At 37.3% G+C, this 71,802-nt stretch overlaps 4 protein-coding genes across 8 annotated transcripts in view; 1 reads left to right on the top strand and 3 right to left on the bottom strand.

Moving 5' to 3' along the window:
- Positions 1 to 7,429, bottom strand: part of nvl (nuclear VCP like) — a 13,238-nt gene extending 5,809 nt beyond the window's left edge. For 2 of the 3 annotated variants that reach the window (XM_083532824.1, XM_083532825.1), the window contains exons 1-11: positions 7,215 to 7,429; positions 5,807 to 5,877; positions 5,653 to 5,705; positions 4,620 to 4,707; positions 4,325 to 4,385; positions 3,679 to 3,945; positions 2,758 to 2,917; positions 2,587 to 2,663; positions 2,217 to 2,351; positions 1,400 to 1,501; positions 230 to 347 (exon numbers count right to left, since the gene is read on the bottom strand). In XM_083532824.1, coding sequence (XP_083388950.1) covers positions 230 to 347; positions 1,400 to 1,501; positions 2,217 to 2,351; positions 2,587 to 2,663; positions 2,758 to 2,917; positions 3,679 to 3,945; positions 4,325 to 4,385; positions 4,620 to 4,707; positions 5,653 to 5,705; positions 5,807 to 5,877; positions 7,215 to 7,271 — 1,189 coding nt within the window. In that variant the 5' untranslated portion in view covers positions 7,272 to 7,429. The remainder of the gene's footprint in view (positions 1 to 229; positions 348 to 1,399; positions 1,502 to 2,216; positions 2,352 to 2,586; positions 2,664 to 2,757; positions 2,918 to 3,678; positions 3,946 to 4,324; positions 4,386 to 4,619; positions 4,708 to 5,652; positions 5,706 to 5,806; positions 5,878 to 7,214) is intronic. The other variant, XM_083532826.1, reaches the window with a different exon arrangement.
- A 10,231-nt stretch (positions 7,430 to 17,660) lies between these two features.
- LOC310721239 (uncharacterized protein) lies at positions 17,661 to 33,640 on the top strand. 2 transcript variants are annotated; one of them, XM_083532656.1, is made up of 7 exons: positions 17,661 to 17,792; positions 23,157 to 23,219; positions 24,702 to 24,781; positions 25,041 to 25,173; positions 26,141 to 26,443; positions 26,750 to 26,846; positions 27,389 to 33,640. In XM_083532656.1, exons 1-7 carry the CDS (start codon positions 17,687 to 17,689, stop codon positions 31,752 to 31,754), a joined length of 5,148 nt encoding a protein of 1,715 aa, XP_083388782.1. In that variant the 5' UTR covers positions 17,661 to 17,686; the 3' UTR covers positions 31,755 to 33,640. The 2 variants fall into 2 exon arrangements, with proteins under 2 accessions (XP_083388782.1, XP_083388783.1); XM_083532657.1 differs by lacking the exon at positions 24,702 to 24,781 and having other exon boundaries at positions 17,662 to 17,792.
- A 4,063-nt stretch (positions 33,641 to 37,703) lies between these two features.
- On the bottom strand, positions 37,704 to 47,475 carry slc12a10.1 (solute carrier family 12 member 10, tandem duplicate 1; the record flags this gene model as incomplete). The annotated part of the gene is made up of 26 exons (XM_083533346.1): positions 37,704 to 37,976; positions 38,917 to 38,984; positions 40,285 to 40,420; positions 40,559 to 40,645; positions 40,728 to 40,839; positions 40,981 to 41,085; positions 41,187 to 41,255; positions 41,343 to 41,419; positions 41,531 to 41,637; positions 41,829 to 41,963; positions 42,287 to 42,398; positions 42,513 to 42,612; positions 42,717 to 42,872; positions 43,973 to 44,074; positions 44,417 to 44,540; positions 44,617 to 44,724; positions 45,069 to 45,226; positions 45,333 to 45,417; positions 45,512 to 45,642; positions 45,762 to 45,873; positions 45,971 to 46,081; positions 46,198 to 46,337; positions 46,417 to 46,512; positions 46,591 to 46,666; positions 46,746 to 46,886; positions 47,299 to 47,475. The coding sequence occupies 26 exons, from the start codon at positions 47,473 to 47,475 to the stop codon at positions 37,838 to 37,840; spliced, it is 2,964 nt and encodes a 987-aa protein (XP_083389472.1). The 3' UTR covers positions 37,704 to 37,837.
- Positions 47,476 to 50,469: 2,994 nt separating this feature from the next.
- The window catches only part of LOC310721232 (spectrin beta chain, non-erythrocytic 1-like), a 74,128-nt gene continuing 52,795 nt past the window's right edge, over positions 50,470 to 71,802 (bottom strand). For both annotated transcript variants that reach the window (XM_083532639.1, XM_083532638.1), the window contains 23 exons: positions 71,366 to 71,802; positions 70,884 to 71,021; positions 68,920 to 69,676; positions 68,350 to 68,552; positions 68,184 to 68,274; positions 67,937 to 68,083; positions 66,612 to 66,875; positions 65,424 to 65,648; positions 64,173 to 64,262; positions 63,742 to 64,020; positions 62,493 to 62,623; positions 62,077 to 62,281; positions 61,271 to 61,645; positions 60,901 to 61,145; positions 60,115 to 60,253; positions 59,391 to 59,475; positions 59,113 to 59,309; positions 58,913 to 59,013; positions 58,479 to 58,533; positions 54,435 to 54,634; positions 53,143 to 53,316; positions 53,017 to 53,059; positions 50,470 to 51,880 (listed from right to left, as the gene is read on the bottom strand). The exon at positions 71,366 to 71,802 is cut by the window's right edge and continues 434 nt beyond it. In XM_083532639.1, the coding sequence (XP_083388765.1) occupies positions 51,695 to 51,880; positions 53,017 to 53,059; positions 53,143 to 53,316; positions 54,435 to 54,634; positions 58,479 to 58,533; positions 58,913 to 59,013; positions 59,113 to 59,309; positions 59,391 to 59,475; positions 60,115 to 60,253; positions 60,901 to 61,145; positions 61,271 to 61,645; positions 62,077 to 62,281; positions 62,493 to 62,623; positions 63,742 to 64,020; positions 64,173 to 64,262; positions 65,424 to 65,648; positions 66,612 to 66,875; positions 67,937 to 68,083; positions 68,184 to 68,274; positions 68,350 to 68,552; positions 68,920 to 69,676; positions 70,884 to 71,021; positions 71,366 to 71,802 (4,767 nt within the window). In that variant the 3' untranslated portion in view covers positions 50,470 to 51,694. The remainder of the gene's footprint in view (positions 51,881 to 53,016; positions 53,060 to 53,142; positions 53,317 to 54,434; positions 54,635 to 58,478; positions 58,534 to 58,912; positions 59,014 to 59,112; positions 59,310 to 59,390; positions 59,476 to 60,114; positions 60,254 to 60,900; positions 61,146 to 61,270; positions 61,646 to 62,076; positions 62,282 to 62,492; positions 62,624 to 63,741; positions 64,021 to 64,172; positions 64,263 to 65,423; positions 65,649 to 66,611; positions 66,876 to 67,936; positions 68,084 to 68,183; positions 68,275 to 68,349; positions 68,553 to 68,919; positions 69,677 to 70,883; positions 71,022 to 71,365) is intronic.

The following is a 71,802-nucleotide window of genomic DNA, read 5'->3' as shown; positions in this document are numbered from 1 at the left end:
CTGCAATAATGCAGTATCAGCAGAAAATGCGTCTTCTGAAGAGTCAGATTTGAGAATTTCACAGCTACATAAACGGAAACGAAAACAAGGGTAAAGTAAAGAAAAGTAAAGAGAGTAAGATTAAAGTATTAAAGTTTAAGTTCAAATTGGAGTTAAAGACTTATTTTACTTCTTATCATTTGATCTAAGTATTTACTTTAATCATTAGTTGATCCTCGAAAACACTCACCATCCATACAGGTGAGTAGCTGAGCAACAATCCGTCTCTCCATGTCTTTAGAGGCCACCTCTCTCTTTGGTGCGATGGCATCAATTTCATCAATAAAAAGAATGCAAGGAGCGCTGCTCTGTAGCAGAGGGAAATAAATATTATACAACCCCAAATCCCAAAAAGTTGGGACACTTTAAAAATATTAAATGTTAATAAAAACAAAATGCAATGATTTGCAAATCTCAAACACATTTTTTTTCCACTATAGAACATTGAATACATATAAAATGGTTTAATTGAGGAAATTTACTATTTTAAGGAAAAAATAAGGTCATTTTAAATTTGTTGGCTGCAACACATCTAAATTCATATTGCAATATATCGTATATTCAACTGTTCTATAGATTTTGCATACATTGAAGGACAGAGACTCTAATTGTGGAACAATTTCAGAATGATCACAGATGAGTGAACACTTATGAAAATTTTTTTTTTTTTTCTTTTCCCTGAAACTTGTACATTTCCTCGACGTTTGATGTTTTCTATGCGCTATGATTTGCAAATCAATGCATTCTGTTTTATTTATTTGAATTTGTTCCCCAAAATGATTACTGTTTCACATTTTATCAAACTATTAATATGTAAATGCATATACAATCTATTTCCTAAGTCTGAATGTTCATCTGTATAGTATAGCACCTCATCAGGTGAGTACAGCTTCCAATAAACCCCATGTTTCTGAAATAGGCAACTTGAGCAGGACAAACTGGTTGTTTGAAGATAAACGAATAAATGCAAATTGGAATAAAACACTACAATCTGAAGGCAGCATGTTTTAGATAGCAGTCATGTTGCCTCCTGAGGCGAAGTTACAAATTCATGCTCATCTTTGTAAAGCCGCTTTGCGACAATGTTCATTATTAAAAGCCCTATAAAAATCTAACTAAATAAAATTCAAGCATAACATGAAATGGTGATTATTATTAAACCTCAATTTATTCTCATATACCCACATTTTACACACACACACACACACACACACACACACACACACACACACACACACACACACACACACACACACACACACACACACACACACATATAATTATTATTATTTTTTTTCTTCTTAATGTTGGGTCATGGCCGAAGTGTTTTTCTTTTAATTGAGTTTAACAGTTCACTTACCACAACTTGTTCAAAAAGCTCACGTAGCTTCTGCTCAGATTCTCCTGAAATTCCAGACACCAGCTCTGGAGCAGAGGCCTTCAAAATGGGCAAATCCATTTCCTACAATTACACAGAAAGCTCTATGATCACCAGGCACCACTGCCAAACCTCTCCAACAGGATCCCTTATATAACCATGTATTAGATATAAAATGCACATATTCCACCATTCACCCACAATCAACATGTACAAGAGAAATAAGATTCATTCAGTATCTCCTTTATAAATATATTCAAATGATTTACATATTTACAAAGTTTCAGCAATGCTGAACTTCATAGTCACACCCATAAATTCTGGAAAATGCAAAGCTGAAGAGATTTAAAACTACATAACTGATAGCTAAGCTCTGAATTAATGTCTTCTAACTACAGGATGCGAAATCTTGTAATGCAGTTTATGGCAGTCACATTCACACTTCCTCCTTTTATATGGCAACATTTTTTTCATTGTAAGTGAAAAGCTGATCGTATTCATCCCGATCTTTCCCGCTAACTAACATGAAGCAATACGGACATTCAGAAAATCCTCAGAAAATCATGCATTTTCTGATTTTTTTTTCCATAATACATTTCTGTGTTAATGCTCGTGCAAATAATTCATGAATAAACAATCAGTGAACTTTAATAATCTTCAAATACTGTGTTCCAAATATATATTTTGTGAACCAGCAGTTTGTGATTATAACAAACATTAGCAACATTTAAACCCTCAGCAATATCACCCTTCCTCTTCTGGGTCATACGTCTGGTTAAAACACCTAAAGGACACTTACCCCAGCAACCGCCTGGGCGAGGAGAGTTTTTCCACAGCCGGGTGGCCCATGCAGAAGAAAACCTCGTGGAGGTACCACTCCCAGCTGCTGGTACATTTCAGGGTGACGCACGTGGATTAGTAATTTACATAACTCCTAAAGACAAGCAAGAACAGATATGGCTTTTAATGCTTGATATCAGCCGGTGTGTGTGTGTGTGTGTGTGTGTGTGTGTGTGTGTGTGTGTGTGTGTGTGTGTGTGTGTGTCTTCCAACAGTAATTGGCAGATGGTCATTTCCATTAATCTTACATTATTGAAAGAACATTTATCTTCTAAAACTTTAATATCCTAAAACTAAATGATCACACAGAAATACTGCTTAAATCATACCCGCAGGGTTTCTTCGTTACCGCCAACATCTTCAAACTTTACTGGGGATTGTTGCAGTTCAGGAAGTTTGGTCCGGGCTTAAACAAACAATGACATCATTTTATTCATTGTTTTGTTAGACTAACAAAAACGTACAAACATATTCTATTATTTAAGGAGAAAAATGGAAACCTTTTTTCCCCATGATGCTTTGCTCAATTTCAGCGTCTACGCCTTTCATTTCTTTTTCTCTCCGGACTTTTCTTTTTTCATTTTTCTTCCTCTTTGGTGGCTTCTTTTCAGACTCCAGCGGATTCTTCTCATGCTCCAGCACGGACAAATCCCCCTCTTTCTGCCATTTCATACACATATACAAAGCACATGAATAAGCCGTGTAGAAATAATAAAATCAAATTTCTTCAAATACAAATTAAACATTCTTTGACACGTCCCTGTATGACCGGGTCCCTCTTTAAGGGCTGCATTTCTTTTGTTAGACATTAATTCAGAACATTTTTGTTCTGTTTATTTCCTTATAAACTATAACCATAGTCACAATTACACACAGACTGATAACTTATTGAGCTAATGGATATTTTCGTTCTACAATTTATTCAGTATCACACTATGGGAGAGGCTCAGGTGTGAGTTTTGGAGATAATTACGAGTGGCAGAGGCAAAACTCCTTGATATCTGCAGTGATTGGTTTTGCCACACGGTCAGACACGGTGTAATTGGTGCTTTCGAAATTGGTCATGACTTCTCAAATTGAGATATGAAACAAATGAGAAAGAACCATGGTTATGATAAGAAATGAAAAATTTGGTTTAACTTACACAGTGAATGTGGAATATAATGAATAAATATATATATATATATATACGCACACACACACACAGATATATACACACATACTGTATATATATCCATATGTAAAATAAGGAACCTAAATTTAAATTTCAATTCTGGCAACTTACAATGTTATAAGCAGAATAACACACAGCAAAGTGTGTACTACATGAATTAATACACTCTGCTTCAGGCCATGCACACCTACTGCTCTAACAAACAAACCCACACACAATATATATATAAAATAACATTCAAACACACATTGGCTGCAGGACTGGCAGGCTCCTCACACAGATCAATTAAGATGTTTTCCTGATCTTTTCTTCCCGTCTTATCAATAAACCAGCCGCCTGCAGACACAGCGGTGGTGGACTGATGAGGGGTACTTTTACTGCTGCCCTCGGCTGATGAACCCTTCTGAGAGGCTGGATTTGGGCTGCTGGTGCTCTGCTCCATCGAAGCTGCTCCATTCTCTGGGTTCCCCTTGCAGTACAGGGACATCAGTGAGTTGTTCATGTGATTAGTGGTCTATTAATAGGGAAATAAATATTTGTGCGATTATTTAAACTATAATAATGAGCAATTCTTATGTAAATAGCAACTTAAAAAAAAAAGGACTTTTTTGAATTTACAAACAGCATCTAAACAAAATCAGGGAAAAAGACAAGTAAGAAAGAAAAAGACAACTTGACTTAACTCTAACAATCCTGATTGCTTTTTTCAGGCGTAAACCGTATCACAAAACCTTGCATTATTCATCCAATGGATTTATCCTTATATGTAAGTGTAAACATCATTATATCATGTAAAAATGCATTGGAAATAAAATGCATTGTGATATATATACACTGGACATTACCATATCAAATTTATCGTTCAAGATTAATTATAGTTCAAGACCACACACCTCATTTTCAGAGATTTCTTCTTCGCTGTCTGTGCTGTCACTCAGCACACTGCTGTCCTCACTAAAAAAATTAATAAAAAAGATGAGAGAGAGAGAAAGTCAACATCAAAAAGTAACATTAGTTTCCTGTAAAGGCATTACCAGGGCTTTAATTAAAATCATGTATATTTCACTCAATGCGAAATATAGTGGCGCACCACATGATCTTAGCACAGCGTTTCACCACCAATTAGATATACAGCCAGTAATGTTTACAAAATTGGTTTTAAGACCATTTATAGAGAACACGTCTTACCCATCATCCTCTTTAATTCTTGCTCTTTTAGCCAAGTGTTTGTCTTCCATAGGGGACAGTCCAGACTCGTTACATATCACTGTGTGCACTATACAAAAAAATAATAATAATAAATAAATAAATAAATAAATAAATAAATAAATAAAATATATAATAAAAATAATAATAAATATATATATATATATATATATATATATATATATATATATATATATATATATATATATATATATATATACATATATATATATATATATATATACATATATATATATATATATATATACATATATATATATATATATATATACATATATATATATATATATATATATATATATATATATGTATAAACCCGAACATATTATAAAGATGTTATAAAAGACAAATAATGCAAAATACTCCATGTATATATAAACATAGCTTCACAAACATATGCTTTACAGGGAATAAAGATCTTCTGCTATAGAGCTCTGACCTCAACCCTGCACCCCAGGCCTCCTCACCTCACCCACATCAGAAGCGGGCTTTACTTACACACTTGTGGCTGAATGAGCACAAATCTCCACAAACACACTAGAAAATCTTTCCAGAAGAGTGAAGGTTAAAATTAAATGTGAAATAAAATTGAAAAAAAAAAGCACGGTGGTCAGGTGTCCACAAACTTCTGTGTATATGATTGTATAATATTTGTAATGAATATAATGAATGGAATTTCTGAGCCACCCAGATGTGGATTTTAAATTTGATTCCTCTCAAGGTTTCTTCCTCATGCCCCCTTGAGGATTTTTTTTTTCTTGCCACAGTTAAAACTGGCTCACTCATGAGGGATAAACTTATAAGGGATAAAGTTATAGGTAGTGCATTCGTATTTTATAACCTCTTTTTCTTTGTATTATGTCCAGGTGTTAAAAACCCTACAGAAAGAAAACTGAATTTAAGTGACTTATTGTGGTGAAATGTTGGCTGTATCTTAAGTCATGGTAAAAACAGAGCCCAAATGAATCCACGTGAAAGGCTGGATTGAATTCACCTTTTTCCACTTGTATCCTAAACGCTGTTTTGTTCCTTCTGCCATAATCTAATCTGTTAAATCAAAAAAACAAAAAACAAAAAACAATAAAACATGGCAGTTTTTCTCATAAATCTGTTAGTATGTAAGAACAGAACGGTTAATCGTTTCTCACCGATACTGTCGCTGAAGGTCTGCGGCCATTTCAGCAACATCAACGTACTGCCTATTGCTGGATTTCAGATACTGTACAAATTTAAATACAGAATGATACAATTTCCGTTCATCGGTTCTATAAAACTCAGACCAGAATGTAATACTTTCATTACAGACGTTCTGCATCTCGCACACATCTAAACGTGCACGTACAGAATGGGTGCTAGGAGCGGTCAAGAATGCTTTTGAATCATGTCCCTTATTCAAACACTCGTTAAACAAGTAAAGGCATAATCAATCCAAAGAAAAAGTGTACAGTAAAATGACTTGAGAATGAATAAATATAATTAATATTCTCACTGCAACTGCACCTCAGCAAAGAGGTGGAGAAGGTGGAGGAGTTCAGGTACCTGGGGTTTAACAGTGCAAAGTAATGGAGAGTGTGTTAGAGAAGTGAAGAAAAGAGTGCAGGCAGGGTGGAGTGGGTGGAGAAGAGTGATAGCAGGAGTGATTTGTGATAGAAGAGTATCTGTGAGAGTGAAAGGGAAAGTTTATAGGACTGTGGTGAGACCTGAGATGTTGTATGGATTAGAGACAGTGGCATTGAGTAAAAGACAGAAGATGGAGCTGGAGGTAGCAGAGCTGAAGATGTTAAGGTTTTTGTTGAGAGTGACAAAGATGGACAAGATTAGAAATGAGTTTATTAGAGGGACAGTGCATGTAGGACGTTTTGGAGACAAGGTGAGGGATGCGAGATTGAGATGGTTTGGACATGTACAGAGGAGGGACATGGTGTACATGGGAAGAAGGATAAAGGATGGAGCCACCAGAAAGGAGGAGGTTTATGGATGTGGTGAAGGAAGACATGCAGGGAGTTTGTTTAAAAGAGGCAGATGTAGATGTATGGAGACGGATGATGCGCTTTAGCGCCCCCTAAAGGTGGCAGCCGAAGGAAGAATAAGGAGAATATAATAATAATGTAGTAATAATAGGAGTAATATATTTTGGAGCACCGTGGACATTAATCCACATCAACAAACATATAAAGAAAACGCCGTAATGACGCGTTTACATTATTTTTAATCGCTCACATCACCAATACCGTAAGTGCACGATTAGACGCTCATAACAAAAACTAAAAAAAAGTGCGACTGACTTGACCACAGTGTTTATTATCCATGATGCTGCTTTTAGAAAATGCTCTTGTGAATACACAAAACAATTAAACACCGATCGCGAGAAAACAATGTTTGTTATGAAATTAAGAAAGTAAGAAATATTATTAAAAAAAAAACATGAAAATACATGTCAGATCATGTAACAGTCCAAATATCTAAAATCTACACATACTGTATGAACCATTTCAGTATCTCGCTTGGTGTAATTATTAAATAAAATAGATATTATATAAATATTTCCTAGCTCACCTGCTCAACTCTCTGTTTGAGTCGCTGGTCCATGTAGCCACCACTTCTGCTCTTCATAGTGTTCTTCTATTAAACCTTTACAAAGATCTAAATTAGTTTGATGTGATTCAACACGTCAAACGTGGACGATTTTAATTCTTCAATATTGTACACTGTGCGCTTGAGAGCTGCCATGTGCAAACCTTCTTCACTTGTATTTAAAAAAACATGTAGACTAATATATAAATGTCCACACTGCCCCCTGCTGGACTGGAGTCATTAAGGACTTTGCTGCAATGAAGTCGAGGCGTGTTCAGTTCTGAGATTTGAGTTCTGTGCATTCGGAAAATGTATCAAGTTTATTGCAAATTTTTATTGATTTGCACTTTGTGAAATTGTTTTCTGTTTCTTCTAGTGACTGTTAATCAAATGTGTTTGTTATTTGTTATCACAATTTATTTACTACTTATTTATGTTGTTATATTATAGTAAAGTTCTGCATTTTCTGAATTTTTTAGTTGTGGGTGAGTGGGTGGGGGTGAAAATCTCAAATCTTGCTTAGGACAGCAACAGAGCCAGGGCCCGTAGTGATGTACACTTTCTAAAACATTCAGCTGGATAAACCCTTTGCAGTATTCTGTAAGACAAATTATATACTTTTGTAATTTGTGCAAAATGTATTTGGTATTTTTCAAATGCTTTGTCCCAATAAATATGAACAAATAATGTGAAAAAAACGTAAGGATTTTTAGGTTATGATGACTTTCTATAGGCATTCTATTTGACTCTGTCCTTTTCAACCAAAGTGATCACTATAGAAAACTGCAAGAAACTTGTTTTAGATCACGCATGGAGTCATAATGGGTTCATCAAGAAAAGGCCACTTCTACCTGAAAGGCTACAATAAATTTATAATGCCTCAGAGAGACAACATCTATGATGAAATTTTGCAATGGCTGCCCCATACAGATACAGATCAACACAGATGAGGACCTTTTGCATATGTAAGAAGGCTATTATGCCAGGAACCAGGCATTGAGTCCAGATAATAGCATGCACCCCATTCACATTAGAGACCACTGAAATTATTCCTTGCCTTTAGGAATTGTCCAGGAACCACTGTCTGTCTTTTGAAAGGTTTTCAGATGAAAAGTAACCAATTCAAATCAAACCAAGCAGCAGTTCGTCATTTCTAGGTTCCAAAGCACTAAAGATGGTTGAGGGTAGAAGATTGATCACAAAACCTGGAATAAATGGTGGAAATTTGGCCACTGGATATTCAACTGAGACGCTTCACTTTAGCCTTGCACAACACAGATAGAAAATCTGGCACATGGTTTGACCATCATTTTGGAACAGGCCACATGACCCATGAAACAAAGGGTAGGTTTTGTGTGGTTGATTTACACATCTCCAGCAGTGTGGATTGTGCGATCCATAATTGGCACTTAGCATAGGTGTTGCCTGCTTCCTTGTCTAATATCTTGGACAGAGTATATCTGAATGTAATCTGATGAAGCCGAAACCCTGATGCAGCCTAGATTTCGAAACAAATTTGGTGTAATGTCCATCAACAACTATTCAAATCTGTCTCCTCATCTGTGCATCTCGGTTTACTATCATGAGGACTTTTTCTGACACTTACAAGTCACACTGCACGTGACTTTTGTTCCAGGACATAAGAGGCCAGATAAAAAGACCAGGCAGATTTCTTAGCTTCTCCATGGTTTTACAGATAGCTGTGTACAGTCGATAACAGCTCAGGGACAAACCCACGATATAGTAGGAAAAAAACATTCGAAAATGTCAACAGAATGAATTTAAAGGGGACGTGGAAGCTGAGGAATCACTGCTGCAGGTAGGAAAATAGGTCAGTGAAAAAACCCCAGAGCTAATCTGTGAGTTAGTTATGAGGAAATTGTTCTACATTATGTCAAATGTGTGTGTGTAATGTGAGAAGATATAAAATGTAAAGATGGCTATATAATAATTATAAGCACTTAGTTACTAATGGAAGAGGTAGGTTTTTTTTAAATATCATTTGAAAACTGGTAGAGATTCCGCTGCTCACACAACAAGTGAAGTTCATTCCCACACCTAGGTGCCAGACCAGAAGCATGTCTTCTTTGTACCCTGAAAGATGGAGAGACCATTGGTTGAGGATCTGCAGGGCGGTGGAGAGAATCAATTGAGTGTCATCTGCATAGCAATGGAATGAATGTGATCTCACCATGGAACTGAGCCTTGTAAGAAACCAGTGGAAAGTCTGGGTGGAACAGACAGAGGTGGCAAAAGTACACACATCCTTTACTCAAGTAGAAGTACAGATACTCATGTTTCAAAATACTCGGGTAAAAGTTGAAGTACTGATTAAAATTGTTTACTTAAGTGAAAGTAAAGAAGTCTTGGCTCAGACATGTACTTAAGTAAAAAGTAGTTATTACTGCTACCTGTTTTAGCTGTTAACTGGACCTCACATTATATATATAGAGAGAGAGTGAGAGAGTGAGAGAGTGAGTGAGTGTGTGTGTGTGTGTGTGTGTGTGTGTGTGTGTGTGTGTGTGTGTGTGTGTGTGTGTGTGTGTGTGTGTGTGTGTGTGTGTGTGTGTGTGTGTGTGTGTGTGTTAATGTCAGTATCCCCACGAGGATGAGTTTGAGAGTTTGATTCCTGGTCGAGCTGGTGGTTGCTGTGTTGGTAAATAAAACTTCTGGACCTTGTCCACTCTGAAAACTTTTCAATTCTGTCCTTTCTGTGTTGGATTAATTTCTTGATTTCCTGGTCTTTAATAAAAAGATAACTCCACCAAAAAAAAGCACTTCTGTGGTAGCTCAGTGGGTTAAGGCTTGTGCCTGAACATGGTCCTTAATATAGTCCATGCTGGTGATAAGGTTTCAAAGCCAGTCCTACATGCCTTCTTTCTTACTGTGCTGGCATGAAACAAAGTATGAACCCTTTTCATCGCTTTTCAGCAGCGGTTTCTCAGTGGTTTAAGGCTTGTGCCTCATCTAAACTTGCTTTCCAGTCTGATCTTTTCCATGGTTGAGTGGGTTAAGGCTGGTGCCTCGCTGATGGTGAGGATCAGGGTTTGAATCCTGCTAGTTGCGATGTAGATTATGTTCCTGCTTACTTAATCTTTCTTTAGCTTTATATTCTTGTATTGATGGTTTAAAGGTAGATAGACCTGCTCTAAACGACCTTCCCCGCCTGGCTTCCCTGATGGTTCGGTGGGTTAAATCCGGTTTCTTGCTTTTGGTGGGGTCCAGGGTTCGAATCCTGGTTTCTGTCTGCCAGTCACGATCAAGATTCACTTATTACATCTTTCTTTAGCGATCTATTTTTGTTTTTAATGGGTTGAAAAGAAAGATAGACCTGCTCTAAATAAGCTTCCTAACCTGTCCTCACCAATGGTTCAATGGGTTAAGGTTGGTATCTCGCTGGTGGTGGGGATCATGGTTTGAATCCTGCTTTCCTCCTGTTATTTACAATGTAGGTTCAACTTGTGCTACTTACATCTGTATTTGCTTCCTACATCTTTCTTTACCGTTAAATTCTTGTGTTGATGGTTTGAAAAGAATGATAGACCTGCTCTAATCAAGCTTCCCATCCTATTTTTTTCTGATGGCTTAGTGGGTTAAGGCTGGTACTTTGCTAATGTTGGTGGTCAGGGTTCAAACCTGGCTTTCTGTCTGCTAGTCATGAGATAGGTTGAATTCCTGATTCCTACATCTTCATATTCTTGTTTTGATGGGTTAAAAAGAAAGACCTGCTCAAAACAAGCTTCCCAGCTTGTCCTTCCTGATAGTTCAGTGGGTTAATGCTGGTGCCTTGTTAATGGTGTGAATCAGGGTTTGAATCCTGTGTTGTCCCTGCTAGTCACTTTATGGGTTTGCTTCCTACGTCTTTCTTTAGCATTATATTCTTGTGTTGATGGTTTGAAAGAAAAGATACACCTGCTCTAGACAATCGTTACAGCCGGTCCTTCCCAATGGTTCAGTGGGTTAAGACTGTTATTTGGTGTTGGTGGGGTTCAGGGTTCAAAGCCTGCTTTCTGTGTTTCTCTCTGGTCTGAATTTCTTGCTTTAAAGCATGAAACAAACGATAAACCCCCCAAAAAAGAAGGTGTGTTGTGGGACTTGATGGCTTTGTGATAGAAGCCTTGCCTCTGAGCTCAGAGGTTGCTGGTTCGAATCTGGCTTGTCCCCACACTGGGTATGCTGTGTGGAAAGTAGTGTCTGGTGAGCAGTGAGGTAGTTGACTGTAAACAAAGGCTGTGAAGACCTGCTGCTTCACAGCCTCAGAAAAAGTGAGGGTGATAGGTTTTTGGCAGAATTTTTTTTTCTATATATGCAAAACTAAGTCGATACTTTTTTAAACGTTTTTGCTTCATAACCCCCTGTTTTCAGCTACTCAGACACCGGGGGGCCAGATGCCCGGATATTGCCCCCCTGCTTCAGGATACACCCTTCGAAACCACATCCAACCTTCCACGCAGCCGTTTCTGACACCTTCCACACTCTTAACTTTGAACCCTGGCCGGGGTTTGAACTGGCAACCTCTCAACCCAGAGGTAAAGCTCTTCCAATTGAGCCACAGGATTTCCTGCAAAACCTCATTTTTAGGACCTTTTTTGGTTCTTTTATAAAACTTTTTAAACAATTTAAAGGAAAGCTAAGGGGTAGGAATCAAACCGGGTGAGTCAGACAGCAGCGACCACTTCACTGACCATTACACCAACACAGGAGAGGCAAACAAGCCTTTGCTTATTGGACTCTTGTCTTTTCTATAGTTAGGAGACCACTGTTTTCTCTTAGATCATGATGGTAGAGGGTCAAAACTTCTCCTTCCTGTACATTCTCTCAGTAACTGGAAGTCTATGAGAAGTGACTCAGGAACAAGAACCACATCTCCAACACCTGCACCACTGATATACCATGATTTGCCAGCCACCATTTTTAATGATCTTTCATTGTTCTGTTTTTAAAAACTTCTTCTAATGTTCAATATGAAACTAGAGGTAAGAATCGAACCAGGGAAGTCTTTCATCATAGATCACTAATGGCATTACTTCAAAACTCAAAACTTTGTTAGACATGTAAATAAGCAGGAAAGACAGAGACAAAGACAAAGAGACACAGACACAGCTTTAGAAAGAGTGAGAAACAAATAGAAGACAGCAAGAGGGAGACATTTACAGTGAGACAGAGACGTTTACTAAAAGAAACACAGAGACAATTAGATAGAAAAAATAGATAGCGAGATATAGCCACTTCCTGTTGGAAGTGTTTATCCCAAGCGACTCTTAATGATCTCATTTACTAAATGAGCAGTAGTGAGTTAAGTGCTTGCTCAGGTGCCCAAAACTGGCAGCTTCGAGGTGTTAAACATGTATCATATGTACAGCATGTGATATACAGTGAGGAAAATAAGTATTTGAACACCCTGCTTTTTTGCAAGTTCTCCCACTTAAAAATCATGGAGGGGTCTGAAATTGTCATCGTAGGTGCATGTCCACTGTGAGAGACATAATCTAAAAAAAAAAATCCAGAAATCACAATATATGATTTTTAAACTATTTATTTGTATGATACAGCTGCAAATAAGTATTTGAACACCTGAGAAAGTCAATGTTAATATTTGGTACAGTAGCCTTTGTTTGCAATTACAGAGTTCAAACGTTTCCTGTAGTTTTTCACCAGGTTTGCACACACTGCAGAAGGGATTTTGGCCCACTCCTCCACACAGATCTTCTCTAGATCAGTCAGGTTTCTGGCCTGTCGCTGAGAAACACGGAGTTTGAGTTTCCTCCAAAGATTCTTTATTGGGTTTAGGTCTGGAGACTGGCTAGGCCATGCCAGAACCTTGATATGCTTCTTACAGTGCCACTCCTTGGTTATCCTGGCTGTGTGCTTCGGGTCATTGTCATGTTGGAAGACCCAGCCTCGACCCATCTTCAATGCTCTAACTGAGGGAAGGAGGTTGTTCCCCAAAATGACTCCCTCTGTCTCATCCACATTAACTCCAAACTTCTGACTGCCTTCTGTGGTAAGTGAGAGTCAGGACTTTATACACCAGTGGATTGAACGCGCAGTAACAGGAAATCGGCTGAAATCGGCACGCAGTGAAAATAAAAAATTATATTTCACCAAATCAATGGATTAAAACTAAAGTAATGAGTCTGTTTTGAAAATGTAAGAAGTAAAAAGTACAGATATTTGTGTAAAAATGTAATGAGTAAAAGTAAAAAGTTGTCTGAAAAATAAATAGTGGAGTAAAATACTGATACCAGAAAAATCTACTTAAGTACAGTAACGAAGTATTTGTACTCCGTTACTTCCCATCTCTGGGAACAGATGTGGACTTGATATGATCAACCTTACAAGTAGGAAACAAACCATTGCCAAGCCGTGCCATAAAACACATGAGAATGGGCAATTGAGGATTGTTGGTAGTTTTGCCTGCAGTTTTTAGTGAGAGCTTCCAAGTCTGTGCATTGCAACAACAAAGACAGGCTTCAGACACACGTTTGAAGTCTGAAGAAAGCTATTACAAAATGTGAAAATAAATAGAGGTATCCACAATTTACACCTCCAGGGAGACTGAAACTACTCTTGATTAAGCACCTGATAGAATTATTTAGCATAAAAACAACAGGCACTTTCCAAAAAAAAAAAAAACCACTTACATAATCGATAAGTACAAACCAGATTTAAGAAGGTTAAACACAAAGTCAGAATCCTACCTTCCAGTCTTGAATATATTTAATATAGAATAAGTCAAGTCAAGTTTATTTCTATAGCGCTTTTCACAACAGACATTGTCTCAAAGCAGCTTTACAGAAATCAACAGTTAAGGTGAATGGCGTTTTGTTTCCCTTTTGAATCAGAGGAGACCGAAAGCAAGGCTTAAGAATAACTTAAAAACACACTTGTAAACATGCATACATACTGTACACTTGGTCTTTGATGGCCATGCATGTGCCTTTCATTTAAATGCAATAGGTAAAATATATTTTTTTTTAAATGTACAGTTAACAACTGGAAGAAAGTATGACAGAAGATAATTGTAAGAGGAGAACAGGAGAGAAGATGTTAGCAGATTACCTCACACCCACAATCAAACATAGACATGGAAGCTTAATGACATGTGGCTGTTTTGGAGCAGGGAAGTTTGGAGACTTATTCCAGGTGAAAGAAAAACTGAACTATAATGGCAACCATTCCATAATTCAACATCATGCAATTCAGTCTGGACTGCACTTCTTTGGATCCGACTTCACCATACAACAAAACAATGACCCGAATCATACATTCAAGCTCTGTTACTGTTATTTAGAGAGCAAAGAGTTGACTGGAATATCCTACCCAGTCATTGCAAATAAAAATCCTATTGAACTGCTATGGGATGATTTGGATCACAAGGTCAGAAAGAAATCTCTAAACTAGTAAAGAACACCTTTGGAAAGATTTACAAGAGGCATGACAAAGTATTTCAGCTGAAAATTTGAAACACTTCTCAGTTCATTTCACACTTAGGCCTTCAGTGATGTCCTACTATAATTATGATGCCATGGCTATAGAAATTACAGACAGGTATCTCATACAGCACAAATGAATCCCATTATTAAAGCAGGAAACCCAATGAACATAATACAATTCAATTCATAATTCATAATTCAAAATAAGTCTACTTTCATTGCATCTACAGCTTCATTGTCTGCATACAACATTGACCTTCAGAGGGTTTTCACTGCATTTTTGTGCATTATTTTCTGTGCATTTTTTCCCTGGGGATTTGATATTAAGGCAGATTTTGTGTTTTTGTGCAAAATATATTGGGAAAAAAACCTGCGAAAGTATAAATGGTTCATGAAAAAGCTTAACAATTGTTTTGAACTGTTTTGGCTCACATTTGTTGATTATGTCCACCTTTTCTTGAAAAGTTCATATTGTAAATGTCCTTGTAAAGTGTATCTGTAGATTACGACTATGGCAACATGTTATGTGACCGCAGAATCTGACCAAAACTAGAGGTGGTGAAAGTACACACATACTTCACTTAAGAAGAAGTACAGATATTCATGTTTTAAAATGCTCTTTTAAAAAAGTTAAAGTAAAGACGTTTGGGCTCTGACATGTACTTAAGTAAAAAGTAGCCAATATTACTACCTGTTTTTGTGTCATGCTGGTAACTGGACGTCACGTCATATTAATATTAGGGCTGTTAATCGATTAAAATATTTAATCACGATTAATCACATGATTGTCATGAGTTAACTCAATTAATCACAAATGAATCGTAATAAATGTTATCTGTTCTAAATGTACCTTAAATTAATACTTTTCGAAAATGTTTATACTCCAATCAACATGGGCATGGACAAATATTATTATTTGTGAAACCAAACTGGTCCCCTGGTGGTCTAGTGGTTAAGATGCAGCGCTCTCACCGCTGCGACCCGGGTTCGATTCCCGGTCAGGGAACCATCCCCAGCCACTCTCAGTGCCGGTCCCAAGCCTGGATAAATTGGGGAGGGTTGCGTTAGGAAGGGCATCCAGCGTAAAACATATGCCAAATCAAACGTGCAAATATTTACTGAGATTTAGGTTGTTTGATTTGTGTCTGTGAAGAGAGACGACAGAGACGGCAGATAGCGCCCCCTGTCTGTTTGCTTTATTTTACAAAAGCACAGCATTTTGTTGTTATTATGTGTATACAAATAAAAGTAGACCCTTTACAGATTCGAATGATCTATTGCTTTTATCTGTACGATCAAAAAATCTGAAATAATTTAAGTTAGTTTCAGCGTTATGAGGGAAAAATGCCACAAAAACGCGCCGGCGCGTTTGTGGACCCCAGAGGGTAAATTGCCCGATGTGTGCGTCATGACGGATTTTGGTGCTGATTTGAGACTTGGTGACTCAGTAAAACAAATGTTTACTTATTAAAATCTTATTTTCTGTGGTTTAGTTGTTTATTATATCTGAGTAAAGAAAGGGTGTCGTGAATAAACAAGTGTTGCTCTAAAGGTTTTAATTTTGCCTCTTTTATATTTATTTATTTATATTTTTGATAAAAATGGTCAAACAGAAATGCTCGCTGCGTTAATCACTTGTTAATAAAAACCAGAACCGTTAAAATGAATTAGCATTTTGACAGCCTTAATTTATATATGAATACAAAACGAATAAAAAAATAATGTTACCTCGTAAATATATCCAGGCTGCAAATCCACTATATAGAACACAAGCAGAGAAAAGATGATAATCAGGAATGTTTACATCGCTGACTCCTTCTGTTTCATCCATGTTAATCCCATACGTCTTGTTCCCTTCTCCCGCTTCGTGGGTTACGTGTTTTGTCTTGTGTTGTCTGTCTGCACTTTCTGTCTGTACTGTTTTTCGTCTGCACTGTTTGCACTAGGTTACACTTTATGTAGCTCTGTGTTGTGTTGCAGCTCTATGTTGTTGTTGTTTAGTGTAGCACCAGGATTCTGGAGGAACGTTGTCTCGTTTTTACTGTGTACTGTATACTGCTGTGTATAGTAGAAATGACAATAAAAAGCCACTTGACACTTGATTTGATTATTCTACGTCTGTGGTGTGTGATAACCAGGAAATGATGCACCAGTAAATCGAAAAAGCTGTGCAATGAGGAGAAAAAATATTGACATTTCACCAAATAGATTGAAACTAAATTATTGAGCCTGTTTTTAAAATTTAAGAAGTAGAAAGTACAGATATTTGTGTAAAAATTGATTGAGTGAAAGTAAAAAAAGTGAAGTAAAGTATTTGTACTTTGTTACTTCCCACCTCTGACCAAAACATACACTACAGAAAGCTGCACTACTGATACTGAAATGCTACAAAATGAAGAGAATGGACTTCTGGGAATAATTGAATAAAAGAGAATTATATTTATATTAAGTTTGTAATCTGGCGTACCAGTGTAGATTTATTCATTGCTAGAGACTCAAAGCGCTTTTGTTCGTCGCTCTGGAAAGGGCGTCTGCTAAATGCCGCAAATATAAATATAAATGTAAATGAATACATATTTAAGGAAAATAAATATTAAAAAATATAAGTCAGTGAGTCAGACCCTGACGGCCCACCACTGCCAGGTACTGTACTTTGGACAGGTACTATATAAAGCATGCAAACATGTAATGCATACATGCATCGGTCCTCCAGAGATGCCATACTTAGTACAAGAATGTGCTACTATGCATTGTTTCAACAGTCTACATACAAGTTTATTGTGCAGTGCATATAGAGTTCAGTAATAAAAGGTACACAAATTTCTAAACAAGTGACCAAAATAAACTATTTGTTCATATTACCCATTTACTTATTTATTTGATACAGTAGATAATGTTTTCTAAACAAAACAAAAAAAAAAAGAAGAAGAAAACCTGAGAACCCGGCTCTGTGATAGTACGGGTGGGGGTGGTCCGGCGCGCGCCCGTGACTTGAGCTACAGAGCATGCGCGTTGAAAATGGCGAGCTCGTGCAAGCGACGGTTTTGTCACGGCAGCGGTAACAGCAGCGAGAAGCGCGGCGTTCGACACGATTCGTGGCCGTCCAAACTCGTCGATTGTGTGGGTAAGTTCCGCGTTGTGCTCCACCATCCCAACACTAACGACGTATTTTGTTGCTTTTTTTGTTTGTTTGTGCGGGTTTTTAAGTTCAGTCCCGGCTGCAGGAATGTTGATCGTGCTAACGAAGCTAAAACAAACACACACACACACACACACACACACACACACACACACACACACACTACCGTCAACACCAGTGTTTGTTTGTTTGTTCTCCTGCTCGGTTTCCACCAATGCGTTTGAGAAACAGTTTCGTAGGACCCTTTGTGTTGTTTCTCTCCTTTTTTGGGCAGCTACTTTGTAATGTTCGGTTTGTTTATTGGTTATAAATTGTGAAGTTACTGTGAGGGATGCTAGTTAGCTGGTTAGCTAATTTGGGCGCGTGTGTGAGTGCGCGCGCGCGTGTGTGCATGTGTGTTTACCGAGGCTCTGGGTTTGGATGTGATGTGATGTGATGTGCTGAGCTGCACGCCAGTATGAAATGTAGAGGAAGGTTAATAAGTGCAGATTGGTATGAGGAGAGGGGAAGGGAGGAGATGGTAGAGGAGGGATGGGGAGGGGGATCTGTGCTGGCTTTTAAACTCAACCCTGAAACTTCTGCATCCGTTTTAGATCACACTTGTGAACAGGACAAACTGGAAACACATCATGCCACAAGCCACTGCTCCAGAACCCTTTTATTTTTTGACCATTCATTGACCATTTTTATGTTATACATATTAGAACCAGAATCATCTTTATTGCCCAGTATCATGGGTTGCATGTTCAAGGAATATGTAATGGCATGCTGGTGCTATAGAAAAATTAGTAATAAAATAAAGTAGTAAAATCATTGTAGTTTGTACAGGGGACGTAAAACGATCTTTCATTTTGATCAGAACAAGTGCAGGGTTGTACAGTAGTCCTTATTGATTGTTTACGTTATGCACATGAAATGAACATTGTGAGGTTTACATTATTGTAATGTGGAGTTTCTGGAGACAGATGACGGTGGATCCTGGGTACTATGAGGTATGTCTTTTGCAGGTGGAAATGTGATTTTACGATTATTAATTAAATTGTGTGTGTATATATATAAAATCACGCTGAATAATATGATATATGTGTGACTGAAAGTGGTATAATAGTGCAGTGATTGTCCTTGTTAATGAGATATTCGCTGCACATAACACAACTAAACCCAAATAAATGACCAGGCGTTGAAGACGGCACACATCTTCCCCTGTTGTGTGTGACATTTATAATACAATGATGGTCCAGTTAGTTTAAAGAGGAAAAACATGTACGGCAGAGCTGAACCACAGACCCAGCAATAGTATTTTGGTATTGCTAGGATTGGAACCTGCAGCTTTCTTAATCAGATGTCCAACATTTTAACCACTGGGCTGCCACTTATTTCACTTTTCCATTGGCTGTAATTTATTTACCAAAGTATATTGGAATTTGGTATTTGCTGATTGTGGTAGATTCGAATGGATGTAGTTTTGGTCTGTTGTCTTTAAACCAGGTGAGATGTGTGTATCACTTCTGCACATGCCATGATCTGCTACTTGTGGTAGTTTTAAGTTGTAAAAGTGTACTAGTGGGCACACAATGCAAATTGGACCTTGTCGCTGTCGAAAGTCTGCGATCGTGTGCACATTTTAGAAAATGAAACGGCTTTGACATTTTGAAATTAAGGAATTCATACATATGCTGTAAACACACTATGTTGAGAACACAGAACACCAGTTTTGGACATTTGGTTAATTATCTGGTAGGCTATAAATGTGAAAAAAAAACTCTGCATATTTGAAAATGTTTCCACTGTATTGAAAAACTGCAAAAGTAATTGATTTGCAAAAAAATGTTTATTTTTTTTTTGGTTCTCTATAAATTTCCATAGGTTTAATTGAGAAGCCAGAAAAAAATATTGCAGAACCCAGAAACAATCATTCTGCATTGAGGGGTTGAAATATTACAATTAAACCAAAGTAAATCCATTACTGGGTAAAATGTGGCTTCCTTTTTTATCTTGACACAGAAGAGTCTACAGAGGATGAAAATAAAACCTGCTTCTCCCAATCACACTTTTTTTCATAAGCAAATACCATCCAAAACATTCAGGCAGTCTGTTTTTGTGTGGATTTAATCCGGTCAGATTCTATAGTAGAAAATGTAAGATTTAGGAATAAACCCATCTCAAAAAGTGCACAGTGACCAACAGCGCAGCTAGAACAGCTGGAAAAATAATACGCCTGCTTTACACGTGCCCCCTGGAGAGTCACGTCAGAGACGGCGTATGAAAGTTTCTTGGTCAAATTGCTTAAATTTGATTATACATTGTACATTCATAAATTTGTCACAAATATGGAAAAATTGGTGTGTCAGACGTATCCAGACAAAGCCTGTCCTCTATTTTATTACAATCCTGGTATTTTCTTCGGTTCATACATAACTTTAGTCTCATTATTCTACAGCATTTATTAAAAATTTAATGCTGCTGCATTCAGAATCAGTCATTTCTCTGGCAGAGGGAAGTTCAGAAGAAATATTGATTGATAATGTGAAAGCTATCATGCATATCGGTTAATGTGGAATGGTACACACTTCTGCGACGACCTATACAAAGTAGTCCGAGTAGTCAGAGTAGTTCAGAGTTTTAACTGAGGATTTTCAGTTTGTAACTGTATTTAATTTACACATTATAAAGTTTATAGTGGCTGCTTGTTGAGTGCATGTGGGATTTCTCCTTTAACTAAATTCACTCAAGCTGGGTTTTTCTTTCTATAAAAATAAAAATAAAAACAAAAAACAAAAATCTGAGTATGCCAGATAAAGCCATTTGTGTAAATCAACATTTGTATTGTTTTTTTAATGATAATTGCTTATGGCAATCAATATAAAATTTAATACAACACTGTTTTGACAGTAAAAATAAAGAACACAGGCATTTTGTGCTGTTGTAAGGATATAAGCAAGCGAACAGGCTTTAAAAAATAAATAAAAAGGGAAAAAAACATGCACTGGTGTACAAATGCATAATCATTCGCAGAAACAAAAAAAAAAGTTTACTGCTTATTTATTTTAATCGACTCCCATCACGATGTCGCGAGCGAGCTTTTTGCGCAACCTGATGCTCGCGAGTCACGACAGAACAGATCCAGTGCGACTTTCCTGAAGTTACAAACAGTTTACACAATAGCACTTTATTAAACTACACCATTTTCACACGGTAAACATTCTACAGTTTTCGCTGATGTTTTGGTTTTATCCATGACACCAGTGTGTTTCCCTTTCGTGTGCTCGTGCATCACTGTGACAGTAAAATGGTTTGGAGGTCGGACCTCCACTACTCTTTCTTTAAGACTAAGTAAAGCATTTGCCTTGAACAAGTCTTAGAAACAAGTTTCCATATTAAGAGTTATTTCATCCTTAGAGATGCAAATAGTTGTTGAGGCGACTTATGAAACTGTTGAGATATAATTAGACATCACTTTCGTCATGGGACTCGTTACATCCATGTTCATCCATGTTCACTCTTAATCAATAAATTCTCTTAGATTAGGTAAAGAAATAAATAGCAATTAATACGTCATTACAGCCTGTATGTGAAAACGCAGCAGTTCTGTCGTCATTAAAGCCATACTTATACGTTGTTTTGCAGCATGTAAGAGTTACACTCACACAAACATCCGGTCTCTTAGCACTGTTTTCATGGCTGGTAGATTGAGTGGTTTCAACTTGCTTTGCATTAGTGTAAGTGAAGCTGTACAGTGTAGTGAACTGTGACATTTACTTCAGTAGAATGTGTACCATTTAGCAGGTTTTAGGAGATAAATATTAAAATATATTTGTGTGTGTGTGTGTGTGTGTGTGTGTTCTGGCTATTTAAATAGTCATTTAATTTCAGATTTATTCCATTGGTTAAAACACAGCATGTGATTTGGGTTATAGGTCATGGTGGCCATTTTTGATTTAACTTCACAACAGCACTGATGCAGCAGATGTCTTCCTGATTACAAAAAGCTTTATTTTTGTTATTCCATGCCAGAGGCCATTATCTGTACTTTTTTTTAAATTATTATTTGTTTATTGAATTTCATCTCTGTTAAAACATTGTTTCAATGCCATTTAGAAAAAAGGGGAAAGGTTTGTTTTTTTTTTGCATCTGATTAAGATTGTCATCTCTTGGACTTATTAATGCTAGGTTGTGTTTTTCTGTGTTAAAGTGTACTTTTACTCATTAATTCATGATGTATGTTTTTTGTTTGTATTTTAGTTTTATGAGAATAAATTACGGTGTTGCGCAACTTAACATTTCAAGTAAAACGCTGGAAAAGAGCACTTTCAGTTTCACCTTTTTTTTTTCTTCAGCCTTCATCCTGTTTAGTTATCTGTCGAGGTGAAACCTACTTGCAGCAGGGACAGAAACACATACATTCTGTGTATATATATATATATAAAATAAATTAATAATATAATTGTGACTTAATCACACATTTTTAAATGTACCTGCATTGTATTATGGTTTGTTTGTGTGTCTGTCTAGAAACTATAGTCTGGTTCTTACTAACCTGCTTGAGAAGCATAAGATCGCTTTGTATAAACAGTTTGTGGAATTATTTTGGTCACTGATGTTATGTGATCATGTAAGCATGATTAATGAAGTGTGAACGTCTGAAGTGTGAATGTCTGAACTTTTTATCATTCAACAGTTCAAGATGCAAAGTTATTGGTTCATGTGGCATAAAGTGTTTGATGTGAAACATAGATCTGACTGAAAAGCACATACCTTTTTAGAGATGGTGTCCCACATCCTCACCAATCAAGCAGGGCCAGTTTAGCTGCTGCAACAAATTCCCTAATTTCCATAAAACTTGTTCTGAACAGTTTGGTTGCTTGTTCTGCTAGTCTGTTTGCTTTGCTTACTCCATGAAGAACTTTGCAGGTAGCACTTAGTCTAAGGCTGATATTGGCACAGTGCTGACATGCTTTACTTTAGCACACATAACGAGATTTAACTAATGTGCCCTAATTGATTGGCTCATCTTATTTGCCAGAGAAAATAAATATTGGCTGATAGAATTGATGTACTTAATCCATCCTCCTGTCTCTCATTTCTTGCTGTTATAGTGTAAGTGATAACAGGAATCGGCTTGTTTCATAATCAAACATTACTGTAAATGAGGCAAAAAGAGTTCTACTTATTTAATTTTCTATAAATTTCATGCTAACTTTCTCGAAAGGATGCCAATGATTGCAATATCAGCCAAGGCATCTTGTTCATCAAGAAAATCAGTTTGTATGTGTTATTTATAAAAAAAAAAAAAAAAAAAAAAAACCTCCGGTGTAACTGACTTGTCTCATTCTCGTTTTTTCTGCACAGGTTTTGAGAAGATCTTGGCGTTGTTGGAGACAAGAAATGTAAAGAATCTCATTCAATTAAAAGGTAAATACGCCTGCGTTATATAACCTTCATTGTGCAAAACCCCCCCTTTTTCATCGAGTCAACTAAGTGACCAATTTCATTTGGAAACCAATTAATTAAATTAAAACATTTGGCTTATTGGTCGTCCCTGCAACTGATGTGATTACAGTAGGATGTAAATACCTGAACTGGGCTGAAGTTGCTCAATAGTTTCAATTGAACTACCCAATGACCTGCCACTGTAAAGTTATTAATGAAGTTATTGACCTTCTTTGATCTCATTGATCACGGTTTTAATCCGGGGCAGATATTAGGTAGAATAAAACAGTTTGAAGGCTGATATCTTGGTGGCATTTCACAGTCATGTGTTTTATAAATGATTAGTAATACATTTCCAGATAGTGTGTTATTGCAATAAACCGAACTTTTGTAGTTCCTTTGCGGATTTGTCCACATATCTGGACAAATCCCATCATATTTTTGTTTATATTTTATCACTATATACTTGTCACCTGTTATTGATTAGTCACTTGTGACTTCCTGATTGTATTCTGACAAGACATGAAGCAAATTTATTATTGTTTATTCTAAATTATTTTGCATCTATAGAATTCCAAAAATAAAAAAATTCAGCTGTTATATTTTGACTTAATACAAATATTAACACAAATAGTAAGTAAACAAACATAATTACTCTGAACATTTATCATCTCACAATTCATATTCAATCCATTTCAGCACATTTAGTCAGTCATTGGGCACTCGGTAATCTATAAAGCACTTGAGAGAGGGGTGTGTCTTATTTATTCAGTATCTGTTGCTTCATTAGCTTCTAATCTTGCACAATAAGTGCTTGACTGTTATAGATTAAGAATAATGCCATTATACTAAAGTCAAATGTCCTGGTGACTAATTGGCTTCAAGCATTTTATTTGGTGATAAAATATGCTTTGTTGTGTTTTGCTGCAGCATAGTTCACAAATATGAAGAGGATTAAAATTTTGAAATAATAAAGCTGTTACCGCTTTAGCAAATCCCCCCCCCCCCCCCCTTGACAATCACTTGCGATTTTAATTACCGCCACCAACGAACCATCTTTTCAGCAAATCGAGGAAAAAAATGAGGACTTTTATGAATGAAATGGAAAAAAATATATATATAACCAGTTAATTCAGTTGTATCACCATAACTGCATGTTTTTATGATTTAGATCTGAACTGGTCACAGTGCTGTGTGGCACTGGCTGATCGATAAACCTGGTTTCTGGCTTTGTGTGCTTTTGTCCTACTGGATTAGTGGCAGTGTCACTTAAGGAGATGCAGATTGGTTATTTGTGGTTTATTATTACTTGATTTTATAATGGAAAACTACACGTATGGTTTTTAATGTTGTCAAACTGGGTTATTTTAACAAGATCATAACATGTATATAAATATCATTTCCATTCCTAGCACCTATAATTTTTTTATTTTTTTATTTTTTCTTTTCCTTTTGGATCCACAGATTATAAGCCTGCACGTGAGTCAAATTGGTCATTTGATGAAAATTGTCATTTCTGCTGCTTAAGACGAGAGAAAGTGAAGGTAGTTTCTTTTTGTTTCTTTGTTTCTCCCTTTTTATTATTAAGTTGTTCAGTCATTATGGGCAGCCCCCTCCCCCCTCCCCTCCACAGTACAAACCAAATACAAGAGTAAGACTGTTTTATCGCCACCCATTTCAACACAAGGTTTTATTTATCTTGAGAGACCCAGAGTTGTGTTTTTATAACAAGATGAGTTGAGAAAACAATGGATGATCTTTTGGAGATGCGCATTGAATAGTTCTGTAATTTTTAACCAACAGGAACATGTAATTGCACTCACTAACAAATTTGTGGAAAGTGGAGGCAAACCTTTACTTGGCAAGGATCAGAGTAATATCAGCAGACTTGAGTGGCAAGTAGAAGAATTCCTCAATGCGGTCTTGCACAGGAAAGGTAATTACAGCTCTGATCATATGCACTATACTTATTGGTTTGCACATAGTGTTGTATACTAACCTGAGCAAACATGAGAGATATGTACAGACGTTCCCCACCTTAAGAACAAGCTACGTTCCGAAACCCGTTCGTACCATGATTTTGTTTGTAAATTGTTACTGTGTTCGTTATTGACTTATCTGCATATCTGCTAATGATGTAGGAGCGATAAATACGATCAAATAAACAATTAAATATGCTAAAACAAATCGAAATACTGTATTACAATATTTTGTATTAAGTAATAATTTTTTTTTTTTTTTAATTTTACTTAAAACAATTAATTCTCCCGACTCCAAACTAATTTCACTTGTAGGGAAGGTTTGTTCGTATCCCTGAACGTTCATAAAGTGAATGTTCGTAAAGTGGGGAGCGTCTGTAAACACACGCACACACTCACACACTGAGTACACCTGTCACATTTTAGCAATCATTTTAGTCTATTCATCATGTTCATGTTTCTGTCTGCTTGACAGGATCATACAAATTTGTGTCTCTTGTATTTGTAAAATTTGGTGCTTTGAGTACAATTCTCTCATACTGACCCCTGGACGTTCTAGACACCAGACAAAATCATGAACATGATGAATAGGACATGTGGCTTTGCAAGGTTAAACAACGTACAGCTGCAGCTACATAATTTACGGTGTACTCACTTTTGTTGCCAGTTATTTAGACATGAATGGCTGTATGTTTTTTATTTATTTATTTATTTATTTATTAAAGACAGTACAATTACATGTTGACTACTCTAAAATATATCAAAGTCTAATTTCTGTAGTATTTTCCTTTGAGAAGATATGAAATGTGAGGGGTGTGCTCACATTTGTGAGATACTGTGTTTATGTGTATTATGTGTTGTTAATTTTGATTGTTCTGTATAGAAAGAAATATCAATGGGAAATTTTTACTGCATATTTCGCAGAATACACACCAAGGATCCCCGATCCTCACATCCCTGTGGTGGCTTGTGATACCATGCGACAAATGATCAATCACTTAGTGGTGCATTATACCTCAAAAAGCAACTCTCAGGATTTACCTCAGCACAATGGCGTGGACCAAAACCTGCTGAAAACCCGTTCTATGACATCGCCTCTCGCTACTTCTACACCTACAGCTGCTGCTTCTACACAGAATCCTGTCCACAGTAAGCTCCTCATGGAAGACCAAGATGCACCTCTTGACCTTTCAGTCAAGAAGGTCAAACCAGAAGTCAGTGACCAAGGTATGATCCTGGGTTGTACATTTTGGTAAACAGAGATGTCATCATCTGTGGTTCAAGAAACACTTTTAAGGTTTTTGAATTTGAACAAATGATGGAACCTGAAAGCTAGGCCAGATTCATCTAGTGAAAAAATCAAGTAGTTTTGTATTGTGCTGGTTTTATCTAGGTAAACTGTGACCTGTTTTTCTTCTTTTTTTTGTTTTTTTTTGTTACAAATGTTGGCACCTCTACAGTAAAGATTATATTGCTAAATTAGTTCTTTGCGCCTGTAATATCTTCTCAGCATTGATATGTTTACCTTCTCAGATGCCGTTCTGGATCTTTCACTCAAGAAGAGTCATAATGCGGACAGCATGCGTTTTAGAAGCCCTCATGTGAAATTGACAACACCAGTTGTTAGAAGGTTAGTATAAAGATGGCATCTGTCATCTTCAACATCAGTGTTATTGTACATGTTTAGTAGGGCAGGAATGATGGGATGTATTGTCCTGCTTGATACCAGGCTAAGCATTTGATCTTAAGTATTGAACAATAGTCATCATTTTGCATAATAGAGTTGGTTATTTGCCATAAACACAGTCTTTCTAAAACAATCTGTTTGACCATTAGTAAATACTAGGGGTCTGCTGATTTATATTTAAAAAATGTTTGTATCTGGGGATCAAAATTTAAACACGAGATCCCAATCTGCACAAAGGTCATATGTATAGATCACATGCTGGTCACATGATCACATTCTTTGCGTGGTCTCAAAGTGCTTGAGCGCTTGAGAAAGCGCTTACGTTTGGGAATTTAAATGGACTTTGTCACCATTTCCGGATAAAATTGACTTCAGAGCTCATTGTATTCCAATAAGTCTTTTTTTTTCTTTTTTTTTAGTGAGAGATGTTGTGTATTCTCCCAAAATTGACTGAATTCACTTTTTTTTTCCTTTCTTTTTTTCAGGACAGCTTCTGATTCAGCTTTTGCTAAAGGACGAGATCTGCCGCCATCAGCCGCATTAGAACAGTTTATGGCTAAGCTGTGTTTGCATCACCAGCGGCAGATTGTTGATGCGTTTGGATTCCTACAAAATGAAGTAAAGGCTGTGACTTCCTCTGGTGAAGTGCAAGAGTCCAGCTCAGCAAACACAGAAAACCCTATAAGCTCAGAATGTACAGTAGAAGGGTCAGAGAATCAAAATCAAGATGTGGACGAAACCTTGCTAATAGCAAGAGTCGCAGATAGAGGCCAAACTGTTTCAAAAAATGAATTTTCTCCTTCAGAACAGCCCTTGGGACCTGATGGGCCATTGATTGCATCAATCAAGAATGGATCATCTGCAGATATTGGGCGGACAGATATTGAAGTTAATGATTGTGGTGATGAGAATGTTGAATGTACAGACATTCAGTGTCCGAGTCTAATGATTGTAAAAAACGACCCCGGAAGCCTTGAAGCTAAAAAGTTGTCTGGGGTAGGCTTAATCATTCAGCAACCTAATACTGACTCTTTAGAGCAGGACCCACGTGCTTCTGGCATGCAATCACACACAAATAGTACTGATAATGATACTGGTGCGATGTCTTCATGTTCTACAAGTAATGGACCTGCTGATCCTAAATGCCTTTCAGTATGTAGCAGTGATGCTCCAGCTAAACCCTGCTCAATTCAAAGGACCACAAATGCCATTTCAAGAACAGCCAAGAAAAGTAGCAAAAGCTCTCGCTCTCGATCCAGGCTTGGTCCTATAGGTAACATTGTAAATGATCCTGACAGTAAATATGATATTGTCTATGTAGGGAAACCAATTACTGAATGTAAGCTTCAGTCACAGAACCATATGCTTCCAAGGAAAAATGCTCGAAAAAGCACGAGAGGACATCTGTCTGTTGGAGACTGCTGGGAGATAAAAACCGTGCGAACACTTTCACGCAAGTCTGCTCAGAATGCTAGTGGGAATTATCCTGTTCCTATGCCCGAGTTTACCACCCCAAAGCAAGGATCAATCACTCCAAAGCAGGATCTAGCTAAACCTGACGGTTTACCTGCTATGACTGTACCTTTTACTGGGGATTGTATGGAAACTCTGATGAACAAAAACCTGTCCGATCAATCAGTGGTGACAGAAATACCTGGAGATGTTGTTGAAATATCAAGCGAGGATTTAATTGTGGAACCCAGTCAGACAGGTCAAACTCAGAACTCAAAAGATTCAACTTCCTCTCTTCTTGATGATGAGGTATATGTTCCATTAGTGCAGCGGGACTGTCTGAGCATACACGACCTTTCAGACAGTAGCGAAGAACCTCCCATTACAATCGCAAACAAAACATCTAAAAGGATTGAATTTACAACAGGAGAAACTATGGCTGTTCCTGCATCGAGTGTGGTATTGGGTGGGTTAGATGCAGAGGTCAAGGGTGAAAATGTAGCCATGGAGACGCTGCTTAACAGCGTCTCCTCATGTAAAGAAAATGATGCACCTCCGACTGTAGATTCAAGAGCAGGAAGTGATTTAAAAAGTCATAATGCTGCTAACGGCGATCTAACAAAGTCTTCAGAACAGACAAATGTTTTAGGAACACAGGTAATGACATGCACAGGTAACAGCAAAATGTTAGAAATGACTTGCGGAACTGAAGCAAACATCAAAGCAGTGGATTCCATGAATCCAGATAAAGATGAAGGAGAGGTGAAGATGTCTGATTTAGTGGTTGAGGAAACTACTCCAAAAGAAGAGCTTGAAGGATGTAAGGAAGGTGTGTCTGAAAGTTTTGTTGTAAAGAAAGGTGTTGCAAAACACACCACCCCTTCAGATAGGTGTTTGCGAAGCGGAGTCTCCAAAGGCATATCTGAACAAACAACCATCTCTGGCCAGACGAAGCCGACTAACTTGGAGTCAGATAACTGTGAAAAAAAAGTTCCTAAATCTAATCAATCATTTATGTCCGTCTCTACGGGGGAAGATGTGTCATGTCAGGGCGGTCAGAATAAAGCAGATGTTACCGATTCAGAGAAAGCACAACAGTCCACAGTAATCACGCAGATTGACAGTATAGGTAACAAAGTATGCACACGACAGAAGCAAAAGCTATTGATGGTGAAAGAAATGGAGTGTGACAAGGAGCAGATAGAAGAACGCTCAAACCCAAACGACGAGCTTAAAGCACAAGATTGCGTGGTGAATGATGTTCCTAAGAATGAGGTGAATCCTCCTCCGCTTGAAAGTTGTCCATCTCCTGAAATCAACAGCCCTGGGAAATCTATTAAAGTTTCTGAAAGAATGCCACTTAGAAGCAGAGACGGTCAAAGTGAGCATTCTGTTAGTAACGACGCCTGTTCACCTACCAAGAATATTCCACACACCCCTGAAAGAATGCCTTTGAGAAGCAGGTGTGTTGATCAGCCTGTGGATGGAGATTCTTGCACTTCCCCCACTACAGGCCCAGAGAAGTCTGGACGAATGCCTTTGAGAAACAGGAATAGCGGATTTGCTGAACAGACTGTTGGCAAAGATTCCTGCATTCCCAATGCGAGCAGTTTAGACTGCGTACCTCGCATGCCTTTGAGAAGCAGAAACAGTAGTGCAGTCAGTCGCCCAGTCAGTGAAGGTTCCTCTGATGTGAACAAGGATACTTCAGGCCCAACCACTGAACAACCCAGTGTTGAGGACAGCGGTGTTGCCAGTAAGAAATTGGCAAACACTGGACACATGCCTCTAAGGAGTGGAAGTTTGATCGCAGAACAGACATCCAACTTCAGTTCTTCTGGTTCAGATCCTGGAACGGTTTCAGAAAGCCCTGGACGCATGTCATTGCGAAGGAACAATACTTTTAGTGCTGAAAAGCAGGATTGTTTAGCAACACCTCCCAAAATCAAAAAGCTTTCTCAAAGACAAAAAATGTGCAGAACATCTGTGTTGTCTTTAGTAACTAAGGGAGCACAAATCAATAACCATGCGATCAGCAACACTGGTGAACCGTGTGACCAAATGAACGTCTCTTCTATGTCAGATTCATTTACTTCATTTAACCTACCTACTTCCAGTCCTTTAATTCCGACCCCATGCAGGTTTTTGGAGGCTTTAAATGGGGAAGCAAACCAACATTTAATTTCAGATTTAAATAGCAAATTTGATAAGATGCAAAAAGGATGGGTTCAAATGGACAAAGAGGGGCCGCCTGCAGCAAAACCAAAAAACAAGGCAGACAGACTGAAGGAAATATGGAAAAGCAAACGAAGGATTCGGAAACCAAGATCATTAGAACAGCACAAATTATCACCTGTGCAAATGTTGTTTATGAAATCTTTTGACCTTCAAAATATCTGTCGCTGGTTTTTGCAGTCAACAGAAACAAAATCTCTTGTTATCGTAAAGAAGGTGAACACAAGGCTTCCATCTGAAACACATTTGCGCTTTCAAACCTCGACTTCGGTGCCTGGGTCTTCTGATGGCGTATTCCCAAGTCTACAGGCTGAACGCTTAAAGAAGCACCTGAAAAAGTTTGCCATTGCATCTCCAGTGAAAAGCAATCCCAAGAACAAAAGGCTTATTGCTAAAGCTTTAGCGCATGGTATCTCTAAGGGCAAAGAAAAGCAAGAACTTAGAACTGCCACACGGATTTCTTCAAAACCACAAAGCTCCGGTTTAAAACAGGCACAATCCCTTGAGAGCCACAGCAAGGTGCCTGCAAGTGCAAAAAATCTGACCAGTGCAAAAAACCCAGCAAGTGCTAGAATTCTGAGGAAATATTCCAACATGCGTGAGAAAAAACAAGTCCATCAAAACACTCTGAAAAATTTAAAGAGATCACTAGAAGACGTAGGCAATAGCCAGTCCATGACTGAGGTCTCCAAAGAAAAACTGTCTAAAAGGAGAGGACAAAAATCAGCCATTGTCAAGAAACGGTTGGTTAGAAACACAAAAACACCTACGAAAGCAAAAATCCCGAAAGGTGGCGCTAGAGGATTAAGCAAGATAAATGAAAAGGATAGGCTTTCTCCAAAGAGGGTGCTTCCCAGAGTATTAAAATCGACTCGTGTAACCACTCCTAAAACTGCGAGCAAAAAAGAAATGTCGGTGAAACCGGAGAAGTCACCACAAGCCAAAACTGACAAGAAATCACCTCTTCATAAAGGTTGTGAAAGTTTACTGTCTTCATCTCAAATTATGGACATGAAGCCTTTGTTATCAGAAGACCAGGTTCTTACAAGGTCTCAAAGAAAGATGGAAGCCACTCTTGCACAAACAGGATCACCAAAAAACTCTACAAAAAGAGGCATGGAAACCCTGGTCACGTTAGCGAAACGGACGAGGACATCGAAGTGACGAAGGACAGAATTAAAGACTGCCGTTGCGGAATGATGGCGTTTTCTTTATGTGGGAATTGTTTCTGTTCTAGGAAGACAGTTTGCACAGCTTCACTATTAAGAAGCATTAAAAATAGGTGACTTCCTTCCTCATGCGATTTGTGCAGATACACGAAAAACCGGCTGCGTGCCGAAACTCACCACAGCATTCACAACCAAATGTTCACTGTTTCTAGTAAACATTTCTGCATTAGCATTAGCATTAGCATTGTCACTTGGTTTTCTTCAAATTTTTTTTAATGTTTGTGCACTTACCATTGCAAAGCTACAGTTTGTCCGGAATAGTCTATTATTAAAACGTGCATGATTAAAAAAATGGATCGATCAACTCCAAATATTTGTATCCCGTCAATAAGAGTTGGTTTTGTGACCTTGAAAATGTGCCTTATTTAGAAACTGACTGTTCCTTAAATCATGGAGTCCTCAATACTGCACGTCATTTAGTTTTAAAACATCCTGATGCCCGAGGTACATCCGAGCTGTTTCCTACAGCCACCATGCTCATTTCTTCTCATTTAGACCTGCCTTTCTGAATTTCTTAGTTAGGTTTCTTATTTTTTCAAGATAATCCCCGGACGTAACAAGCATTACGTTTCTCAATACTTGATCATTTCAGCAATTTTCCGTTTGGTTACGGTGATTATCGTTCGTTCTCATTATATTTTCAGTTCTACCCGTTACATGTTGCCTTAATCGTGTTTGCTTCATTATTTCCTCACTACTTGCTGATGATCAGCTAAAATTTAAACTGTAAAATGTATTCATTTCATTAGAGCTTAATATAACTAACTAACTTATGAATAATCAGGTCAGTGGCTTGTCCTAATGGAGATACTTTTTTTTTTTTGTTCAGTTAACAGATTGTTACTTCTGTTTACTGAAAATGCTTTAGCTAATATTCAGAAACTTGATGCAGGTGTTTTTGTTTTTGTTTGTTTGTGTTCAATGTTTGCGCTGCTGGTCTGTAAGGGCCGAAGATTCTTGAGCAGTCTTTACAAAAACGTGAATCTCTTCATGAACTTTGTTTGCAGTGATCGGTTGTGATTTTTCTTGATTCCCAACCGTATACATAATCGAACTTAGGAGAGAAAAAAAGGACGACCCGTGTGTGCAAAAGTTCTCTTTTTTTTTTTTTTTTTTTTTTGCATTTCTCTGAATTTGAAGTCTATGCATGCAAGGTGATGCGCCTCAGAGGATCATCTGCAGATATGTCTTGAAAGGTTGACACTTTTTTTTTTTGAATACGGATACTTTTTTTGACCAAAATGAAAATGTGACGAATGATAATTGAAGGCTGATGTCCATTATTTTCATTTTTGGACGGTTTTGAATGCTGGAGTCTGTCTTAGTTCTGAGTTGGACTGAATGTCACCTGAATGAACATGTGAACCTTTTAATTGTGTACAATTTAAAGCTATTTAAAAAAAAACAAACACAAAAAAATAAAAATAATCAGTGTGCTGCCATTAGCAAAATTATTTACTCTCTAACTATAGGATTAAATGTAATTTTGTATTTTGGGAAAGTATTTGGTGGAGGTTGTCAACTCAGTTTTTTAATGTTTTAGCACAATTGTATTTTTCCCCCCCCTCTTCCTTTCGATGTTGAATAATATCTTGTAAATGCAAAGGTATACTGTTTGAGTTTTAATTGATATTTAATGTTCCCATGGGTATCATCGACAGTTTGATTTACCCACCAAATACCAGACTTGAATATTTTACGTTGCTATCGATATTTATAGTTTTTTTTGTTTGTTTTGTTTGTTTGAAAAAAGAGAGCACAGAGGTGTATTTGTGTAATGTTAAGTTCCTGCTAAAACTGGTATAAATTGTTTGAATTCAACTGTTGTCTTGTTCAAATTTCCACACACGCTGCTTATACACCATTTATCAACTAAAATGAACCCACCTGCCTAATATTGTGTAAGTTGTTAATACAATACTTGTTGCCAATACAGCTCTGACTATGACCTCTGTGGCCGGATGTTAGCGAACGATTTGTTAGTCTGTAAGTCCTCGGTAGAGCTGACACGTTTGTTTGCCAAATTCCACAGATTGTCTATTGGATTGAGATCTGGGGAACCTGGTGGTCACCACCTTGGAACTCTTTCATTATTTGTAATTATCCATACGGCCAAACAAAAGTGCTTTGAAGTCTTTATAATGAACAATTCCATCTGTCTAAAATCTTTAATAAATATCATTAATAATAATACAAATAAAAGAGGGTAAGTCATGATTTAAGTACTTCTGAAAGATATACAGTCGGGTCTATAAATACTGAGACATCGACACAATACAAACATTTTTGGCTCTATACACCACCACAATGGATTTGAAATGAAAAGAGTTGTCCTTTTAACTGCAGACTGTCAGCTTTCATTTGAGGGCATTTACATCCAAATCAGGTGAACGGTGTAGGAATGACAACAGTTTGCATATGTGCCTCCCACTTGTTAAGGGACCAAAAGTAATGGGCCAATTGGCTTCTCAGCTGTTCCATGGCCAGGTGTGTGTTATTCCCTCATTATACCAATTACAATGAGCAGATAAAAGGTCCAGAGTTTTTTTTAAGTGTGCTATTTGCATTTGGAATCTGTTGCTGTCAACTCTCCAAGATGAGATCCAAAGAGCTGTCACTAACAGTAAAGCAAGCCATCATTAGGCTGAAAAAACAAAACAAAACCCATCAGAGAGATAGCAAAAACATTAGGCGTGGCCAAAACAACTGTTTGGAACATTCTTAAAAAGAAGGAACGCACCAGTGAGCTCAGCAACACCAGAAGACCACGGAGAACAACTGTGGTGGATGACCGAAGAATTCTTTACCTGGTGAAGAAAACACCCTTCACAACAGTTGGCCAGATCAAGAACACTCTCCAGGAGGTAGGTGTATGTGTGTCAAAGTCAACAATCAAGAGAAGACTTCACCAGCGTGAATACACAGGGTTCACCACAAGATGTAAACCATTGGTGAGGCTCAAAAACAGGAAGGCCAGATAAGAGTTTGCCAAACAACATCTAAAAAAGCCTTCACAGTTCTGGAACAGCATCCTATGGACAGATGAGACCAAGATCAACTTGTACCAGAGTGATGGAAAGAGAAGAGTATGGAGAAGAAAAGGAACTGCTCATGATCCTAAGCATACCATCTCCTCAGTGAAGCATGGTGGTGGTAGTGTCATGGCGTGGGCATGTATGGCTGCCAATGGAACTGGTTCTCTTGTATTTATTGATGATGTGACTGCTGACAAAAGCAGCATAATGAATTCTGAAGTGTTTCGGGCAATATCATCTGCTCATATTCAGCCAAATGCTTCAGAACTCATTGGACGGCGCTTCACAGTGCAGATGGACAATGACCCAAAGCATACTGCAAAAGCAACCAAAGAGTTTAAGTGAAAAAAGTGGAATGTTATGCAATGGCCAAGTCAATCACCTGACCTGAATCCGATTGAGCATGCATTTCACTTGCTGAAAACAAAACTGAAGGGAAAATGCCCCAAGAACAAGCAGGAAATGAAGACAGTTGCAGTAGAGGCCTGGCAGAGCATCACCAGGGATGAAACCCAGCGTCTGGTGATGTCTGTGTTCTAGACTTCAGGCTGTAATTGACTGTAAAGGATTTGCAACCAAGTATTAAAAAAGTGAAAGTTTGATATATGATGATTATTTTGTCCCATTACTTTTGGTCCCTTAACAAGTGGGAGGTACATATGCAAACTGTTGTAATTCCTACACCATTCACCTGATTTGGATGTAAATGCCCTCAAATTAAAGCTGACAGTCTGCAGTTAAAGGACAACTTGTTCGTTTCATTTTATTTGGTGTATAGAGCCAAAAATGTTAGAATTGTGTCGGTCCCAATATTTATGGACCTGACTGTAGGTCATTTGAAGGCTGCCAGACATTTGGCTGTTTAGATATCAGGTGAAAGTTCCACAACTGAGAAGTCTTGAAGTACACTAGATGGACAGAAAGTATTGTGACACCTGACTTTTCCAGCCACATTTGGTTCTTCCCCAAAATATTACCAGGTAGTTGGAGGCACACACTTGTATAGGACGTCTTTTGGATGTGGTTGTATTAGATTTTCCCTTCACTTGAACTCCGTGTTTAAAACCATGTTCCAGCATAGCAAGGCACCTGTACACAAAGCCAACCTCATAAAGATATGGGTTTGATTGAAGGATCTTAAGTGGCCTGCCTTAGAGCTCTGACCTCAACTCTACCGAACAACATCCAGATGAATTGGACCGCTGACTGCACCCCAGGCCTCCTTTCTTTACACCAGTACCTGACTTTACTAACACCCTTGTGGCTGAATGAACACAAATCTCCATAAGCACACTTGGAAATCTAGTGGAAACCTTTGAAGAGTGGAGCTAATAATAACAGCAAATGTGGAATTGGATGTTTTAAAACCACAAACAAATCTTATAAGATGGACATATGCTTTTCTTGTTTTCTGAGCTGATGGGTCAGGTCAAGCAGAGGATCAGAGGGCGTTTGCTGCAGTGCTGGGGGAGACAGGTATCATGTGCCTGGTTTACTTCAGACATAACATATACAGTTGAGGCCAAACAGTTCAATATTGGTTTCATCAGACCAAATATTCTTTTTCCACATAGTCTAAGATTACTTTAGGTGCATGTTGGCAATCTCCAAGCAGTCTTCCATCTATCCACTTTGCCATAAAGACCAGATTGGAAGAGGTTTGCAGTGATGGTTGTCCTTTTAGGACTTTGTCCCATCTCCACACAGTATCTCTGGAGCTCAGGCAGAGTGACCAGTGGGGACTTGGTCACTTGGTTTCCTAAATGCTCAGTTTCTTCAGGTGACCAGCTCTTGGAAGAGTCCAGGTTGTACCATACTTCTTCCATTTGAGAATAATGGCGCTCACTGTGCTTTTGGGATTCTTCATTGCAGCAGCAATATTTTGTATCCTTCCCCAGATCTGTACCTTGCAACAATCCTGTATTCAGTTCCTTTAAACACAGAGTATGGCTTTGTTGTTTGTTATACATTGTCAGCTGTGAGGCCATCTATAGTGAGCCTTTCCACAGGTAGACTCAAGCCAAAGAGTAGAAAGATCTCAGCATTGATCCGGAGAAATGGGAGGCACCTGAGCTTATTTTCCAAGTTGCAAAGTCTGTTTATTATGTACACGATATTTTAACTCTTTTATTGTAAAACATTTACAGGCATTTTTAGAATTTTTACTTCGTCATTATGTGTGAGAAAAATTTAGGAAAAGAAGCCATTAAAAAAAACTCTCATTTGAGTGATGTTTTCTCTTTCTCTTTAAATATTATGATGGCATAAATAATGGGAACCAGTTTACCTTTTATAAGAAAATGTTCAGGTGTCTCTTGTCTTTGTTTCTCTAGAAATATCATCAACTCTACTTTATTCACACTAGAATAGGAATCATGTGCCACAAAAACACATCATTCTCATTTCATGGCAATTACATTTATTTTTACATTAGGGAATTAATGATAACAGTATTGGTGCAGAACACTACTTCGTCAACATAAATGAAAATGTACTCTTTGGGTTTAATACAGTATTTATTTTTTATACTAAATACCAAATAGAACAGTTCTAGAAATCATGAGATTCCAAATCTGGTATCTCATTTTATAGAGAAAAACCTGCAGTTCAACTTCTTGACAAAATGTAATGGTACCATTAAGTTAATGACTCGATACTGAATATTTAAAATATTAACTATACTTAAATATTTTTTTTTATATTTAAGACTACAAAGCTTGTTAATTATTTATTTATGTTTGTAAATTGATGTATACTTTTTGTTAGTTAATGAACATAAATTGATTATGCATTAGATTATATATAAACTGTAGCCAAAACAAATTAAATAAGGATTAGTGAGGATTTAGTAGTTTTCAAAAATCATTGGTTCTCTTTCGTATTATCTGTCACGTTGAGTTAAACGGTCAGTGAAGGAGAACTTTCTTTCTCTTCTAGGTCTCAGGTCATTTGGTAATTTGATCTACCATTGTTTTTTGGTGTGTTACTGGCAGTAGAACGTGAGCACGTTTTTCTGATTTCCGCGTATAAACAGGACAGGGCAGTGAAGTCCAAAGCTCAGAGTGTCCAGCCAGGCCATATAGAGAGAACTGGGACAGTCACGTTGAGGGACAGGTAGCGAACTGAGACACACACACAAATAGATTAAACATTGTGGTAAAAAGTCCAATAGAAATAGACTTTTGCGTTTTTCATTTATTTATTTGTGAACATGTTTAATTTAAAGGGAGAAATTGTGAAACGAACACGTCTTCAATAATTACAGGAAGCTAATTGTGATTTCAGCCTCAGGTTTTGTGAAACCTTGTTGTATAACCTCAACATCCAATCTATCAGGAAAACCTGAACAAGTTTGTTGCAGCTGCACAGTGCTACATTATGCAATTACACAACATAGGCTTCAGGTCACGATCACAATAAAGGAAATCATTTTGGCTCTGATTGTGGCATGGTTGTTGGTGCCAGATGGGATGGTTTAGTATTTTCGATGCTGCTGATCTTCAGGGATTTGCACACAGTCTGAGTTTAGACAGAATGGTGCGGAAAAAAAAAGGTTCTGTGGGTGGAAATGTTAGAGAGAGGTCAAAGAATAATGGTTTGAGTGCCCAGAAATGTCCTATATTATGCCTTTTTTTTTTTTTTTCCCCCATTGACTTTCATTGGCACAGACTCCTGCTGGACAGCTGAAGATAAAAAAACAAAAAACAAAACCTGGTCGTCTTCTGGTTTTCAAAAAAAAAAAAACAACTCCCTGTCAGCTCAAACCAGTCTGGTCAAGGTGTTTCAACCTGAAGACCCTCTGTACACAGGCTTTTTTTTGCACTATTCTATGTTTATCCTAGAGGCTGTTGTATTTGATATCCCCATCAGATCCGCTGTTACTGATCAACCATGTTATGACCACAGAGATATTTTATATTTTAATACATCATCTTGTGTTGTACTACCGTGACTGTTAATCTGAACTGGGTTTATTTTCGGGGGGCGGGGCTTATCTTTGAGGAAACACGGTAATAAGGTGTATGTTGTTATTAATGTTTATGGACTGAGGTCAGTACTTACACCAAGATCAGAGCAGCCTGATTGGAATTCCTTCTAATGATCTCATTCAATCTCACCTTTCGCTCCGACTAAACGACAAAAAGGAAGAAGGGATTATTCAAAAAGGATTAATATTTAGTCAATATTTTCATTCATTTCAACATATGAACATGATAAACTGTGTTTGTATATCAATACTACGCCTACACGAAGAATGAAAATGATCTAAAGATAAAACCAAATTTTGGTATAGATTCATAATGAAATAACAGACAACATATTTCTTATGGAAAGAAGTCATTGTTGTTCATAGCATGACAAACTATTTGTCGTATAAAACAAATATAAAATATCAACAATGCAGACATCTGCATTAGGGAGTTAAGAAATGAAAGACATGTATTATTATTATTATTATTATTATTATTATTATTATTATTATTATTATTATTATTATTATATTACTTGTAAATATATCCAGACGGTTTAAAATGAAGACCAAGTGCACCAGTGGGAAAAAATAATGGTGACTAGTAGGTGTGTCTCAAACCACTTCTATCATGATACACCGAAATCCACCAGAAAACTCGCATCTCAGAATAGACCATGGCCAACAATCCAAAGTGCAAAGAATTCGTACTATGCACAGCTGTTCTCAATTACACACACCCTCTAGTTTTTCAGTTTTTTTTACATGTATTTTTATAGCACTTTTAACAATGGACATTGTCTCAAAGCAGCTTTACAGAATGTAAGAATTATAGACTTCACTTATAGTAAACTTTGTGTATTTTCCCCTGATGAGCAGCCCCGGGGGCAACTGGCAAGTAAACACTTCCTTTGATGATACAAGGAAGAAACCTTGAGAGGAACCAGACTCAGAAGAGGAACCAATTCTCATTTGGGTGACACCAAGATAATAATTACATTACTGTAATTACATCTATCTCTGATGTTGCTGCATGAAAAAATTAACTAAATAAAATATTATTATGAACAGAGGTTTAAACCAAACTAACGACCAAAATGTACAAAATATGTTTGCCATATAAAAAAGAAATTATATATTGTTGCATAACTATATAATGATTAATGCTGGTTGAGCTATAACACTAAATATTGGCCCAACATTCACTGCATATTAATAATTGTTGTGTTCTAGATTATGGAGTTCAAACAATGCAATCACATTATATGCATAATTGGTGCAATCAGTTAAACCTGTTTTCACAACTCATACAACCAGCAACTATAATTTGATCAGCAGAGCCTTATGAACTACAAAGAAGTTGTTGAAATCTCTGTGTTGTGCACTTAAAAAACTTTCTAACAGGGTCTAAGTAGGTATTAATTGGCAACACTGCTTGCTTGGATCTGTTGCAGACACACCTTAAGCCTGAATGCATCCATTTGTTTATCTGAAATTTTCCATGGACAGGAAGTGTTTTGATGCTGCTCTGACTCTCCTCTCTGCTGCTCCTCTCTGAACCTGAACGAGGCAACAGAACTCTCAAATCGATTCAAGCTGCAAAAAAGAAAACAATGCAGTTAAATGTAGATTTCTGACCATTTACTTCTAGGCATGAAATCATGCAGTCTCTGACAATCAGAAATGATGAAATGTGGGATGACGTCTTGGTCAAGTATAATTTTGAAAACCTACTTTTTGGTGGAAGGCAACCTTTCCGTATCTGTCATTACAATGACATCATGGACATCCAAACGAAATCTTTGTAGTAAAGTCATCATTCTGAGAAAAGATTCATTATTTGCAGTATAACAAATGTAACATATTCTTTTCAATGAAGAATTCACACTAAACATTAATATACTCTTTGCGCTCATGCTCCATGGTCTTCTGCTCCCCTATGACAAAAACACGAATTTTACTTCTTCTCCAGCGCTTTCTTCTAGTTAAGAGATATGGTACCAAAAGAGTCAGACCTGTAAAAAAAAGTCAGGGGTAAATGTTTTTTACTGAAAAACTTGGCAAATGCTAAATTACAATTTAGATTTCTTCAAAGAACCATTATTACTATCGCTACATTTATTATCGTGTCCTATATTTGGAAATATATTTTTTACCGCCATCATCAGAGATCCAGTACACATCAATGGGCTTCTGTCCTTGTTTGTTCTGAAAAACTGTTTGGATCTCATTGTCAATAATCCGGTTTGATTTTTCATCATCTGGTGCAAAGTAAAGAGAAATGTGAAAACGGTACATTTGGTTATATTGTGAAAATTTTACGGCAAATTAATAACCTAAAAGGTTCTAAATTCTTTTTCACCTGATTCTGTTTCTAAATTCTGCTTCTGCTCCGACTCGATAGTCTCGTCAGCCTCAAAAGCTTGGTTTTCTATCAAATGAAGAGAATAGTCATTGTTCTACTAATCTTGTACAAACAACAACCAAAAACAATGCAAGTCAACAGAAATATGGTTACCTGCAAACTCTTCTGCAATGTCAAGTCCGTCCATCATTTTTAGAATACACACACCATAGTTATAATCAAATGTATCACTGGAAAGGAAAATTCAATGGCAGATTGAATATTAAGTCAAACAGTTTAACTTTATATTGAAAAATAAACTAAGTAAAAATTGGATTGTGTAGCATGTGGGTTTCACTTACTATATGGTGTTAACATAATCTTCCAAATGATTAGGACTGCACTCCTTCCAGTTATTCTTAAACCCCATGACCAGTGTATTAGGCTTAAGTTTTCCCAAACCAGAGGCCTTAAATGACATAACAATATTATATATATATATATATATATATATATATATATATATATATATATATATATATATATATATATATATATATATATATATATATATTAAAAAAGGGGATTAAAATTATGATTTAGAATTTAAAAAATCTGAATTAAGATAAATAAATAAATAAATGAGTAAAATCAGCTTACCTGCATGAGCTGCTGAGTTCCTTCTCTCAAACTGTTTCCCTTGAAGGGAGTGTAGAAGGCACAGACCTTCCTTTTATTCAGCCATTTTACTAATCGATCTATATTGGTTTGGGATGTGGCAGACTTATTCTCATCCTAAAGAAAAAAAACACTTACTTAAGCCATCATTTTCTTTCATTCTTTTTTTCCCTTACATATTTCCTAGTTGCTGCCCCAGGGGAGGATGATAAACTTATAGGGATAGATTTATGAATTAACCTCAATACATTTTTTTGTAAAGCTGCTTTATGACAATGTATATTGTTATTAGCGCTGCACTAATAAAATTGTATCCTGCAGGCCTGTATTTGTCTATTATGAACTAGTATCGAATATTTTTATTCCCACCCAGAGAAAGCTGAAGTCTGCTTGCCTCCTATGATCCATCTTTAAAACCTGATGAAATTCCATGTTCTTACCATGAGAATGTTTCCACAGATCACAAGACTGACATTCTTTGTGAAAGAGCCCACAAAGTCCACTAGAGCTGGACGCAAGTTTGGAGGACCAGTCAACACCAAACACTGTGGTCTGAAGGAATGAGAAAGACACCACAATATTATTAAAAGTCAGACAACAAAACAAAAATAGGGAAGAGTGCATTTTTACAGACCGTTGTGACTGAAGTATTTCTTTAGGATTTACCTGAAATTCTTGACGTGGTCTTTTACAGTTGAAAGAGAGACTGAATAGGACAGAGCCATGTTGTAAGTACCGGCCTGGACAGACGAGCCCCAATTAACCTCTGGGGGAAAAACATGACTATTACAAGACCTTTTTTTTTATATTTATATTTTTGTGAATCTTCTATTGATCGAAACTTCATCAAATCTGTCATGAGGTACTTACTAGGCTTCTTGTATATAACGTAACCTAATAAAAACAAGATAATGCCAAAGGTGATAAGAGCAGCCCACCAGGTGAGCAGGAACATCAGCACCACAGAGATAACTGCTCCGAACAGAGCAATCCAGCGATTGTAATATTTGAAAGATGGCCTCCATCCTGTGAGTGGCAGTAACAAAAGTTTTGTAGTAAGAAATGACATAATAAAATAAGTATTAATAAAGTTTACTATGGCTATGAGATGTCTTTCTCCAGTATCATCATATCTGTGATCCACTATTGTGAACAACCATTCAATCAATCACAGGCAGTCCTTATTCAGGGACAGGGACAAACGTACACTTATAAAGAACATCTTATTAGCCCATTATCTGTGCAAAGCTGCTATGGGACATTTTGTTTATTGTTAAAAGTGCAATACAAACAACAATGAATTGAATTATTCAAAATTACTTACATTTATTTTAATTATACAGATGAGCAATTAAAATTAAAGAGCTCATGACCTCTGTAACCTGAGCTACATTTTATACATTTTAAAAGGCTTGTGCTTCAAAAAACAGACGCAAGCCGGCTGCCAGGAGACATGGAACATGATGCCCTCCCTTCAGAAACTGGGTCGAACGGCAGTTTTCCAACATGATAAAGACCCCAAACACACCACCAAGCCTTGCTAAAGGTGAATGGGATGGAATGGTCAAGTATGCCTCCAGATCTGAACCTTGTTTAGCACCTGTAGGGATCCTCGAGCGAAAGGTGGAGAAGCACCATGTGTATAAAATCTAGCAGCTCAATTACGTCAAGAGGATCCCAGCAACAACCTGTGCAGCTCTGATGAATTCCATGCCCAGAAGGATTGAGGCAGTGTTAGATAGCAATGTTGCTCACACATAATATTGACACTTTAGACACAGTTTTGACATGTTCATTTGGGGTGTACTCACATTTGTTGCCAGTTATTTAGACATTAATGGCTGTATGTGGAGTTATTTTTCAGAGGACAGTAAATCTGTACTGCTGTACAAGCTGCACACTGACTACTCTAAACTATATCCAACTTTCAATTCTATTCTAGTGATGGTTGCTGAAATGTGAGTTTTGGGGTGTACTCAATTTTGTAAGATACTGTGAACTTCATTTGGTTATAAACTGTATGCTTTAGTTGTGATTTGATGTGTCATGTTGCACAAGCATCACATAAAACTAGTCTTAAAATTGAAAAGGTTGATGGTTTAAAACAGTCTGACATGGTTTCTTACCTGGCGAGTTGATGATGGAGGCATGGAAGCAGCTGAAGTTGATAAGAGCGTATGAGCAAAGAAAAAAATTAGATATAAGAGGAGCGATGATGTTCAAGTCAGCTGAAAAAATAACATGAATAAAATTAAATATGGAAATAATAAAGAGTAGGAAGGGATAAACTGCATTGTGAAATTGATTAAAAAAACAGAAGAAAGCAACATGAAGATTTAGCGTTGAAACTTTCTAAAATAGAGAGTGTATCAGTAAAAAAAAAAAATCATTTAAAAAAACAAAAAAAAAAAACAGAGCAAAAATCCAGAATTTTTTTCCTGGTGCATAGATATTCATTAATATTTCAAATTCAAAATTTCAGTCATTAACAACAAAACATTAATGAAACATTACATAAAAAAAAAAAGATAAATACATCAAGTACTGTACATGTCTAATTTGAAACTTACCAATTAGAATGAAAGCCAAAGCAATGAAGTAGGTCAGAATGTATGCACGCAGTGGCTCGTTATTTTTTCCATAACCCTTTGCAAAGATGCCTATATATGGATATATGTTGTCCCTGCAGAGACACTAATAATACAGTGAGTATGTACAATATGTTTTAACTGATATTGCTTGGCCATGAGTGGCTGGTATTGCATCTTACTTGGAAGACTTTAGGGGCAGAAACCAGGAAAGCAAGAGCTGATGATAAACTGGCTGCAAAAATACCAGCAGTGATGAGGGGGCCGAAACCCGACACCATACTGAGCACCTTAAATGTTAATGAAGAAAAAGAAGAAAAAATAACAGACCTGCCAGCTTATATGCATATTATGTATGAGCTCTACTTTTAGCAGTACAGTCAAGTGCACTTTTTTCCACCTAATTCAATAAATGTACAAATCCATTCAGGCGATGATTCACTGATCGAATTTTGAACCCCCTGATGTTAATTACACCCTTACAATTAATGAAATTTTTTTTCCTGATCTCACATTAATGCTTTGGCTGGTATAGCTATAAACTCACAATATAAACTAGTCTGAACATAAGCAGAACATTTTGATGGTGGTCTTTTTGGAGATTGTAGCGACGAGATTTATAGAAAAGCAATACCTGAAAATTGTTGGCCAAGCCAAAGGAACATGACTGGCTCTGCTCACACATAGTAAAATTCCAACCTAGCTTGCATCCTAAACCTTCACATGGTTCAGAGAAATTCACTGGCAAGCTGTCATTCAGGTTTCCAGAAGCATCACGCAACACACATGCACCTGAGTATATGCAAGCCAAATGAAATTATGAGACACTGAGTGGAAAAAATGCAATATTTGAACTAATAGTGCATTATCTTTATGAATCCATTAATTAAACACTTACCTATAGTTGTAGTTATTGCTAAATAACTCAAGGTTGTCCAGAAGATGGCCATTAGTGTTCCTTTTGGGATAGCAGTTTCAGGATCCTGGGGGGAGGAAGAAAAAAACACACCACCAGATTTGGGTCAAAGCACTACGCACTCCTTAAAAATATTGTTCAGAATACCAACTTGCTATTACATTTAGATCTCCAGAGATATTGGCACCTGCCAAAATGCCAATTGCAGAAGGGAAAAAGATGGCAAACATCTGGAAGAAATCTCCTTGTGACTCTCCCCAGTTCGGGAATAAATTGTCCACAAATATGGCATCTGGAACATAGTGTATCTCAAAATTAGTAATAAGCAAAACCCTTGGGCAACAAAAAAATAACTTGGGAAAGAACTGTTATAAAACACTTATGAAAGACTTTATAATCATGAATACTTACATCTGTAGTTGAAGAAGCCCATCGACTGCTTTTTTGGAGTGGCTGGTATCACAGTGCCCACAAAATAGTTTATGAAGGTCACAATCAGCACAAGGAAGAATACAATCTGAGTCTAGAAAATGTTGAGAAATGATAACATCATAAAGTGGAAATGCCAAAGCAAATACACAGAGGTTACTAAAAGTGATGATTTGACAAGAAACATTTACCTTTGACTCCCATTCCATTCCAGCCAAGGAGATCAACAAAAGACAAGTGACTGTGATTGCACCTATAATACGCACGTCATTGATTTCGTCCACAACGACAGCATCATATTTCTTTAATAAAAAAAAATCAGAGGGCATATGTCACCTAGACCATAGACAATGAATTCATCTTTCTCTTTAGATGTGCTTTTAGACTATGGTTTGGTATATATTTTTTTATTTCTTACAATAAGAAGATCTCGGACAGTTTCTGCAAATCCCACTGTGTTGAGAGCACAGCCAAGAGCATTGGCGAAGGAGAATACCATACCAATGGGACCCCCTAATTCAGGGCCCAAAGTGCGTGAAATCATAAAGTAGGCACCACCTATAATAGACAGTAGATCATTTAGTAAATGTAATTAAAACCTGAAACAACTCTGAGGGGAGACTTATTTGCCACTCACCAGAGGAGACTCTGCCATTGGTGGAAATAGCAGACACTGATAATGAAGTGACTGAAGTAACCAGTACGGACATGAGAATGATCACCCAAGTGATAACTGCAAAAGGAATAGTTTTTCAAATCGTTCATACACATTATTCTCTCATCTACAAGAAATCACTTTATGTTGTCTTACAGATTCCTGCCTGTGCCGTAATCCAAGGCAATCTCAAGAATAGGATTACTCCCCAAATATTCAGCATACATCGAACCTGCAAAACCACAAGTGTACAAGAATTAATATTTCTACCGAGATTATATTAATGTTGTTTGGTGTGGTGTCACCCTCACCATGACACCTGTGATCCAGCCAAAGCGGACTGGTTGGGTGTTCTTCCCTTTACTGCCATTCTGCTGCTTCTCATCCTGCTCTTGGATCACTGAGTCGCTTTCAGATCTTATGTCTCCCATGTTAGTATTCGATTCATAATCCTGTATCTCACACACACATCAAAAACTTTTCAAAACCGTTATTTTTTGTTGGCTAATTTATTGAGCTTAATGTAAACGTGCTGAAAGCTAATACCCCACAAAATGAGAGAATGACTTTTGACTTATGATTAATTTTTAATCTTAAAACATTAGGCAGTAACATAATAAAACCCATAGATAGGTAAATTGGGGTGCTATAACCTTTTAATATTTGGGGACCAAACTTGTCAAGCATTTCTACTTGGAACCCTATAAGAGAAAAACACTCTGGTGTGATTTTGTACATGGAAACTTTACAGGTTCCCCAGCACAACAAACCAAGTGTAATTATAAGAGTAAGAAAGACCTGTGAATAGACCTTAAAGGTGCAAAGGGCCAATTAGAATGAATAAAGTATGCGAAAGGTACTTACTTCAGAAACCTTGCGGAGAATGTCTAGTGATGGCCTGCTACGCCGTTGCCTTCCGATGGAGTTGGTGTAAAACTCCAGATGAGGCACTGCATCCGTGGTGCTATAAATGGACTGTCGTTGGCAGTCCTGCCTCGAGGTCTGGTTATCAGGTGCCTGTTTAGGAGTTTCCCATTCCATGCTGATGCTAATTTCACTACCCCTTCCTCCAACAGTACCCCCTTCCTGACCTGAGTACTGTCTTGGCCCCTCTTCAGTAAAAGACAAGCGTCCCTCAGGCAAGCTGTTTAAATCCATCTGCTTGTGTTTGGAGTTTAAGTTCCCCATTAAAACATTTGTTAATCTTCAAGAGAGAAATAACAGTTCCAGAAATCGGTTCAACTGATTTCTGCAGTTGTAATCAAACTATTTAAATATCTTCTTAATTCCTCCAATATTTTAAATACTACTATTCACATTTTTCCGAGTATTTCCTTTCACCCTTGCATGTAAGCAATTTTTGCGGTTATACCAAATGAATCACAAGCTCATCAACATAATTTTCCCTGTGTGTACATCATCACATGTGCCAACACATTATTCACTGGTGTGTCAGGTTTTCAGGTAGGATACACAGCATGAACTGCATTAGCACAGTTTTCCTTTAGCTGATAAGCCCCTGTTGAATCTCTGAGTCATTTGCACAGTAATAAAAAAAAAAGATAAATGATGTTTAAATCAACATCTCTCTATGTGAACACTAAAGAAACTGTTGGGAGAAAATCAATTTATGAAGCAAGCTAAAATGTGTTCTAGGATTTGCCAACACTTTTAAAGATTAAATTATTTTTGATTCTCTTTGAATGCAGATCAGTTTGATTTATCTCGCAGTGCAAAAACATAATGACATTAAGTGATTAAAGGATAAACGCTTGGAAAATTGCCACCAGCAAAATATTACTTTAGAATGAAAGAACAAAACAAGAAGGTAAGGATTCGAGCTAAACTGATATGGTAGCTATGGCCAGACTGAAACTGAATTATTTTACTCTTTAGTTAATAGTTTGAAGTTGTAAACATCAACACGCAAAACAGTAAACTATTATTATATGTTATGAATAATATATTAGATCATAATAATATAGCTTATAATTGCACTCCTCCCCTATGTGTGCAGGGCTAGCACATGGTTGAGTCCATTATTTATAACAAAAAAATTTATTTTTCTCTTTTCTTGTTCCTCTTTTCTTACTATAATAATAGCAATAGAAAAAAAACATGATCAAGAAATATAGTGGTGGTATAGTATAATTCAAACATAGTGGACTACAAGAAGTTCAGAGTTGTGAGATCTCAAGAAGGATGACGAAGTGTAGTGTGTTACCAGACTGCGTAGATACATGGGAGCCAAACCATTTAGGGCCTTGTAAGTAAGTAGCAGTAGTCTGTAGTCGATTCGAAACTTAACAGGTAGCCAATGTAGGGATGATAAGATTGGGGTTATATGATCATATTTTCTCGACCTTGCGTAAACTCTGGCTTCTGCATTCTGGACAAACTGCAGCTTGTTTAATTATGATGCAGGACATTCACCTAGTAATGCATTACAATAGTCCAGTCTGGAGGTCATGAATGCATAGACGAGCTTCTCTGCATCAGATATATATACATGTTTCTAAGCTAAAAGTAATTCTGTTTGAAATAACTCCCAGGTCTTTTACTGTTGAACTAGTAGTTAAAGTACATGCTTCTAAATGCAAGTTGAATTGCTGGAGCTTCTGTGTATTGTTTTTTTGGTCGATGAGCAAAATCTCTGTCTTATCAGAATTTAATAATAGAAAGGTATGCGTCATCCAATCTTTTAATTCTCTAACACACTCAGTTAACCGAGCCAAATGAGATGTTTTGTCTGTTTTTATGAGATATATAGCTCGGTATCATCAGCATAACAGTGGAAGCTAATCCAATGCCTTCTAATAATATTATAATAATAAGCATGTATATTGTAAAAAGCAGGGGTCCTAGAACTGACTCTTGTGGCACCCCAAAATTTATTTGCATTAACCTGGATAGCTCTCTATTTAAATCTACAAAATGATAATGATCAGACAGGCAGGATTCAAACCAACTTAATGCCTGACCCTGAATGCCGATGTAATTCTGTAAGCAATCCAGGAGAAGGTCATGATCTATAATGTCGAATGCAGCACTACGATCTAGTAAAACTAACAGAGAGATGTAGCTTTGGTTTAAAGCTAAAAACAGGTCATTTGTTATTTTAACTAGAGCAGTTTCTGTGCTATGATGGAGCCTGAAACCCGACTGAAACTCTTCAAAGATATTGTTCTCTTGTACGATGAAGCAGAACTGGGTAGACACAATCATTTCTAAAATCATAGACATAAACTGAAGGTTTGAAATGGGTCTGAAATTTGATAGTTAATTTGCAATTTGGGTTTCTTAATTAAGGAGCTTAATAACATTTTCTTTCCAGATTATGGGCTGCAATCTTAGGGGCATGATAATGCCTATTATACCATGGTGCAGGCTGGTATCTTTTTGGTCCTGTTTATATTCCCCTGTGGTTTGGGAGAACACCTGATTTCCACAATACCTTCACTGATTTCTGTAGCTACCACATCATTTAATCAGATTTATAAATAAAAATGGACCAGTGCCCACTTAAGGCACCTCAATTCAATTCAAATCAGTTTTTTTGTGCTTTTAACAATAGACATTGTCCCAAAACAGCTTACAGAGATAAATAGGTTATGAAGTTGGAATGTATAAGTTTATTGCCTATAAGTTTGTCCCTAACATAAGAATGCTTGAACACAATCCAGAAATGCCTCCATCCTCTTTGTGCCAATGCTCATTTAAATGTACTAAGGCAAAGTGGAAAACTGTTTTTTGGTGAGACAAATCGAAATGTTAATTTCTTTCTGGAAATCATGGACACCACATCCTCCGGAATAAAGAGGAGAGGGACCATCTGACTTATCAGTGTTTGAGTTGTGTTATCCATATATATATAGTGAATAATATATGGGTTTATGTAATTTGCAAATCAATGCATTTTGTTTTTATTTACATTTTACACAGTGTCCCAACTTGGGGTTTTGGGGTTGTATATATTGCTGCTGTTGGAATTGATGACCTGCAAATAAGCAAAACAAGCAAGAACACGCACATATATTTTCATTTCAAAAGCATTTTAATGACTTTGCACATATTTATAACAGATAGGCTAAAAGGCTACAGGTGCAGATCCATCCACATAAGGTCTGGGTCAATGTTTTACCTACGACCCAACAAGCCCCAGAGGCAATATGGCATTATTCTGATTGTGCAATAATGATGAAAAGGTATTGTTACAATAGTTATACTGACAGACTGCGCACTATTTATCAGGTAGCCAGAGAAAGTAGCGAAATGAGAACACACGGTGCTATAGCCAACAAGCAAGCAGCTGATTTTTTCAGTTAAACGATTGCCCCCTCCCCACCCCCCACCAGCTGCCCACCCCTTCCCACCTCTGGAAATAACACAATCCATTTCTATACTTAACAAATTATGCCTTTTACAATACATCTATTTTCATACTTTTACTCTAAATAATCTTTAAACATACAATATATTGCAACTCAAGTACAAGAAGAAAAAACTATTTTTCTTAAAAAATGTTTTTTATCCTTGATAAAAGTATTCCTTCATAAGAAGCCATTCACGAGAGGCCATTCTGACCATTCACGTATCCTTAACATATCAAACATTTCAGCAAAAGCAAATATTAGCCACTATTTTGTGGGGTAGCATTTTGACGCATTTGCTTCATACTAAGCTCTTGAATACAGAGGCTGCCCTGTACGGAAACTTATAATGGCTAATGCTTTTATTAGTAAGGTAAATTCACCAGCAGGTTAACAACTCCACGGAGTCTACAGCACCACTGCCCTCCATCAGTAAACGCCTCACAAAACTGAGGGCAGATCCTACAAACGTCACACACTTACAAAACAAGATAGAGTGAGAAAGAGAGAGAGAGAGAGAGAGAGGGGGGGGGGAGGAAACAAAAACCTAGCAAGACTTAATTGCACTGAAGCAGGTATACCGAACAAAAGCGAGTACAAAGAAAGATGATCGATGAAAAGAAAGCTTATTAATTATAATAAATTGTCTCTGAGACTTAGGAATGATTTACAAATGACTGCTCGAAGCACCTCATAACCTAAGATAACCTAAAATATTCTCCAGCTCCTTCCTTTTCAAACCAAAAATGAAAAAAGAGCCTACTCAGAGGAGTCTCAGACACCAAAAAAGTGTGGACTTTTGTCTCTGAGCTGTTGAGTGGTGTTCCACTTCAGGAAGAGAGGATGAAAAGAAGGAGAAACGAAAAACAAAACAACTGCTTGAAAACAATCTATTTCTTCTTGAACAGGCTGAAGCGCTTCTCTTTGTCTTTCTCCCGCTTCCCGGGGCTGGACTCGGCACCCATGCTTACAGAGGTGGGCAAGGTTTGGGTGCGTCCTAAAGCGGGAGTGCTATGGCTGCTGATCTCAGAGGGGGTCTTGCATGAGATCGCCTGGATCCAAGAGTTCATCTCCTCCTGAGGGAACAATAAGATTAAGGCAGAGATATCAAGGTACCAAATATATACAGCACACAGAAAATGTGCTTATTTCATACATTCGTTTTTTCTCTCCCATTTGTGCTTTAATGGATTTTTATTTCTTAACGAATAAAAATAAATGTAATATTTATACATCTACAGTGTTTGTAGTTGGAAGCACTAATGCGTGTAACGTTTTTTATAGTCACATGCATGTTTCTGTTTATATTAAACACATTAGAATAAATGCAAAAACACAAAAGAATTGGACAGTGAATGACTGGAAAAAATTTTCTGTAGACAGAGGAGCCCAAATCAACATTTTTGGCTCTAACAGAAGAACCTCTGTAGGACAGAGAACAGGAGAGATGATGTTAGTAGACTGCCTCACACGCACAGTCAAACATGGGGGTGGAAGCTTAATGATCTGGGGTTTGTGAGCAGAGAAGGTTGGAGACTCATTCCATTGAAAGGAAAACTAAACCAACATGGCCGCCATTTCATACTTCAGCACCATGCAATAACTGGACTGCACCTCATTGGAGGTACGACATAGTATGGAGGTACCATACAACAAGACAGCGATCCGGAGCATATATTCAAGCTCTGTAAGTGTTATACAGAGAGCAAACAGTCGGCTGGAGTGATATACATTGTGGAATATCCTGCCCAGTCGCCGCATCTAAATCCTACCGAACTGCTCTGGGATGAACTGGATCACAAGGTCAGGAAGAAATATCCATCTAGTGAGGAACACTTAAGCAAGTTTTACAAGAGTCATGGCAAAGTATTTGAGCTAAATGTTTGGAGAAACAAGCTGTCTGGATTCCAAGAGTGTTTAAAGCGTAGAGTGTTATTCATGCTAAGGGAGGATTTTTAATGAACATAAAGAGTAGCATCTGAACATTTATATATTTGTTTGGTCAAAGTAAATCTTTATCGATTGTTGACAGACACATTAATGCGTCTCAAAATTCATACAGGCGTTTCCAGATTGCTGAGGGGAACTGTATATATTGTATACTGTATATATTGTATAATGTATATATATAAATATATATATAAATATATACATATACTTTATTACATTTAGTCACATTCACACCCATGATAAGCACAAAAGTCAAACTTACATCATCTTTGGCTTGGAAGAGATACTCATTCCCATTCGAAATTCTGAAAATCAAAATAAGAAAAGCTATAAGTACAACTTCCCCAACCGAATCATCTAAAATTAAGCAAAGTGTGAAATGACTCACTTGAGTTTGAAAACATGTTTCTTCTTCTTATAGTCGAGAGCAACCTCACACATGGATTCCTTCAGACTAATGGGAACTTCGCCATGGTAAGGGATTCCCTGACTAGCACTTTTACTGTCTTTGTAAAAGCCCAACTCTTGGTTGTTTATCACACAGTAGACGTTGTGCCAAGATCTGCATTAAACATTGAAAAAGAGAAATGGAGAATGAGGATTAACATTTGTATCATGCAAATGCATTAAAATTGACTGTAAACATCATGTAGTATATATATATATTTTATTTTTTTTTTTACAAATTTTTTGAATAATTAAAACCCTTGAAGAAAGAAAAAAAAAGTTCCACAACGTTTAGTGTACTATTCCATTCGCTGAGCCTTATTAACAATTTTACACACTACATAGAAGAACGTATACATAGGTACAGGTTGACAATTCATTCAATCAGCGGCAGTTAATGTTCACCTCAAAAACCGGAATGAATTATAAGTGCGATCTCGGATTGCAGCATGGGTGTTGGTGCCAGATAGTTTGAGCATTTCAGAAACCGTCATCTCCTGAGAGATCAGAGGAGAATGGCCAGACTAGACTGAGCTGACAGGAAGACAAGTAAGTATATCCTTATAAACATGGTAAGCAGAAAATATTTTTTTTATTACTGCAGTCTGTAGAGTTAATGCAAACACTGCAGGCAGAGAAAGCATCTCAGAATAGACCTTGTAATAGATGGCCTACATGAGCTGAAGACCACACTGGTATTACTCCTATCTTTCAAGAACAGAAATCTGAGACTATCATGAGTACAAGCTATTCGAATGTAGAAAGATTAAAAAGACCCAGACTCTTTTCCGGTATTCAACTTTTGGCGTTTTATGATGGTGTGATGCTGATGATGGCCTCAGATTCTTGTTACTGGCCAACAGAGATGCTTTTCTGCTTACCACAGTTGTGAAGGGTGTTTATTTGGGTTATAATCGAATGACAGCTAAAACCAATCTGGCGATACAAACCCATGAAGTTTGCACCATCCTGTGTTCACTCCAGAGACTGTATGAAATTCTCAAGGGATTAGACATTACTAAAATACTCAAACCAACCCATCTAAGGCCAACAGCCATGCCAAATTTAAAGTGACAAAGATGGCACTTATTTCTCCATTCTAATATTTTACATGAACACTGAATCTGCCTTACCTGGATCTGCATAACCAGTAAGACAAATCAACTGGGAATACTGTTGCTAGTGCACTGCGATACTTGAATAGCTTTTATGCACAGTGTAGCAGAAATATACCTATTAGACGCTTTCTTGTTGTGGCCCTCCCACTCATGTTTGCGATTCAGGAAACCCTCAATCTGCGCCGCAGCTGTGTCCTGGGACTTAGTTGGTAGTGTAGCAGCTTGACCTACTTTTCCCTTCTTGCTTCCCGTCGGAGAGGAGCCTGGACTGGACTCTGCCACCCCATTAACTACATCCCTTTCTCCTGTGTCCTCCTATTTATATAGAGAAATCATGTTAAAGGAAGTGCTTTTCAGTTATAAAATATAAATCTATCACACCATGCTTACACACAGTCTGCAGAGCAAAGCAGTTTGTATTAGAGAATGAGGCTGTGTAGAAACATCTGTGTAGATCTGGTCACAAATTAAGGATATACACTTAGTTGCTGTTTTTTCCATCTTCTTAAAAAAAATCTGGCCCTACAGTGGTCCTCTAATAATAGAATAAAGGGGACAGACAAATTGTACATCGGCACAAGCTGCGATTGGAGACCTACAAAGTGGACGGTAATAGAAAAAGGGCCAATAAATACAATTTAAGTTAAATGATAAAATTGCAACTAAGTGTATACAAATGCTGCTACAGCAGGGTCTATTCGTTAATTCTGGATATAAAATTCAATTATGAATTGAATTACAGACTATTAAAGTTGGCTTTCATTTTTTTTTTTTTTTTTTTATATAATTTATTCATTCTAGCATTTTCTGTCTCATTATAACAGAGGCAGGCTTTGTAACTTTATTATCTGATATCAAACCAGGTGAGCTCCCAGCAATCCTAGTTACACAGGCACAGACGCTTTTGGATTAGATGTGATCAAAGGCAGAGGAACAAGAGATCAGAAGAGCGTGACATGCAAAATTAGATAAGGACATTAGAAAACAGCACGCCACATGGCCACGTGACTGGCAATCATAGGTGTCAAATTAAAACAGCCAGCAGAAACAAACACACAACAAAGAACGTAAATAAAAACACAAACAATTTCTAAAATTGCTTGTGTACATCAGTAATTGATCACAATTGATCAGATTGGCATCGGAAGTGATTTTTTTGGCAAAGAGGTAAAGAGATTATGGCAACACACCCACTCAAAGCTTTCAGTTTACCCATTCTGAGCTCCTCTGGACAGGACAGACTCCAACTGCGTTTATACGGAGCTTTTCCACGGTTGGATCAATCCTAGGCACCATATTCCAGGCACTTCAACACATACTTCCTAAATGTTCTAAATATTCTCAGTTCAAAGTCTTTCATGAATGAGCTTGGATGGCTGCTTGGTGTAGAAGTTGTATTTTAAACACAAAAGATGTTAATAGAGATCTCATTTAAAATCACATTCTCACATACGTCAGTTATTAAAGTTTTATAAACTGTTTATAAAAAAAAAAAAAAAGCTGTTTGTTTGTTGTTTTGTTCCAAATTGGAGAATTGGGTTAAATAGTTTTTGTGCCCCAAATGTGCCACTTTATTAAAATTCTATTGTGTTTACTCAGATTTACTTGAATGTGTGGTCTTGTCTGAAGTGACACAACGATGCATAACTAATAAACACATAAAATAAAACGAAAAAAAAAAAAAGATAACCAAAAATGAATATGAAAGATGTATTAATAGGAAAATTAATGACAACTCATAAACAATCCTGAGAATGACACTGGATTACAATGTTAACCACAAACATTAAAACAGGATAAACATGTAATAATCAACATGGTAACAATGACATGCACGCAACACAAAAAACATAAGAAACAGAAATTTTGTGGAGGCAAACATGAACAGGTTACTGTGTATCTCACAGTGAGGTTTATTGAAGGGGGAGGGTTAGCAAATAGGACAAGAAAGGAAAAGACGGGTTTAGGAACAAATGTTAGTTTGACAAAAATGATGTTTTTTTTTAAACAGAACATTCAAAAAGAAAAAAAAAATTCAAACAAAATATTTTGTCAATATTTTATGGATATTTTATCACCGAAATCTGACACCCTTTCTTATTTTCTTATTCTGTTAGATTTGCATAAAATTAAGAAATTAGCTATTTTTAAAAAATAAATAATATTAAAACTGTTGGAAAAACAATGTTAAATATAGATTCTGATTAAAAAAACATTTGAATATCAAGTTTGTATTGAAGGAATAAATAATGTTCAATAGAATATCTGAATTCTAATGAACGGCCTTGGTTTGCTATAGATGATAGTAGAGAAATTATAACAGCTAAATTAATTATGATAAACGTGAGACAGCGACATATCACAATCAAATTCATTACGTCTAAAAATCTGAGTTATAAATATAATCTTACTGGCGGCTCATTCTTTTTTTGTGAAGACTGATATTCAAAGGCATCTAGTCCTTTTCATCTTTTTGTTATTCTTAAATCTGCACAGTCAAAGCATTGTTGCTTGGATGATAGTAATTCTAGAGTATGACGATTTTATGCACGCTTGACTGTTTCCTTACAACAGAAACATCACTTCTGACATTATAGACACAGCACAAAGTGGTCTGATCACTCAATTCTTCAAGAACATAAGTAAAGCTCGTTTTCTGCACACCACCATGCAAATGGCTCAGCTGCTCATTGAATGGGAAGAAAAGTGTTTTCCAAAGTAGAACCGAGTTTGCAGTAGACACGGGACCATTTCATGAGCTTAGGGAAATTTCAATGATCAAAATTATCTTTCTTTTAATGCTAAGCAAATGTGCATGAGGATATCCCACTATTCCATTTACAGCTAGGGATATTTAATTAATTAAATTATTATATTAATTAATTATAATTAATGACAAACAGTAAAATAAAGGGAATGTATTAATTCATCCTGAGGTGCCAAATCAATGGATGAATAAATCTTTATATGGAATTAAGTTGAATTAAAATCTTTAATTATATAACAAAACAAAGTCTAAAAATTACTTTCATATAACCTTTTACTGTTTTGTGCTAATGTTTGCTATAGGGTGTATCAAAACAAAACCCAAACTAAAAAAAAAAAAAAAAATGAATTAAATGAAAATATAATATTATATTTAAAGATCACCACTAAATTTCTTGTTTTTAATTTGGTTCTGGGAGGACTTGATGAAAATTAATTTCTGAAATCTCTCCTAGCAAATATCAAATCAGAGAAACATTAGTATGTTTATGTTACTGAAAATTCATATATATTTTGCTTTATGCTTCATTGGCAACTTAATAACTTAACTCAATACCTAGCTAATGTTAACCAGCTGCATGCCCAGTTTACAAAACAGCCCCCACGGCCCTCAAGCATTTACAACCACAATGCAGATTGCCTATTAACTGCTTATAAGATAGACAACATAAATTCCCACAGTTTCCCTCAGTATTGTTCTGTGTGATAAATGTTTGGACTGGATTATTTGCTTACCATGAGATAAATGTTGTTTTGCTAACTGGATGAGTCTGAGGGAGAATTCTGTCGATTTGTGTGATGGTCAAAATAAGAGATGGAAAGTGGAGAGCAATTTATTATGAGAAATATAGAGAGAGGGTGTGGCTATAACAAACATGGGCATTTCCAGGAAGCAAACTGCCTTATCTCCCATATCTATTGTACAGACTCCAATTGTCTCCAATTTCCATCTACATTGTTAGCAAGATGCTATCCTCCTAGGGCACCTTTTTTTGTCTTTAAATCACACAATGAAAATCATCATTGGACATCATGTTGTCTGACTTATGTACAGTTTATGAGAATGAGTTTATGCAACTGAAAATAGCAAAGACATTCGAATCATATCCACCACTAGAAGGAGGTTATACAAGCTACAGGAACCCGACTGCTGTCAACAAAGCAACAGAAATACAAGCAGACTACATTTTACTAGCTAAAAGCAGACAAAGAGGCAGACTCGGATATAAAGAAGGGTGATGCTAGTGATGCTAGGATAATAAGTGGAATTATGAGCATGGTCGACCGAACATTGTTCCCTGCTCTCCCAACAAAGGTGTGTTCACAGTCCTGTGTTGCCTCGGCGACTATGAAAACTCGAGTAGCTTTGGTAGGCTTGAGAACGGTAACTAACCCGGGGAGAATCCTGCTCTGGTGGTGGCCCATTCTGAGATACCTGCTCACTCTCTCTGTAGAAACACACATACGTACACATTTTTAATAACACTATGCATATATGTACTTGCACTAACATAGATCTTCTCAGAAATGCCAAAATGACAAAGTAATCAGTGATGGAAATTAATTATTATTATATATCCAAGAGTGTTTAAATTTACCATAAAAAAAAAAGTTATAATGCTTTGGTGTTTATTGTAGTATAGTATTATCATACCCTGAATGGGCTTTACATTAATGTGTAATATTCCTAGAAATGGTAAAAAAAAGTTATTTGTTTATGTTTTGAGCCCCTAAACTCATATTGCTAAGGCATGTCCTACAGCTTTGTGACATTTGCTGGGAACCCACTTACATCAGGTTCAATAAAAACGTAAAAAAAAAAATCACCTTGGCTGTGGCGAAGTCTCTGTAGGTGGAGCTTCTGCAGCTTGGGCCTGCCTCTTTTTTTCCTCTTCCTCTTGCTGTCTTCTCACTTCCAATAATTCCATCTAAAATCCATAAATACGCACACATACATTTACACGCACACTTATTACAATGTTTGCTGTTTCATCACAGTAATTGTACGTTTTCACTCTCTCTCTCACCGTAGTAAGTCTCTCCAGAGCGGCAAAACGCTCCTCCCAAGTGGCGGCTGATTTCTCAAAAGCCTCGTGCCTCTTGATGAGCTTCTCCACCTCATCCACATTCTGACCCACCTCTCGACTGGACAGGTATGGCTCCTGCCCTAGCAGCCATGCCTCGGCCACACCCGCATCCCTTCCGAACTGGTGCACCTCCAGAACTGATGCCGAATCATATACAGTCAAACAAGCAGATTACTTCAGGATGACTATTCAATTTATATCGATTTAACTATGGTTACCTAGTCGCAGCCATTCCCATCGGTCTTCCCACTTGTCAATCATCTCTTTTCTCTTGTCCGTCAGCTGGAGTAACTTTTCTTTAATCTGAGAAAAGAGAAATGGATATCAACTAAAATACATACCCATATGTAGTGTCCAGAAACCTAGAGACATATATGCAAACAGGTTTTGAAAGTAGGTCAATTAAAATTTTCTGTGCAGCAATTTTCAATTTGTCTGTGCAAAGTTCTTGAAAATAATATACAATCCTATTATTCTTATCAACATCAATTCAATCCTCTTTTATTTGTATAGCGCTTTTAACAATAGACATTGTCTCAAAGCAGCTTTACACAAATAATGTTTAGAAAAAACGAATAAGATTGTTCTTTATAAGTATAAGTTTGTCCCTTAATGAGTGAACCAGAATCATTCAAATGAGATTGGATGTTAATTTTATAATGTCAGGTTCATTGCATGAAGGAAACATGCATACAATTCAATAATTAAGAAAGTCAATACAACAAGGAGCCACATACTGTATAATCTCTGTTAGATAATTAGTGAGGAAAGATTTGACAAAAAAACTTTAGAGAAGGAATTTTACAAGACTTTAGTTGCTAAAGATTTTAGATTTTTTTTTAGTAATGATACAGAAAATAAAAAAATGCAATTTAATCAAAAGTATAGCTAGACAGACAGACAGACAGAAAATATTCAAAACCAGTAAAGATATAAAAACACCTCGTCGGAAGCGTAGTGTTTGCGTGATAGTAAAGTTTTTCCCAACTCGACGCAGGTCGTGAAGCTGTCGTTGCGAGCGTCGATCTCAGCCTTGATCCCCTGGTGATTGTTCATCAAAAGCTCCACGGATGAAACGTCCCTAAACAAATCAATTCATTTCTTGGTTTTAATACAAAGTCTTGTTACAATCAAATATCAAACAGGAATTAAATGTTACAAATTATTAATAATCATGTCCTTGATGTTTTACTTTCGAAAACATATCGATGTCTTCCATATTCCTATATATTAAACCTAAACATCTAAAAGGCATCAGGAAAGGATGTGACATAGGTAAATATGTTTTCATGATCTTATTGCTCTGTTTTGTCTCTTGTTCTTATGCAGTTTTAACCATATTACTTTTCAAACAGATCAACTTCCTTTTACAATTTGTCCTGACAGTCCCATGATTTACCATCAAAATCCATCAAAATCTGGCGCCCCCTCTGACTTATCGCGGAATTGCATTTGCCACATAACTAATTAGTTTGGCTGATTTATAAAAATATAATTATTAATTATAAAATGAAGTAAAAATGTAAATACGGTGCTGTACTGTTTACATAAAAAAAAAAAAAGCATTTTTTGGAAAGGTTTTCCGTTTGCTTTTTCTAAAAGCATACAAATATTGAAAAAAATTAAACATCATACATATATCACAAAGAAATCCCGAAAAAATTAGTTTGCTCCAAGTGTGCTGTATGTTGAAAAAAACTAATTGTGATCATAAATCCTGCAATTCACCTCGGTTTCTCCTGTGCCTCAATGAGTCGGATGACATCCTCCATCCAAAGCATGAGGTCACGCACCATACTAAAGAAGCGAAACTTGTCGTTGGTGTCGACCAGACGCACGCGCCGGCCGTCGCATGCATCCAGCAGGGAACGCCAGGCTTCCAGCACCTCCGCCTCACGTCTCTGGATATCCTCAGCCTTATCTCCTGCATAGGCTGCCTGCAAACGTGCCGCATCCTCCTGCAGCTGCTTAACCTGCGTCACACGTAGCAGAGCACTCGATCCTTTACGTTTTATTTAAATGAAAAATATATTCAATCCTCCGCATGTGTTCGAAAAATTCAACTTCAAGCTCATCTCATTGTTTAATGGACCCTTACCTGTGTTCCCAAAGCCTGGATGTCATGTTCGAAAGTAGTGTGCATTCTCTGGAGAGTCTCTACGGTGTTCTGGTCTCTGCCCAGCTCTTCTGGGAGCTTCTTGTGTTTGTCCAGGATGCGTCCGAGCACCTCTTTGGCGTCATGATAGAACTTGTGCAGCTCGTAAGACGCAGCCAGGATCTGCGTGCGAGTGTCGATTAATTCCAGCAGGTCAGCCCAAGCCTCGTTGAGCCCATCTTTCCACTCGGCGATGGTAGCGGCATCTGTGTGACCAGAGTTGATCAGATCATCTGCCATTTTGTTGACTCCATCAGCACGTTCCTGGCCGATGTTTCCTGTGTCACGGGCGAACTCTCGGAAACGCTCCTGTAGCATCTGCATTAAAAAAAATTATAATACAAAAAACCCAAACATTAAATACCACAGTGATGATTAAATGACACCTATACAATATTTTGAAGATCCTTAAACTACCTGAAACCATAAGTGTCTGCGCTCTGTGTTTTTTTCCCCCCAATTTATATTGCAATTTGTTACCACATCTGTTATGGCTCTTTGATAAAGGCCTCTGAAACTGGAGACTCCTTACAAAAAAGCTAAAAAAAAAAAAATGCCTTATAACCTCTAACAGGACATTTAATCTAATGTGATACAAATAACACATAAAAAAAAAAAAAAAAATCCTTCTATAAGGAGTGTTGATCATATAAGTGTAAAAAAAAAATGACTCTGGGCTTTATTAATTAAAAGATCTGTGGTAATTGTTACAAATCTATATGTCAATATATATATATCAGAAGCCTTACTGTCACATGTTCGTAGTCCTGGCCGAGCTCATGAGACCCTGCCACCACCTCTCTCTCTGCAATCCACTGCTCTAAATCATCCACCTCGCGATTCAGCTGAAACAGGCAGGATCTCTCGTCGAGTTTCCCACGTCTTTCCTCAGACAGATCCTTCAGACCAGCATACAGCTTGTCCACTTGGGACTGTCGCATGCTGATTCTTTCGCTAAGGAATAATAACATTATTATTGTTATAGTAATAATTAGAAAATCATTAAGATAAAAACAGATTTAAGAATCTGTTAACATTTTTTTCAACCAAGCTTCAAAGTCTCTTAGAGAAAATAAGACAAAATATCAAACAGATGAGTCGAATGTGACCTGAATTATTTGTCCTGTTAATCATCCTTTGTTGTTCAAAATAGACAAGTCGTCACCTTTCTGGGTGTCCAGCAGCCACTAAGGCCCTACTGGTTTTAGAGAGTTGGTGCACGGTCTCGGCGTAGTCCTCCACTGCCTGCTCTAGGATCTGGTGTTTCTTCAGCATTGCCACGGAGCTCTGCTCATCCTGCACAGAGCGGCAAATAAAGACTAATTAAATAAAGACAGAAAAAAGGAGACAGAGGAAAACAAGGTAAAATTAGATGTATAAGTAATATAAGTGGCAGAGGTAGCATTCTTGTGTGAAGAAGACCCTGAAGGAGTGTCTCAATCAGCTCCTTAGTTCAGTAGTGAGGTTTCTGATAGGAGATTCAGCTATTTTACACGATGTCTCATTTGCCAAATCCTTCAAATGCACTGGAGCGCATGCCTCCCTTAAAAATCCCACAATGCACTGCTTCGATGCTTACTCATTACGTTTCCTTTCGAAGAATGACGGCATATTTCTTGAAGCGTCTCGGCTCAAAATGTACAAACCTTGTTATGGCTGTTGTAGCTCTCAAATGATTACATACAGTGGGGCATAAAAGTATTTAGTCAGCCATTTGCAAAGAAATTCTTTAAAAATCAGACAATGTGATTTTCTGGATTTTTTTTTCTCATTTTGTCTCTCATAGTTAAAGTGTACCTATGAGTGGGAGAACTTGCACAATTGGTGGCTGACTAAATACTTTTTTTTTGCCCCACTGTACATTAGTGCTTTTCCCCCCAACTTATCAGACATTCGTAATAAGACTATATTACGAATGTCTGATAAGTTGGGGGGAAAAGCACTAATGTCATGGGTTTTTACTATGATTGATGAGGAAATTCGAAGTGAAAAAATTTCTTGGTTTTTCAAAAGGTCATGAGTTCGAAACTCAGTGCCACTAAATCTGCCGAATGGCATAAAAAAAAGGAAACTTACAAATGCAAACCAATGTTATAGTTTCTTATGAAGTGGTATAATCTGGGGCATTTACAACAAAAGCTTCACTAACATCTATTTTCTAATAATTTCCTGGCTTTGGTTTCTCCTTATCTTTTGTGGAATCTAACACTCTTTCGATTCAGCAATTCTTAGAAAACAACTGTTAAATAGGTTTACTTTGTGAAATGAAAGGGGCAGCAGACATGATTCACTGGTACCTATATACATTTATACATTTAGTACAATCAACAGAAATCATATATCCAAAAGTTATAATAAATCCTGTTCTAACATTATTTATGAGTATGATTTATTATTATTGTTATTATTGTTACCTTTGCTTTTTCTTCTGACATCATGTACAGCTCCTGCTCACTCATCCAGGCTTCAGCCTCAGCCGCATCAAAGTAGTATTGCTGAGCTTTGTGTGCTTCCTCCAGGCGCCCGTGGCGCTTCTCCACTTCCTCCTGGATCAAGCTCCAGAGCCGCTTTAGCTCATCTAACCGCTGGCGAATTGTTTCACTAATAGGACTGTTGTCCTTCAAGGTGTGTGTGCTCCTCTCGAAGATGTCATCATAACGGGGCTGGTGACCCTGGATCTCCTTTTGAAGGGTCTAATGAGATAACAGGAATACAAGGTGAGATTTCAGGTGAAATAACCCGCGCTAATAAGGAACGAAAACACTTACGGGATTAAATATAAAGAATAAAAAGTCAATTTTAGTTAATTACTTCATTAAAAGTCTTAGTAGTATTCAGTACTTACCTGATTCTTCTTAATGAGCAGCTGAACAGTTTGTAAATTATTGCCATGTTCTGTAGACGTGGCCATTGGCATTCTCTCCTCAACCCAGAGCTTTAACAACAGCAGAAAAATCAATCGTGAATTCACCATGGGCTTATTTGCAATGAAAGCCGTTGAGCTAATTCAGCAATTTGAGATGCACATCAGGGAAAACAAAATCCTTTCTATTCTAGCTGAATGCAGTAACAGTCATTATTGTAAAAAAGTGACCCCTGCTATAAAGGGAAAAGAAAAACAAAACACCTGCCGTTTCCCTTCTACTCGCTCCCTAAACCACTGAAACCAAAGTTAAATCATTTTTTAAAAAACGAATTCTTGAAAAAGTGCTAAAAGCACAGCGATTTGGATTCGCTTTTATCAGCTGTGCCATACTGAAATATTCAGGGATAAATTATTCTCCATCACTAACCAGCAAACATGTGCACAGATCCTCTTTATATGGTCTTAATGTTCAAGCAAAGTACATGTGGCCTTTTAATCTTTTATTATATATAATATATAATAATATTCGTTATATATTTATTAGTTATATATATATTATTTATATAGTGATATATATATATATATATATATTCAGAACTGTCACAGCCAAAATGGCAATTATGACCATTATGACCATAACATTTTACATTTTATTCTATTTCTGTCAATAAAATGAACCTTATTTCTATTCCAGAATTGCCAAATGGTCATAATTGCAATTTTGCCTGTGACAGTCCTGAAATCTCTGCTACATAATTATTTTTGATTATTGATTATTATGATTGATTATTCAGATTATTTATCAAATTATATGTTAGTATAACATTTGCTAAAATAGAAGTAATACAAGTTAAAAGCATAAATAAATAATAAATAATAGTCATGAACCTTTTTTGTAGCATCCAGCAAACTGCCAGTCCAATATACCAATGTACATCTCAACCAGACATCAACAAAAATAAACTTAAAAACAGTGCTTAAACTTAATGTATACACATCCACTAGAGGGCAGTGTTGCATGTGCCAGAGCAGAATGCACAGAAAATGGTCAGAATTGTTGCAAATAAGCAAGATAGTGGATGTGCTGGGAATAAAAAAATAAATAAAAAGGTTTTACACTCTATTTGGTTACTATGTATTGTGTATTGACTTCTTCCCAAATCCTACATTACCTGATACATTTCCCTAAACATGTTCTACAGCTTCACACAAACATAATTGAGAACTCACAATCTCATCCTCCACGTCACGGTTGAACTGGTGGATCTCGCGCGAGGCCATCAAGTTGCTCCGGCGTTTCTTCAGTGGCTCCTGCACCTCGCAGAACTTTTTCTCCACGCCACAGCGCAGGCCGTCCACCTCGTCTGACCCCTTGCCCTCCTGACTGAGTGCTTGGGCCTGTGTACGCAGCTCCTCCACCTCCTTCTGCCTCACTTCCACCTGGCTTTCTAGCATCTGGAGCAAAAAAAAAAGAAAAAATTTAAATCCAGAGCAACCTCACCCCATATCTCACACATCGAATAATGCAGGATTCTACCCTCACACGTACCTTCGCATACTCTCCCCAAAGCTTTCTAGTCTAATTCCCACAATGCCAGGATCATTTTGAGTTTATATTATAACCATACTTACACATATTCACATAGTATTTTTTTTCATTCTCTCTCTCACACATCCATGTGTGGTGCACAAACACACCCCCGCACACATGCATTCACTCGCATATACTGCATCTACACCATCACCGAGCCGAAAAAGAGGTTGCATAACTGTAAGAGGAAGGGAGGTGGTGATTATGTAATCAGTACTGCTAACTGCATAGTGAAGCTCGAGCTCCAGTTATAAATGAGCCACGGTGAGACATTGTGGTACCTGCTGTGTACCAAACATTACAATTAAACAACTGAATTATCATGTATGGGGAAATATCTATCAAAAAAGCAAACCTCATGCACAACTCTAAATATATCTTGGGAGAAAAATCGTTGCAAAGAATATGCATGGATCGCGTTCTTATATATAAAATAAAGAGTATAATGTTACTGTGACATGAAAATTGTACATCATTATTCCTGTAATATTACATGACAAAAATATATGCTATTTTCAGTATTCAGTATCCTTCATAGCTTCTAAAATAGGGTGCATTATTTAGGATCAAAAACAAAAAGTGGGTAGTCTGTCTGTCTGTCTGTCTGTATTTTTTTTTAAATGTACCCTGACTTCATTTATTAATTAGTTAATTTTTATTTAATTGTCTGTTATTTTTTATTTATTTATTTTTACATGTATTATATATATATAAATGTGTATTCTCCTATATTTGTATCTGCCAGTGGCAATAAAACCTAATTTATATTCTTTCGCTTTCTAGCCTCTAGGATAAAGTAACATATGAACGTGTGGATTATTCAGTACCTGCTGTTTTTTCAACAAGATGTTGACACTGGTCAGGTCTTTGCCAAAGTCATCTGACTGGATCTGTCCCTCCAGGCCCGAGAGCCACTTATCGAGGTCAGCACAGCTCTGTGTGAACAACTCTGCCTTGTTGGCGTCAAACAGGCACTGGGCCTTGGTCTGGGTTGTTGACTCCAGCTCATCCCACGTCTTCTTCAGAGTCTCCAGTTTCTCCTTTACCACTGCCTCAGTCTCCGGCTTCTCGGCCACCAGTGCTGTGCCATTCTATATGAAGATGAGCAAATACATGAGAAGGGTTATTGTGTCTATCTTACATTGCTGATATTACAGTTGGAACATTGAGACGAATATTTTACATGTAGTATGTTTTTTTTAAATACCCAATACCCAATGACCCCAATGTAAATAAAAAAATATAGTTTTTTGAGATTGAGACATGGCCTAGCCTTTAGAATGGTGATCAGTATGGGATACTGTACTGTAAATTGATAATTAAGTAACAAATTACAGTAAATAATTTGGCAAAACAGAACAATTTACATTACCGTATAAAATATACAGTATACTCTATATGTATGTGGCAGCAAACGTGTGAACAAGCACCGGTTCGCGAGTGGAGGGCAGAGCATAGGCTGCTACGTTTGTCTTCCGCGCAAAACTTAAACCGTATTAAGGATTTTGTCATGCCGCAATCATCGTCGTAAAAATCGAAATACCGTAAATCGAACCATCTGTACATTTTATCTTTGGGCTTAAAACCCAAGAATATTGTGGCTGAATGGGACATCCAGTGCTGAATATTGAGAACATGGGGTTTCAACTATTAAGTTGGATTCTATTGGACGAGCATGTAGTGATGTTACAACATATCTAACCAGTCTACAGGAGAGTATTGATGATTTGAGAAAAAAATTTATACTCTGAATTGACAGCAAAAGACTATTGTGTATTGAAAAAAAGGAAAATTACCTCATATTTTACTCTTTCAGGCTTAAAATTGCCCTCTGTACTGTTGATAATATTAATTTTAAGCATTACAGAAAGAAGTCAAATTATTTTTGTTAGTATATGGATGTTTAACAGTAATATCAAATATTAGATAATTTCACCTATATTCGAAATTCATAAGGTTTTATTTTGCTGTGATTTCAAAAATTCTTGTTACAGGATAAAGCATGTGTTTTAAGATTGAATATCATGAACAGTTACAGATATTTTACATACAGTATCTTGCCTATCTTTTAATAGAAATCTGTGATGGTCAATTTACAACAAGCACAGCATGCAATTCATTGGTACACATATAATAAATAACAGTTTTATACCTTCTGAATTTTTTCCAGCCACTCTTTGTTGGACTGCAGTTCGGCCATGAAGGCCTGGTGCTTGAGCCACTTGCTGTGCAGGTTGCGTGCTTCATCGTAGGACATGTCCTGTGCCGTTAACATCTTCTCGCTGATCCACAACGACAACTGCAAGTGGGGAGATTTACACAGCCGGGTCAGAATTGTGCACACGCACACACTGCTGGTGGAACATGTATGTGTGTGAACAGAAGCTACAACTACACACCTCCTGACAGTCCTGGAGGAACCTCTGGAGATCTCGGTTATCTTTCAGCTTTGTGAGAAGCTCACTAGCTGCCTCACGATTCTTCTTATGCCTGAAATCAGAGATGTGCTCAAAATCTATTCTTTACACTGATATTTATAATCATTGAGAATGTACTTCACTATACCTTTCCTCTATAGAGACCACTTTCTCTTGAATACGTTCAGCGCTAATGTTCCCGTCACTGACCAGCCTGCGGCCCGTCTCCACCACGCCGTTAATCTTTTCCTCATTGGCGTCCATTGTGGTCATGAAGTCCTCTTGCTTCTTGATAGCCCCTTCGGCTCCTTCAAGGGTAGCTGGCATCTCTGTGTGGGCCAATACATATTCCTGAAGAATGGGAGAGGAAGAGCGAGTGTTACAAAACTCATAGACTCCAATGATATAAATTGGTGATTGAGACAAATTCATCGAAACATAGGTCATATTTTCCCTGCATAAGAGACATGATAACTATACGGCTACACGGCATAGACCTCATGCACCAATAAAACTCTTTTTTGCATAAATCTCTTCATCTACAAAATTACAGATCTTTTTTATTTTTAAAGAAGATTTGCTTATGTTTCAAGTTTTATAAATCTTTATGGCACTGAAGTCTGCAAAGCGTAAAGTTTTATCACTTCATCAGCCAATTCATAATGTTAATGGCTGTTTCAGTATATCATCATAGCGCTGGTGGTCTTTGTTTACCCACCTGATTGTTCAAGAAAGCCTCAGCCTGCTTGGTATCCCGGAGGAAAAGCTGGTATGCATTATACTGTGACAGGAGTTTCTGCCTGTTCTCCCACATCTTCTGGAGCTCGTTCCAGCCAGTGTCCAATGCTTGTAGCCTCTGACTCAGGAACATGTACTGGGCATCTGTCTGGCCCTGGGTCACTGTTTCACCCATGTCACGCATCTTCTGGTAGTCCTCCTTGTAGTTTCGGATCTCATTTTTGATTCCTTCATGCTGCGCCAAAAGCTTCTCGGACTCAGCCAGAGTGTTGGGCATGTCCTCCGAGGCCACGGCAGTCTGGGTGCGGGACAGCCACACTTGGAAATCATCCAGTTCCCTGAGGAACTGCTGAAGCTTGCTGGCCTCACCTAGGGATTCTTCACGAGCACGCATTGTACCCTTCATCTCCTCCCAAACATCTTTGATCTCACCCAAATGGCCCTTAATGCCAAGAGCCTGGTCTGGATGCTCTTCGGCCAGTCGGTCAGCCTCCTTCCCCAAGTCACAAAGCTTATCCTCTATAGCAACTAGGTCTCGTTCCATGCCAGTCAGCTTGCGCTGAAGAGCCATGACACCAGCCAGATCGTTACCCAGATCCTGGGTGGACTCAATCACCTTGGTCTTTTCACGAATCCAGGATTTGGTTTCATTGCATTCTAGGTAGTAGTTTTGCACTCCCAGAGCCGAGTTGAGTGCATCCTTCTTCCGGTCTACCAACTCACGATACTGGCTCCACCTGGCAAAAGACAGAAGACTTTAGTAAAATACAAGCTACATTTAAATGTTTATATTCTAATACACAGACTGTCAAGAGTTTGAAAACTAGTATTTTACCATTTTTGAGAGACACATCCACGTTCCTTTGGTTAATACGTAACAAACGAGGTAATTAAATGGTATGAAAATATACTTTGTCCATACACATAAATGTACATATACTTTTTAATAGAAAAATCTTTCCTCAGCATGAATAACAGATTTACACCTTATTGCCATCCAGACAGTTAGGTTTTTCTCTAAACATTCATCTGAAATACACCATGCCTCTTGTAAAACTTGTCCTTCACAAATTGGAGGTCCTTTTGATACAATTTTTCCCAGAGCAGTTAATTAGGGTTTAGGTACGGTGACTGACAGACCATTCCATAATAGATAACACTCCAGCCGACAGTTTGCTCTCTAAATAAAGACAGAACTTGGACATATGCTTTGGGTCATTGTACTGTTGCATAGTAAAGTATGGGATATCAACCATGTTGGTTCAGTTTTCCTTTCACCCAGAATAAGTCTCCAACCTTCCCTGCTCCAAAACAACTCCAAACCATTAAGCTTCCACCTTCCTCTTCTCATAGTTCTTCTGTTAAAGTCGAATTTGGACTGATCTGTCTACTCTGTCTACTCTCGATTCTTTTGAGTTTTTCCCCTTTAACGAGTCTGTTGCATAGCAAAAAAAAAAAAGGCATGCATGTGTTTCAAAAATGATGGAATACTCTGTGTTTCTAAACTTTTAACAGGTTATACTCAACAGAAGTGGGGTTTTCTATCATCTGTTTTAAACATTAACGAGAAAACCGAAATTATATATATATAAAAAAATAAATAAATAAAAAAAAATAAAATAAATTTCTATCAGTGACATATCTTTTAAAATCAAGATTTACTCAAAACTGTATCAAACTACATGTACAAATTCAGTATAATACAATTTATGGGAATATTTTCTATTGTATTATGTCATTGTTCGAGGAAATATATTTATAATGTTGTAATAAATTAGTAGTGATGTGCTATTTTAATATCTGCCATTCTCTTTACATATAGTATGGAGTTGATACATACTGTACCTGAGATATTTTTGTATTTTGTATAACATGTTGAAGTCTATAAGTAATAACTGGGTCCATTTGTCCCCGGAGCACAGAGAGAAAGTAATGGGTCTTTACCTGGTGTTGAGCTTGTCCTGCTGGGTTTTAATCTCTTTATCACTTGGGTGCCCACTGTGGATAAGTTGACGAGCAATCTGGTTCACCACGGCCACCCGAGAAGCCTGACTGTTAATCTCTGGCTCCAGACTCTCAAATCTGGAATGCAGGAATATAAAAGTCTAATGCGAGTACCATATTTACTACTCACTGTAGCTCTCTAAACAGCATCAACATAGTTAGAAAAAAATAATAAACTAGTTTTAATAAGGAAATGACACATATTAACTAAAGCAATTGGTTATTTTAAAAGTTAAAATTCAGGTTCAGCAGTGTTGGGATCCAAAACCTTCAGAGTAGAATAGTAACAATTTTCTAGCAATTTGAATTAATTATTGCTGCGAAAGCATGATCCATTAGTAATGAAATAATACATAAAATTGAGGAACATCCCTTTGCTGAACAGAAAGAATGCACACCATTACAAATAAAAACAGGCTTACCTGTGCTGAATCACCTCCAAATCCTCCAGTTTCTCAGGAATCTCCATTCCATTAAGCCACTGCTCCTTCTCATCAATCCACAGCTCGCAGGCATCTGCCTCGCTCAGCATCTTGTACAACGCCAGTGCGTCCTGCAGTGCCTGCTTTCTGAGCCTGGTCAGTTCAACCACCTCTTTATATCGTTCTTCGATGCCTGCTAGGCGCCCGTTTGCATCTCCTGAGCGTGCCTGTTCTCCAGGAAGTGCTTTGGCCTGCTCATGAAGGGCATCCAGCACTGGTCTGTAACTGGCAATCTCTTCAGCCACGTCTTTATGCTTCTTAACCAACGCCTGAGCTGAGAACTCGTCATGACCCACATCGTTGCTGGAGACGATGCGTAACGCGTCCAGCATCCAGGCGTCCATGTCATCAGCGTCAGCCTGGAACTGGTGCAGGGC

Source organism: Silurus aristotelis (genome assembly GCF_946808225.1).
Source record: "Silurus aristotelis genome assembly, chromosome: 27".
Taxonomy (NCBI): Eukaryota; Metazoa; Chordata; class Actinopteri; order Siluriformes; family Siluridae; genus Silurus; species Silurus aristotelis.
This window is presented reverse-complemented; position numbering and strand designations above follow the sequence as displayed.

Bases quoted from the DNA above. Each gene is read 5' to 3' on its own strand.
- LOC310721239 (XM_083532656.1), top strand. From the start codon at position 17,687: ATGGCGAGCTCGTGCAAGCGACGGTTTTGTCACGGCAGCGGTAACAGC. The intron at 23,220-24,701 runs GTAAATACGCCT...TTGGATCCACAG, and splicing joins GAATCTCATTCAATTAAAAG to ATTATAAGCCTGCACGTGAG. The intron at 26,847-27,388 runs GTTAGTATAAAG...TCTTTTTTTCAG, and splicing joins ACAACACCAGTTGTTAGAAG to GACAGCTTCTGATTCAGCTT.